Source organism: Protopterus annectens, chromosome 1.part2 (genome assembly GCF_019279795.1).
Source record: "Protopterus annectens isolate FY-2018-M chromosome 1.part2, PAN1.0, whole genome shotgun sequence".
In the NCBI taxonomy this organism is placed as follows: Eukaryota; Metazoa; Chordata; order Ceratodontiformes; family Protopteridae; genus Protopterus; species Protopterus annectens.
The window spans coordinates 750977627-751049715 of record NC_056727.1 but is presented as its reverse complement, the minus strand read 5'-3'; positions in this window follow the sequence as shown (position 1 = coordinate 751049715).

The following is a 72089-nucleotide window of genomic DNA, read 5'->3' as shown; positions in this document are numbered from 1 at the left end:
TATCTGGTTAGATTTTTTTAGTTTAAGAAAGCATGTAATGGAACAACTTTCATTTGAACCAGGGTACATACAGGCATTGGTTCTTAGAATCCATAACAATTCTAGTTTTTCAAGCAAGATGTTAATAGGACCCCCTCTCCCTTCTGTGTTTACTTGGTCTGTTACCTTGAATTTGAAATTGTGTCTTGGGCATTCATTAATATGCCTTGCTAATGCATTTTCCAGTTTGTTTTTGTTTATACAATACAGGTGTTCATATATCCGTTCTTTTAGTTTCTGTTCGGTTTTTCGATGTAAAATGTTGGACAGGACTGGCACTGAGCTAGGTATACTACTAATTTAGAATTGCATAATTGATAAGTAAATAAGCAAGCAGAGGTAAGCTGCTTATTTGGTTGGAGGTGTAATTCAATAAATGGTAACAGAAGTGAGTGGTGGTACGCTGCTTCATAAGTAAGAAAGTGGAGGTATGGATGCTGCTTACTGATCAGGATGATCGAGATTATGCTGTCTTATGTTAATGCTACATGAATGTTATCTTCACATATATTACGTTTTGGCTGAAATTAATAAATATTGGTTAACAATCATGTTTATGGAAGTTAAATAAAGGTCATCAAATGTCATTCGGTGTGATGTGTTTATTGAAGTGGACCAGGACAATAATAACAATACTTCATATTACAACTAATTATACAAGAACGCTCTGTTAAAGCCGTGTGTTTTGAGATAGTAGGAGAAAGAAACCAGAGGAAGACCAACCCATGCAAATTGCGCAATAGCTAGAGATCATCCTTGAACCTCAGATTCTTCCTTAACTAATAAACCATCATATTCAGTTGACACTACAATGTTTTAACATTGCAAAGGATTTTAAGTACAACAACAGCACACACTGAACAAATTGCAAGCCACAAGTATGATAAAAAGTACAATAAAGATAGCACAAGGCTAAACTTAGCTACAGTTAGACAGAAACCTACAGAGTTATTTAAATGGTCAGTACTCTATAACAGAGAGAACTACTACTAATAAATTTACCTTCTGTTAACTAGAATTTGTTTGTAATCTACATTGAATTTTCACTATTTAATATTCCATATGTCTATGCCACCAGTATGCTTATCTTTCATTGTTTTGCTAATGTTTTGTATTTAAAAGTTATTGTAACTTGTATTTTCATTTATATACATATTTGTACTGTGGAGCTTTCCTCCCCGGGCCTCTGCTGAAAAAGAGTTCTATCCCAGTCGGGCTATCCCGGTCAACAAATGTCAACTAAATAAATAAATAATAAATACATATATGTAAGAATGTACTTTATGTAAACTGCATACATTGACACCCACCTTCAGGATTATGCTCACAAAGGCCACAATGGAAAGCAACCAGGGCAAAGTAGTTTGTCAGATCAGCTATACCATTTGTCAGCAACACCATAGACCCCTTCCTTTCCACACTGAACCCTTACCCTTCAAGAAAATGTGTACATCAAATATATCTCCTCCAAAATTTCCAAGCCTGTGCAAAAGACACATAAAAACAACATTACTTGCAACAATATCTATTCCATTTAAGACATATTAAACAGTAATGTTTCATAAAACTTTTTACATGTTTACAAACCTGGTTTAATTTTGCTTGATCTTGTTAACTTCAAATGATATTACCCTAATTAACTGAGATATCCCCACATGTCCAGCCAAACTAAAACTTTAGGGAGTAAATCTCACCCACATTCCACTGAACTGAGCCATTTACATATTTATTGTAGTTGCTGGGGTAATAGTTATTTCTCACAGGATGACCCTGAGTTAATATCATAGTTACCTGACCTGACACATTTCTACTGTGCATCCCCCAACACAGTGTGGAACTTCACTTTAGAATTTTGCTGTACTTCATGCCCCAGTGTACCAAACAGCCTGGCTGAAGGTATAACAGCAATAAATAATATTTTTTGTCTTAAATTCTATTAATATAATACACTTTTTCCAAACCAGTTCATATCACATCACAGATCATATTCACACACACGCATCATTCAGACGAAAGTAACGCTACCCTCTCGTGTTCCTCACCTGCCCCTCACTGCATGCACTGCACTCTCTGCCTATACTGTGAAAACTCTAGTTCTGTCCTCGATTTTCCAGATCACGTTCAATCACTTATAAACAAAGTGACCTAGACTCGGCATAAATGCACCTGCCAGAAGTAGCTCGCTTTCAGGGACTGTTTCTTATGTTGTCAAGGTTGGCAAAAGTGGTTTCTTCTTTTCTCCTTCCCCTATTGCAACATGTCCAGGAGAAAAAGGTCTGTTTCTGAGCCCAGAAAGTTCTGATGCTACTCTGATCCCACTCTTGGTAAAGCTCTCCCATTACAGTTCCCCTGCTGATTCTCCGCATTAGGTGAAGAACCAAATCCCATCGAGTTCTTCTTTTCCATAGCTTCTGGATCTCAGCGTTGTTTTTTTTTTAAAGCTGGGAAAAGTTGACTCATTAGACATGATGAGAATTAAGGACAGAATTAAACAGTAGCAGTAAAACAAAATAAACAAAGCATCAGCAGCACTCTGAAACAGACAGCAACCAAAAATTTCCTTCGGACTGTCTATCTCTTTAACATCCCACACATCAAAACGGTCTATACAGAAAGACAATCAAAGATTAGCTGATTCTCACCATTACAACATAAGTGGCAATGACAACAGCTGTAGGAAAGTGAAAATTGGCATATTCTGAGTTTTGTATGGTGATGAGGTCATTTTGTATAAGAACGGTTCGGGTGACTAAATGGTGCTCTGCTTTGATATCTTTATAACCGTAAACCATACATGCAAGTCTACCTGACCTGTATGTCATTACCAGGACAACTGGGTGTTGAAAACATAATAATTCTTGCAGTTCCTGTTCCACAATCCCCATCAAAAGACTATGTTACAGTCAAATGTTTATTGTTAGAAATTTTTAACTGACAACATGGTAAATATTGTATGGTGATAATGGAAAGTATTGGTCTGGACTGTCACTGTATTAAGTCATCAAAATACATTTTTAACTTAAATTTTAAGTATAAACTAAAGTAATGCATTTTAACCATTTGGTGATGCTGTGCATCTTAGCTGAAGTTTTTAGCAAACTGTTAATGGAGATGAAAGGTTGAGATCTATGCCCTCAGTCGCTTAATATTCATACCTCTACTCTGAAATGTACCTCACTGCTAACTATTTTTATAAATAAAAGAAGCAGACTCCAGGCTATAGCAGATTGCAGAATCATTTCTGATTCCTTTGCAGCAGTATCTTTTTGGAATCGGCTGCCATACATATGCATTTTTTTTATTCCCTTTTACTTCCTGGAGTTCGAGGTAAATTTTGTCATCCTGCAGACAAGGTGGGGGCAGGCAGAACTTAACTTGGATTCTGCACATTTCCACTTACTGCTGCAGCTGCTGGTTCACATCAGCCATGAATTTAAAGTTGCTAGAAAAAAAAAATAATTGAAATAATCGGGAATTGAAGGGGTTCACTAGTGAATTCATGGCACCCCATTATTTTGCCCTCAAAGCTGGTAATTACCAAGGAATTTGGAATGGTTGAGAGGTATGACGCTAACTAACCTCCTACTGCTATCACCAGACAGAAGAAAATCTCACATCTTCACCTTCCCATACACACACACACACATGCACACACATGCACACACGCACACACACACACACACACACACACACACACACACACACACACACACACACACACACACACACACACACAAACAAAACAACACTACCTATCCACTAAACTCTTCAAAATTTATGTCTATTGCAATCTCAAAGTAATGGTTGAATGTGACCTTTTGCTGATTTAATTATTGCTGGTAGTGGTAAGGATTTACACAACTATTGGTTCTGTGGATCACTTTGCATTGTAAAACATTTATTATAGGCATTTACAAGTAAAAGACACATAACTAATTTACCATATGCTGCTCTCCAGAATGCTCCATCAGCATTTGTGATGGACCAAAAAAGACAGTCCACTATGGGGCTGGTACTGTTTGAGGTAAACACTGTGGTTGAGCTATTCAAGAATCAGAAACAGTTCTTGCCAGTGGCAAAAAGTATTTACAACCAGTGGTAACCTTTCTGAATCCTGAATTCTGCACTTGAAATATAACTCACTCTACAATTAATCCATAGGTTTTGATAGAGTCTCCTTCTTGTCTAACAATTATTAACACTACAAAATTATTTTTAAGGACTCAAGCAACTCACCATATCCACAGTTTTCTGATTGATTCTTTAATTCAGTATATAAACATCTGTTGCCTTGGTAGAACATTGTGTCCTTGTAAACAAATATTGGCAAATAAATAACAAATAGTTCCTATGCTTGCAATAATTCCAGAATTTCTCTTTAATCATTGCAGTTTTACTTTTCTTCTCTTCAAGAATGGTAAAAGTAGTACATTAATTTCAAGCTTCTTCTACAGCAATACATATACATGTGGGTCTCTGTACCTTTTTAAGCTTCTTGACTATTCAACCTGTAGTTATGAATACAACAACTTACAGATTCACAATACCCTGTCTTCCCCTAAATTGCTTTGCAGTGAGAGAATGTCTTTCTGTTGCAGTTGGACTTGTTTTCTATTGGCAAAGCATAGCTCTGTATTTCCAATCCCACAAATCCTAGAAAAAAATTAATTTCTTGACTTTTGCAATTGCAAATATGTTACTGCTTGTCTGACACCATGATGTAAATTCTAGATATTTATCAAAATACTTCACAAATAACCTAGGCACTTAGCAAGGTTTACCATACTCCATGAGATATTCATTTAAACTGTTTATAGAAAGTGTGCCGCATATTACATGACTTCCTTTAGGTGATCATTAGCATATTTAAAAATGCAGTTCCAAAAACTGCAGCATATATGTAAATACATGTAGAGACCATTGATGGCATAATAATGGAAACTTATAGTACCTGTCACTTTAATCCACAGAGATATGATGAGTTAGCATCTGACACTAGCTCCTGAAACTATCACGACAGGTAGAAAATAAACCAGTTTAACAAAATGGCAGAAAAACTACAATATGATTGTTGTCGATCAAAAATAATTCTATGATTAACCATGTACATTTATGAATAATGGTTTGGGAGAACTGGTATTAAAACATAATAAACCCTTGATATCAGGACATCATTATCTACTCACTATGGTGAGTTAAACATCTCCATTGAAAATTGATTCAAGTAGGTCGTGTACTCTTAGAAATGAAATGAACTGTGGTAAATCACCTTTCTATAACTTGATCTATAAAGAGAAATTCACAGTTCTGCCAGTAGTTGCCTAGAAAGTCAAGTCTAAAAGATAATTTCTTCATAACTTGAATCACAAAAGCTTGCTTAAGCAACAACTGGAAAACAGTATTCAGAAATTACCCAGTAGTCTGATGGAACAACTGGAAAACAGTACTCAGAAAAGACCCAGTAGTTTGATGGAATAATGATTTGGGGCCTCTAGACAAGGCAAAATGAGTAAGGTTGAACATGGAGCTAATCCAACAAATGACAAATGCAAACCCAACACCAATAACACAGACTTTTCATAACCAAGAATTAGAAATGCATGCTAGTCCTAAAAATAGGTACCATAAAACCTTGCATCAATGGCTTGAAAACTGTTTTTATCCTAAATGAGGCAACTTTAGCTGCAAAAATCTGAGGAAGATGTTATCATAGCTGAGATATATAGGCTTGGTTACATACCTGCTCCCTAGAAAGAAGGGATGCTTTAATGACACAGAGGTATCTCCAGGAAGAAACACTGAGTTTTTGTGAAATATTTTAGACTAGCAATGAGCACAAAACTTATTTAGAAAAAAACAATATTCTCTGGGAGTCGTTATTTCTTTCCTGGCATTCACTCCTATACACATTTGTTAACAGGGTTGTTAGACTGAGGGTTTTCACTTTAAAATGGTTGTTAGGCATAAGGTAGAATAATAGGCTTCTTCTGTTTTCTTCTTCTACAGAAAAGATGCCAGTTAATGTTTGGTTTAAAGTTAAAAATTGGGTAAAGCAGTCCAAAAAATTAAATTGTGTTCAGAAATGCTCATTTACATTTAAAGGTTATTATTTCAGGAATGTTACATCTTTCCAGATGCAAAAGGGTTAAATCACAGAAATACACTGCAATAGACACACTATGTCATGCTTTACAGAATGAGTCAGCTTCTATCAGTGTGGTTACAGATTTAACACAAATCCTTGTTTACAGTCTTCAGAATCAGTATAAATGCTACAACCTATGTAATTCAAAACACAGAGTTAAATCACAGTACAATTTCAAATATATATGTTTAGAATGTAATAAATTCCAGTTTACAAGTATTTCAAGGTACAGAGTTAAGTCACATTATGGTAAATACAGACGTAAACACAGTCAGTGTATGTGATATGCAGATTTCCAGACCAAACAGAAAAATAAAAAAAATTTGATATGTGTCAAAGTTCATGATATTCCAAATAAGACATTCAGAATGTGATAAATTCTAGTTTACGTGCAATTCAAAGTACAGAGTTAAGTAGCAGTATTGTAAATACAGATGTAAACACAGTCAGTGTACGTAACATGCAAATTTCCAGACCAAATAGAAGGAAATAATTTTCTATGTCTCAAGTTTACATTATTTCAAATACAGATGTTCAAAATGTAATAAATTCTAGTTTCTTGCTTTCAGAAGCCAGTACAAATATTAAACTTACGGGGGATAAAAGGGCTCAGAGTGCAGATTTTGATTAGTCTGATAAAGTAAACACTAGCAGAAATACTATACAGATCTCATGGCAAAGTAAAGACGAAAATGCATACCTTACCTCAAGTCAATGTTAATGGTAGAATTTCAGAGCAAAGTAAAGAAGAAATGCATAACATAGCTCAAGTCAGTGTTGTTGCTAGTTCTATAAAAAGGACTTTCAGGTTATCTATACAGGGTATGGCAGTCCAGCACCAAACAGGATTATTTATCTGTCATTGTTTAAGGTTGAAAGAAATGACAATATTTCATTGTTTACAGAAAAGGAATTCTTGAATAATGTACTGATTAACACAGAAAAATCAATTTTAGTTACAAATTCACCTGTACTAGAGGACAAAAATGCAGTTTTGTCAGTATTTATTAGGTCAAATATTACAGTAGTTAACATTTCAAAGTGTAACAGCTTAGTATTAAGTATGGACAGGCCATCAGAATTATATGTTGTTTTAGACTTCAGTAACAAGATTTTATGTAAAAATAAAAATGCTACAGAATGTACAGTAGTGCACATAGATGACACTTGTAAAAAACTGCATGAAGTAGATTGTGCAAGTGTACAGAATTTGAAGAATTAGTTATGATAGAAGCATGCATATTTATGGGTTAAAGATAAAATAAATTCCAGTTCAGCTGACACAGCTGAAGTGATCAGAAAGATATTTTGGGAGTGGCCAGTTACTATGCATTTACCATTCTGCAAGAACATGTGTGGGGTATACAAGAAATGACAGTCAAGTTAATTCACAGAATAAAGGGTTTATAGTTACAGATTTGGCTAATGACTTTTTTGGGTTATTGGTTTGCTTAGCAGACATTAAGATCTGTGTATTATGGTAGTAGAGTGTAGCAATGCATAAATAATATTGATACAGACAGAGACAAAAAATAATTCACAGATATTGAATGATGTTTTGTTAGTTTACAGAATGTAAAATTTAAAGTCAATGCTACATTTTAAAATGACAGTGCAGTCAAATATTCAGATCCAGTGCAAGAAAGGAATACATCATAAATATGTGTCATTAATGCCACAACTCCTATGTCATACTTGTATAAAGGGCAGACAAGCAAAGTTCCAGAATTAGATTAGTTCAGCTCTAGTAATACATGTGCATACTATATACAGAGACGTAACATACTTATATAAAGGATAGACAAGTAGACTTCCAGAAACAGATCAGTTTAACTCTAGTAATAAATGTATATATGTAAATGGTTCAAGACTGTATATATTTCATGCAGAAATGGCCATTTACCGAGCACACCAGATCAGATTACAGGCCAGCTCAGCAAGCTGAATTAAAAGCAATACTGTATGCCATAAAACAGTATGGCAAATATCAATTTAATATTCCTAGTGACAGTTTATGCTGTTACAGTTCTTACTATTTATCAAGGAAAGAAAAGTGTAGACAGTAATGATAAATCCTTGCAGTATTCAGTAGTACTGAAAACAAAATTAATGACATCAACTAATGAAATGGCTATGCCAAGACAGTGGGTGAAGATTTACACACAGAAAGCTATGTTACGATCTGATGGTCACACATTAAATGCAGAAAGCTCAATAGTTAAGATTAGTGTTATAGAGGTGCAGAAATGTAAAAAAAGTTGAAATATTAATATAGTATTAGATTATTACTTTAGTTTCATTTGAGGTTATGACAGGAAAAAACAATGCTATTGAGGTTTCCATTTTATTTAATAATAAAATCACAGACTCTCCTTTTTACTGTAGTACATTATCAGTTTAGTTACATACTTATACGAATGTATTTATTAATAACATAGTTCTAGTTCATTGTAGTACATTATCAGTTTGCTTACAGTCTTACAAGAATTTATCAGCAGCATATGTATATTTCATGCAGAAAAATGTAAATAAAGTTGGGTTCCGATCGTGTAGTTGAACTTTCACAAGTTCAAACCATATATGGTCAAGACCATACCTTCAAATTTGTAAAAGTTCGAGCATTTGAATGGAAATCTCCGTAAGCACAGCCCCCCATGTAGGGGGTGAAGGGGGGCTTGCCCCCCTCCTTACAACAAGTTATTGTTTTCTCCGTTGTGTAGTTATTTTTTTACAAACTCGAAGTTCTGTAACTTCAAACATAATGGTTCGACCATTAGGTCTTTGGAGTTACGGAACTTCGACTATGTAATATAGACCCAATAAAGTTAGGGTAAAAAGCAATGCTATCAGTTTATAATTGATAAAGCTGCTAATGTTATTTTTAAGGACCTGATAATGTTTTTTTGTGTGCTTTGTAGAAATAATTTCCAGGTTGATTTTTCAGTTTGATTTTAAATACAGTCAAGAACATCAGTCACCCAGCATTGCAAAAGAGATGGAAAAGGGGAGGTTTGGAAGGCCTAAGCAAGACAAAGACACAGAAAAAGATACTTGAAAACAGCCTTCTATACCTTGGCAGTTACTAGGACAATGCAGAGCAAGGCCTAAACTTGGCAAGAGCTGTGGTGTGCAGGTCAACTGTCTACAGAAATATGCTCTCAGTTATGTTCAGTTTAAATGTGTAAATGTGTTTTCAGTTATTTCACCAATGTTTGTTTAAATGTTCTCATGTTGTCAGAGAGTTGTATAACAGTGCTAGTTTTAAGTTAATGTTTTTATCTATGTTCAGACAATACTGACCGAAAAAGGTACTAATAGTTTAGTTTCCAGAATATAACATTTACCAGATTTCAATTATGCGTTTATTTGTGTTCGGGTAACACTGACAAAAGATATTCATTTAGTATTAGTTTAGTTACTTTCCAGATTTTGCACAGCTATTTTAAATGTTCAGCATAAATATGTATCACTCTAATGTAAATGTCAGAAAAAGATTCGGAATATGACATTCATATTAAGTTGTAGGTTGTACAGTAGAGTACATTTCAGTCAAATTTCAGACTATAACGTTAATACTCAGTTACACATTTCTAACAGCATTATGTAAATTTCATATGACATTCATACTCAGTTATGAGCTCAGTATAGTACATTTTAGTCAGATTTCAGAATATAACATTCATACTCAGTTACAACATGCAATTATATTACACATCACATTATTCAGTTATTAATTTTAAGGGTAAAGTGACAGAATTGTTTGTAATGGGCTTATTAAAATAAGTTATCTAAAGAATAATTAGTAATAATTATTCAATATACTCAAGGCATAACAAGGCAGGCTTAATTTATTAATTAATTTACAGATTACAGAGCACTTATTGTACATTAGATAGAAAGTTAAAAGGACACTGACAGAGTATGCAAAAGTATAGATCTGAAATACAGAAAGCATAGGTTTTAGTACACTATTACAGTGCATAAATATTTACATGCTATTTATGACACAAATTTAGAAGGCAGACATCTATTACAGTACATAGACATTAAAAAGGTAAATAGAATTATTAACAAATCTAGTTGAAAATTTATGGACACAAGTTAATACAGTATATGGTAATTATGCTTCAAGACCAGTTATAAAGGCATCGCTTTAGTGCTAATTTCAGTTAAGTCTTCAGAAAGTAGCCATCTACGCAGAACAGTGAAAGGTTTCATTTGCTATAAGAGAGAGACATCATGGTACAATAAGGCACCAGTTCATAAGGTAGAGAAAACATAGATAATAGTCAGGGTAATTTTACCATTACAGAATACAGCAATAGGAAAGAAAAATAGGCAGTTCATACTCTGTCTAACTTCACTGGAGACTCACAGAGACAAGTTCAGGATGTGAATAGCATTTTCCTCATGCTGTTGCTGTGACAGCAGGGTTAAAAGAATTACCTGGCCTAATCAGTTAAAAAAGACAGAGAATTAAAAGGCACTGATTTTCAGAATAATGTGCAGATTTTAGATAGCACACATGCATCACAACTTAGAATTAAAGACTCTAAAGATTATGGATCTAAGTAATGGGGTAATTGCTGGAGCAGGTATAGTTCCTGCATATGGAGCTGTTAAAGGTATTTGGAAGTTGCATAAATTAGCCAAGTTGCTGGAGGTATTAGCTAATAGTAACTTTAAGACATCACTATCTAACAGGACACATATGCAGATTATGAGTGAGGTGGCATAAAGCCCGTATATTCAAACCAGATTACTGCAGTTAGTAATACAGATATGAGGTAACTACAAAAGAAGGCCCCTATCAAACTTTCATCAGGGACTTCATGGGGAGATGTTAGACTGAGGATTTTCACTTTAATGTAGTTGTTAGGCAAAAGTAGAACAATAGGCTTGAAAATATAGTCAGACTTTTATTTTCATGTATGCATTCAGTTTCAAGGAAAGACAGTTCAGTAGAAAGGAAAAGATAATCTTGCAGGCTAAGCATGAGATTTGCAGAAAAAAACAGTTCTCAAGGGAAAGCTATAGAATGTTCCTTTCTCAAGGCAAAGATATGTGCACTTGAAATGGAATACTAGATAAAGAATAGACGGTTAGGCACTGTGAGGCACATGCAAGACAAGGCTTGAAAACCAAGGCTAAAGAGGCATGTAAAACCTTGCAGGGTTTTGGTATTATTAGAAAAAACACACATTCAGTTGAGTCAGTTAAGTTAGTTTCTGGACTGATATGCAAAAGGTCTTGCAGTACACACATTTGAGCCTGAGTACTAAAGTCAGGACAAATATCTAGCATTAATCAAAATATTTTCTTTTGTATTTCTTAAAATATTACCAGTATTTTTCTTTCATCCATTGATAGTCTGCATCCTCATACCAGATCTAAAGGGATATACTTGTTGTAAAAAAGAAGAAATTCTGGATAGTAACCTGTAATTCATAAATGCTAACAAATATCAGAGACTGCATCTTTAAAAATCCTCATTTTTTAAACGTATCCAATGAGTTCTTAAAAATTCTCCACAGAAGAGCGACTTTAGCTCTGGATAATGTACACTGGTGGTCAAAATGAAGGAGTTTCCTGCAGCTGACTTTCTAACCATGTTAGAAAATATTTTAACATGTTTTACATCAATTACTTTATCAAATATTCAACAGAACTCTATTGACAAATGCACATCTAATTAGAAATATGTTGAAACATAGAGCCAGATTCATTAATACTTACAGAAAGTGCTTCTATAATGTACATGGTGCACTGCACCATGCACACAATAGCGCTCCATTTAGTATTCATTAAATGGCTCTACACTTATTCAAAATAAAGAAAAATGGCAGAATATGCTAATGCATGCATAAACAGCTAATTACATGCTAATTAATCAATCCAACATGGCTGAGCTGTTCATGAAGCTATAAAGCAATCATGCACACTCAGTGCTGACTTTTGCCCTGAACTTTGAAACCCTCTGGAATACAGGCATGATTACACTTAGAAAATAAAAAAATTCTAGGGATTGCTGCTGCTGTCCTTACCCTGTATGTGCAACATGCTTTAATTCACAGTGCTGCTGCTAGACCTCAGGAAGATGAGGAGTGTTTAGACCCCATTTGATATATCATGGAATGCATGTCAGAAAAATTGCAGAGCAATACAGGGTGAACAGGGAAGCACTAGGGGAAATAGGTAACCTCTGCCCCCACCTCAGGTCCCAGAGAAATTGTGGAAAATCCATCCCAGTGGAAAAAATATATGAGTTGCATTATGGGTATTGCCTGGTGGTACTTTCCAGAGATTCACAAGGAACATATTATGATTATCACAGGCATCAGCCTCTAGAATATTATGTCAGTTTTTAAATGCAGTACTACAACATGCAAGGGAGTACATGTTTTTAACACACCCCAGTGCAGAGAGCAAGAACTATGAAGGAGGTTTAGGCAATAGCATACTTCCTAGACGTTTTGGGGGCCATAGACTGCTTGTGCACTTACACACACATAAAAACACCACCCAGTGAGCAGGGAGATACTTAACAGGAACGTATACCACTCTACAAACTGTCAGGTTGTCTATAATTCCCAAAGAATCATCTACAATGTGTGAGCAAATAACTCGAGCAGTTTTTATGACTCACACACACATGGCATACCTGTGAGCTGTACACAAGGTTTGCTAGGGGTCACTATCCACAAGGGCATCTATTGGGTGATGCAGGTTATGCACTGGAGCACTGGATCATGATTTCCATGAGAAAACCACACAACCCCACTGAGCAAGGATACAATTGAGGTCCACTCTCAAACTAGGAATATCACAGAACATTGTTTGGATTGCTCAGTTCAAGGTTCTGGTGTCTAGGCAGATCCAGAGGTGCTCTACAGTACAGTTCAAGCACCTCTGTCAAAAAAAACATACCTTGTTCCATGTTGTACTATATAATTCCTAGGAAACAAGTTCAAGAAAGACAGCAAGGGGCAGCATACTTCTCAACCTCTTGCATTAAGAAATCTGGACAAAGTCATAAATAAAAGTGGTACAAAGGATCAAAAACAGGGACAATTTTTAAATCTTGCTCTTACAAACGTAGAAAGTTGATAGAATAACAGGTTTGCATTAACATGCATTTTCTAAAGGATATGAGGTCTGGAACTCAAATGTCTGTAATTATTTTCTGATTTCAATCTTTAATGGTTTGGCATTAATTTGTCAGAAAACCACAATTTTATGAAAAATGGACCAAAAATATAAGGCCAAAATCTGGACATTCTGCAAAAATCTGTACAATTGAGAGGTATGAGGGGCAGTACTACAGTTTTAATGATCACAGGCAGAGCCAGCAGCAGCAGCAGCAGATACAGATTAGGAATCTGTGGGAGAACCATCAGCTGCAGATGGTTGTGGCTGACTGAGGCATGCAAGATATGCACTGGCTTTGGCTAAGAGCCAAAGGACAGCACACACACCCAGTACCTAGTTCAAAGCCTAAGATCCTCCCACATACAAATATGAAAACTGATACCTGTCAAACTCCACAACCTTTACTTAACCATGTAAAGGTTATTTCTGATAGCATCAGACAGAGACAACTCTCAATGACACAACTTTTACCTGCAGTGGTGACAAAGCACGTGTGGAACCTGTACGGAAAACAAATATATATAACTGAGTACTCTCACATAACAATATGTATATGACCCTAAGGAGATCATTTGTCTGAGATGTACACTTATGTCAGTAATAGCTTATATGACTAATGGTTGCAATACACAGCTACATATTCTGCCCAATATTGTGCATCAAGCATTTCAGTTGACCACTGTATATAAAGCATGAAACTGGTCAATTATACCAACATTTGTAAAACTATTGCAATAAGCAAGACTGAAATACCTACGACTTTGACTGCATTACTTACAATAGTAAATGAAATACAATGAGGTTTGACCATTATATAATGAAGCATTCACAAATGAGTAGGAATAAGAAAGCAAAACCTTTCTTCTGCAATATATATCCATAAAACAAGCTTGTGAGTAAGCAAGAATTAGCTATCTGCTCTTTGCATCAGACATATATGCAACCCTAAGTCACAAAGAAATGTGCAAAGGGCAGGGCACAGTCATTTTCATTTGCTCAGTGTGGTTGGGAGGGGCTGGCAGGAGCCAGGAGAAGTGAGTGCACATGAATACGAAACACATGCATTTATTAAAGTATGCAGTTGTTAGGACTGGTAACGAGAGATGTATAGCAGCACTCAATAGTACTTTTCAGACAGCTTACATGTTTGTGAGGTGGTATGGGCTAGTAGTTTTTTCAGTGTGAGTATGTGTGTGCGTGAGTGTGTGTGTGTGTGTGTGTGTGTGTGTGTGTGTGTGTGTGTGTGTGTGTGTGTGTGTGTGTGTGTGCGTGTGTGCGCGCACGCACGCGTGTGTATGTGTCTCTGCATGAAGATGATAAAGGACTGTGCTAGCACTACATCTTGGTATCTCAAACAGGTGTTAGTCATGCATGGTAGAGGAGTCAGTTCAACATCATCACCCCTGACCATGAGAACTACCACTGCCATGAGTGACACTGCTACTTCCATGGCCCTGACTAGAAGATGGTGTGCTACCTGAACTTGAGTAATGTCTGCTGGGCAAGTTCTCATCACAACTGTTTCTAAGACCATGATCATGTGATGTACCACATCTGGGTGTGGACCCCCAAATCACTGATGGAGCAGTGGAAATATTGCCACTACAGGAGTGAGATTCGACACTGCCATGTTGGCTACCACCAGATGAAGTAATGGCTCTCCAGCCACATGGATATCTTCCACAACCCCACCAGACATTCCTTCATAGACACTGCCCAATCCAGTGTGTCATTAGTCCTGTCCAAGGAGTCAACCACACTGCTCAGGGACTCACTCAGATCAGAATGCATGACATTCGGTACTCTCACTATCTCTTTCAAGGCTCTGGTAAAATGCACCTGTGCCCCCATTACAGCCCTAGACATGCATCTGATGGCACCTAATAGCACACAGACATCAGGAGAAGGGAGGAGAGTAGGCATTGTCTGAGCACTTATACCAACACTACTGTGTAGCACCTCACCCTAAGATGACATTGGGAGAATTAACCAGCTCTGCAACTGGAGTAACCACATTGTCTCTCTCATCCTGTCTTGTATCAGAGGGATCCATGGCATGGGTATGCATAGATATACTGACTGTGTCTGAAATATGGGCAGGTGATGTGGAGCCCCAATCTCAGAGTCAGACTGACCCTCTGTACCACCAGAATGTGCTTCTTCATTCCCACCATCATCATCAAAGGCTACCAATACTCTGACATCAGGTGGTAGGAGTTCCACAGTGCAACTGGTGGGATCACATATGATAACATGAAATAAAGATAACAAGCAATACGCACAACAAAGTGAGAAATATGGGAATGAAACTGATTAAACATTTGTTTTACAAAAGATTTGTTAAACTATTATAGATGTTAAAACAATACAAACATTAGTCTCACTTAAACCTAAATCTTCCTTATGTACATAGTAACAGTAAAAAAGGTGTGCTTACTAAATGTAAATAGTCTTGCAGACTATGATCCAGAAATACCACTATGTAAGGAAGGGAGAGGAAACAAGGCTGATAAGTATCAGATTGCAAATTACACAAGAAACAGAGAACAATTCCCTTTACATCTGCTGATTAAGAATAATCTCATACAAATATCTACTGACTAGTTGAATCACCCCCAAACAATCTTATCTATTTTTCTTGCACTGTGACATCTAATCCACACTTATAGCTGGCTCTAGATATATCAGACATATAAGATATATGCATATAAAATATCTAGCATTACAGTTAAATTATTTTTATTTTGCATACCTGGAAGTTGTGGTTGAATCACTCTGGGTCTGTCATCTACATCAGCACCAACATCATCAAGTTTGTGTGAACTCACTCCTAAGCTGTCTGGAACTCTGACAGTAGACATGAACTCCTCTGTTTCAGTCAGTCATGATATGGTTACAGGACTACCCCAATAGGCTTCTGTTCCCAGGCAACTGCAGCCACCCTACAGCTGGAACAGGTGATCATATCACTTGTCCTGTGTTGTATCTGTGAATAAGTTATCCATGCCCTGAGACAGCATTGATGACATAGAACACCTCCAATCATATCCTTTCTCAGGAAGATTTGCTAACTCTACCTTTCTCTAAGACAAAAACTCCATAGCAATGGATGACCTGGATAATGACATCATTTTCTACATCACTGAATCGCAGCTTGCAGGGTACAGATGTCTTGAGCACCATAGCCCTGTATGAGATTCACCAGAAAACAGATGCAAAAAGAAATTTATAATACATGGAGAGAATGGCTGTGATCTGTGTATATACCCATCATGCAAACAACAGTTATAAAGGTAATGCTCCCTATGGCTACACGTAAGTTAAGACAGCCACTCCCTACAAAATTAATAAAATTAACAATTATAACATTTTTTAATGCAGACAACAATTGTGCAACTGTGTAATACATTGCAGCATTACCAATTCATATTTACAATGTACAAGAAAAAAATGGTAGAAAACTTTTATAGTGGGATCCATTGGTGTGGAGGGCAGGCAGGTAGATACCACAACCTTAACACATTTTTGAGCAACACATGTAAAACCACCTTACCTTGCTAAGAAATTGTACTACACTCTTCTGTAATAATTGTTGAAATTACAAGAAAATAAAATGTACACCATTATGGCAGGAAGCATTATTTACAATCCTTTATAATGCAGACAAATAACTGGTATACATGGGTTATGCCAAATGAAATGATAAAGAAAATGAAGACAGATAAAAAAGTGGCTGTATTGGGCACTGTAATCCATCAATAATGTTAAATTAAAAAGGATTGTGTAAAACATAGCAACATATTTTTCCAAAAAAGCAGTTTTGAGAGTAAACAAATCTCCTCAAAGTGTATATGGCAGTATCAAGCTCTCTGGATCTGAACAGTTTCCCCACTATGATACAAATTGCTTAGCTACACAATTACCTTTATATAGTGCAGATTCAGGTCTCTGAGTGCTGTGCATATGCAAATGTGGCATTAAATCATTAACATTCATGAATACCACAATCTTCAGGGAAGGTAAACATGGTCTAAGGACCTACACAATTAAATGAACACATCCCTGCACTATCACTGCAAGCACAAGCACTGAGGAATGTTACCTGCTAATGACTTGTAGGTATCAATAATTAGTATGACTGAAGTAACAATCAGTATGTCACAGTCTTACTTCTTTGATGTACACTTACTGAGAGTGTGTCAGGGAGAAGATGCTTGCCAAAAAGTCACTGACTGAGTTAGGAGAGTAACATTCCTAAAATTGAAATGCTGTTTTATAACCACAGTTCCTGCCTCTAACTAAGAAATGTTGTACATATTCAGTGGAGTACTTCACTCATTGATGCATATATATGAATATATAATTTCTCTTAAAAAAGCATAGATAAGGAATGAGGCACCCTAAATAAAGGGATGAATAAAGCTGCAGTGTTGCAGTTTTTATTTATTACATTATCTTAACTGTTGCCAATATCTCACTCATCCTGATGTGCCGGCAAATGAGAAAGGACTATTTTCAAACTTGTTTCTGTTGCACTTCCAATTTGACTTGATACAGTGTCAGATTTTGAGTACATCTAATCTACTTTTTCTTCTTGCTAATATATGCCTGTGTTTGTGGCAAATATGAGAAATAATTGCAAATGAGTGTTGTTAATAACTTGGTTTGATGGTCCAAATCTATATAAGTTACTGTTGCAAAATAATAAATTTGAGGAAACATCAGAAATACTCATTTATAACACTTGTTAAAAATGTGTCCATTTGCCCTTTATCCTTTGGACATTGTTTGGCATTGCACTATATTGACTGGCAAGTATTCAGCAGTAGTGAACAATTTAACTTAAAGTGCCATCAGTAACACAATTAATACTGGTATTGGAATGCTTTCCTCAGTATTCTGGACAGTACTAAGTGAAGAAATTCAAGTTGTCAGTTACCTATCTCTGTGGCATAAGTGTAAATGAAGTGAGCTTAGAGAATCATTATAGGTCATAATAAATATTGACACTCATTTTGGTGTATGAATATGTTGTGGCAGGAAACCCAAGCCATTTCAATATTGTTAAGGATGTAAAATATGGAGGAGTGAAATATGAAACTTTGTAAGGTGTGATGACCCAAAAAAGGTTACAAGACATTTGAAGGACTGTCTTACATATGATGGATTAGATCAATGTCTCTGCCAGGTTGTAACCCTAGCAGACAAGTATGTCATTTGAAATTATGTCACTATTAATTGTGTATGCTGTTCCTTCTCTCCTTTGCCATTACCATAACTTTACCTCAAGTCTTGATATTGCGAGACAGATAGGATAAGTGTGATGTGACAAGGAGGTATGAAAAAGATGTATGTTTCAGTGTAATGTACTACTTGCTTTGCACAGTGCTAGATATGCACTTTAATTAATTTCATGTTCTTTTCTTTTTTTATCCAAACAGTTTTTGACATTTTTTTTATTATTGCATTCTACATTTGCACTCCACATGGCAGCATATGATCAATTTTCAGGGTTTAAGGAAAAAAATTTAAATTTTGATTTGGCTTGCCTTTAGTAGTGCAGATCAGCCTGGCATTATGGCATGGCCATTAACACCCTGCATAGTAATGACTGCAGAGAATGCATCTGGCAGGTGTCCAACTTCATTCCACAAGGTGTAAATTAAGTCAGCTTAGAGGAAGAAGACAGGTGATACAGGGTTATATTCCTGTATATACATCATTTTACAGAGGAAGATCATAATAAATATTGACATTCATTTTAGTCTACGAATGTGTTGCTACTGGAAAATCAGAGATTCCTGGTTATAAAAACAGCATGTTATATGCATATGTTTAAAAATGAAGTTAAAGTCCTAATAATCTGTCACAGAAATGAATTTAATGGTAAGGCAACATCATCTGAAGGAGATGAATGTGCCATTGTAAGGCACTTTCTGCATATACCCTTTCATTGTTTAAACTTTTCTTTCAATTATTCTCAAAATGTGTTTCTTTTTAATTGTTTTAAATTTGCCACCTGCATTTTTCACTGCTTGGCAGATTGCAATCAGGGTTTGCTACCAAAGGAAAAAAATGAAAATTTTAATTTAGTTTGTTGGCAGTATTGCAAATGAACCTAGCATAGGTGCACAGTTGTCAGCACTCCGAATAGTTATAACTACATAAAATGCACCTGCTATTTACCTATCTCTGTGGCAAAAGCTGTAAGTAAAATGAGCTTGGAGAAAACACAGAACTGCTAGGGGGTTCAAATTGGTAGTAAGATAGTTTAGATAATGGCAAAATGTGTGCCTATCCTCGGAACTTATGAGCTATGTATTGACTTCTAAATCTCAAGGAGTGGCTAGAAAGAGGTAACCGTAATAGTGGGATAGTGGTAACCCACAGAAATAACAAAGGTATTTTTAAATGTGGTTCGTGTAGTCAATGCAAATATATTTTTGAGGGAGAGTGCCTAAAAATTGAGACAATACCCACAGAACTTAAGCTGAAAAATCATGTGACTGCAATATGACTGGTGTAATCTACCTAGCTTTTTGTGACCCTTATCACATATTTTAAGTAAGTAAAAAAGAAATGGCATTAAAAAGCACATTTATGAACCTTATTATGAAATTAAATGCTGCTAGAAGAATAAAACAAAATAGGCAAGTCTAGAAGAATAATGCTCTATATAAACATAAATAACAATGCACCCACAATAAAAGGTTTATCTGACCCTAGAGGGGGAGCATGGGGAGATACACTTGAGTGTCACAAGTTATTATGGCTGCTAAGGTTAGATGCTAACATTCTACCAGGTTTAAGTGATATGCAGTCAATATATATAGTGTGCTTACATTAAGAGTGGCTAAGCTATAAAATTACAAAATTACACAATTATTAAGTTTTGTATTTATGTATGTGTGCTTTTATGTTTCTGAACATGCTTCTATTTTATAAAATATTCAGAATTTTCAAATGAATTAACTGTGTAAACTATATTTTTTAACTTGTCATTTTCTTTAATCAATTCATGGAGGTCATATGATTTTAAATTGCTTAATCAACTACTTGCTTGTAAGGTATATAAGGAGTACCTTACTGATAATTGCTAGTTTTGAAGAAGTCCACTTATTAAAATAGATGAATGTGCTCAACTCAAACCTTTGTGGAATAAATACATCTAAAATATCAGTTGGTGGCTTTATTTTACTTCTTCAGTATCCTGGTATGCCTTGTGTTTTTCTCCTACTGTACAGTTGAGATAATTCCCCTGTTTGTAGACTGTTTTTGGATAATGTCCACTCAAAGGTAAGTCAGAGAAATGGAAGATCTGAAGGAGTTCATGTTACCAACTGGATGAAAAGCGCTTAATAAAACTTTAATAATACTTTTGTTGGACTGTTTTTCCAGCCTGCCATTTATTCGATTTATCTTTGAGTGGGTTTCATCGTTAGGATTTCATTTTTTGCAGTTTTTGCATAATGTCATGGGTTCAATTAAAGCTGTTTGTCAAACTATTATTTCATGACATTTAATCTTCCTGTCACATAGTTAACTGAAAACATCTGCATTTCTTTCTATTTGCAACATTTCATTAACATACTATTTGAATAATGAAGCAGGGCATCCTTTGCATAAAATACTGTGAGACTTAGCAAACCACCCTTACCCTGCTTAAATCTTAATATGGTTGCACTCTCCTACCGTGTCTGGCTCCCAGTAGCAAACACTTTATTGTAAAGAGGATGGCTTCTTAATAATGTGGTGATAAATAAGAGTAATACACCAGACAGATGGTCTTACATGTCCCACAGGTCCCACAAAAATATTGCTGCTATTCCTCTCTCTGTTTGTATCTCTCTCTCTCTCTCTATAGTTACCTGTTCTGCTTCAGTAAGTTGTCACTATCCTTCAGTTGTGTTATTTAATGTGTGTGATATATGAATTGTTTTTATGGCATGATGAAATAATGGTTAAATGTATAGACAGATTTTTTCATACTTTCAAGGGTTCTAATCTAGATATTAGCTAAGTGTGACCGACTGTTGCAGGACACTATTTTATGTGCAGCTGTTGTCTACATATTGTACGAGCCAATGTTATCCTGCTTCTGTCATAAGCTACTTGGTCCCTGCCTTCCTCTCCCCTTGTCTATCTTATCTCTTCTGAGGCATTCTTCTTTTTCTTCTGCTTTGTGCAATGTCAGGTACTGAGCACCAGCTGCAACAGAGGCCAAATGAAAGTACATAGCTTATGGTAACATCTGAGTTTTTGCTTTCAGATGCATTACTCTATTGTCCTTCATGCTGTGCTTAGGTATGTATAGTCAGGTTAAGCTTCTTGTCAACAGGCTGAGGAGTTGAATGTTGATCATTTACAGTTGTCAAGAGGGTAATGAATAGCAATGCATATATGCTCATTTTCTCCAATCTGCTGTCACATAGGAACGTTATAAAAGTATGACTTCTTACATGGTGTCTTTTAATAATACTCAGATTGGTAGTTTATTTCCTGGAATTCTCTCAAGGTTTGAATCCAGATGTATACAAAACTATTTTTAAATATTTTGTATGACTCCTGTTGATATAAATGTTGGCTACACATTTTCTTAACACACTATTATCCTGCTGCTATATTAATGTACTTGCTCCCTTTTGTGAAGCATGAGTTGTACAGATCTTGTTTGAATAATTATGCTGATAAAGCAAACAGTAAGACAACACAAATATGTGCAGAAATAAACATGAAGTAATGTTTATTAGTCTGTATTGTGTATTACTGTCACCAACTGACCACCTCTTTCCATTACTTCTTTGTCATCCAATAAATCTCTTTTGATTCTGAACTGTTTCCATAAACCATGTTTCCACCAGCATTACCATTTTTGGTCCTTCATGTGTTTTATAACATACCTGTAGCATTCATATAAGGATTGGGTCACTGCAACTGTCATGGCGAATGTGCAAAGCATAGAACATGAAACATAACCATAGCATACATCTCTCCTGTATTCCAACAGATTCAAATATGGCTCTATGAGTATAATGCTTCTTTGCATGAGCAAAAAATACCATAGAGTGCTGATAATTCCCATTGTAAGTTCAATACTTCAAGATATGATTACACATGCACTAATATTTTGACATCAGCAACATAAATGTGCTTGACGGCGCTGTGCTTTAGGCAGACAGTAAAAAAGAACCATTACAACAAATAATTCTTTGTTTAAGTTACACAGTGTTTGTTCACCAGTTCATAGGTTTGTATGTCTGTATTGAATTTTGACAAGATATCTTGATTTCAAAGTGATGTTTACTCAATTAATTCAGTCTGTTAATGTAGCTCTGCAAATATTGGTTGCACTTGTAATTGTGTTACAGTGCTGGTTAACTTTTCACACATAATCCATAACTATTATTCTGCAGTGCCCTTTTCTATTCAGGAAGATTCTCCCCGGGATTCATGAATCTTGCGCCAGGCGCACGCATAGCGTAGGTGTTATAACGCCAAATATGGCTGCCAAGCGATTCAGGTACGATCCAATTCCACATGCAATACCGGCGTACACCAGATCTGCACAGCCTGCGGCGTAGGTATGCTAATCACCCTATGTGCAGTGTGTCACCATGCAAATGAAGACAAATAGTGATTCACGAAGTGGTGCATGTGTAGCATAAGTCCACAGCAATGTAAACCAAAAAAAACAGTTTACATTTTCCCAAACATAACATCGGAGTAATGGAAGAGTGTCAGACCCAGGTATCACACTGTTAACATATGCCAATGGCAAAATGCACAGACAATGGCATAAGAAAAGATGCACAACACATAAATAACAACTTAAATGTCATGTCCACAGTAACTCACATCAGAACCGCAGGACATGTGTGCGGAAGGTGCAACATAATGAAATAATATAACAATGTTATAAAATAGCATCATAATAGAAATCAGGTTTACAGCATAATACACCATGGTATGCATGGAACACCACAACCACGGTGCAAGGATTGCCAAGGACTCGCGGCAGTTTTCGGCGTGGTAACTATGAATTAGTAGACAATGCCATGCAAATGAGGCAGATAATACTGAATCGCAAATGTCCCGCCGGAGTAAGGTTGTACCATACGGCGCAGCGGTAAAACACAGAGGGGTGGCTCAGAGGAAATACATGACATCTGCAGAGGGGTGTGCCACCGTAGCAGTAAGCACAATGGAGCATAGCAAACCTGGGCTGTACATCGCTAATCAAAGCTGCAGGACCGGGGTATGGGGTAATAGTTTAGCTGAGAGCACACATTGCGCGCAAAAGTGCATGTGTACGAGGATGACAACGTTCCCGAAACCTAGTAATCTGATGCACTCCCCGCAAACAATATTGGAAACAGGAAGGTGATGTGAAGAATATAAGGAAATGCGGAAGAAGTGTAATTGGAGTACTAATGAGCAATCAACACTAATCAACCCACGAAGGCCCATCAACGGCAGCTGACAACTCTGCATGCAGAAACCTGCAAAATGGGATAGGGGAGGCATATGAATGCAAAGAAAGTAGGGGAGGTAGCAGATTGCAAAGATAGAAGACCTGACACAGCAGAGCAAAGCAGACTGACAGCACAATGGCAGTAACACACAAAACGCATGATATGCCATGTCCATGAAAGTACAAATGACAGTGCTCTGCAGGATGCATGCCAGAAAATGGTAGGTGCAACGTGCAGAAATAGTAAGGGAAGGTCGAAAGGTAATCCATGGCAGGCAAAAGTAATTCAACACCAAAGGCAACACCATTGTAGTTCCATCGGTAAAACACAGAACATAACCCTTAGATACAGCCATACAAACACACCCTATGACATCATCAGTGTGCACAGCACAATAGTATAAAGTGTGAATGCACACAACACACAGCCGTGTATTCCCAAACACCGCACCATAGGTGTAAACACACGGGGAACTTTTAAAATGTACATGTTGGGTGCTGCCATAGCTGTGATCCATCAGCATGTGTTAGAGACAGACGGTGTTGTGGAGGAGGATGCCGACAACCACCGCAGGCCTCGGAGGAGAAGGAGAGTGTTCAGACCAAGGGTAACCTATCAGGGGCTACATGACCTGGAGATAGTAGAGCATTACAGGGTGGACAGGGACATGTTACAGCAAATAGTGGAGCTGTGCTGGCCACGCCTGAGAACAAGAAATAACAGAGGGGAACCCATCCCAGTGGACACAAAGGTATGTGTAAGCTTGCGAATACTGGCCATAGGTACCTTTCAAAGGCCAACTGGAGATATAATGGGCATCTCACAGGCATCAGCATCCAGGGTACTACACCAGTTCCTGGATGCCATGTTACCACATGCCAATGAGCATATATACTTCCCCAGATCTCAGGAGGATTTGGCTAGCAATATGCACCGCTTCCACCGTGTGGCACAATACCCAGAGGTACTGGGTGCGATAGACTGTACGCACATACAAATCAAGTCACCACCTGGTGAGCAGGGTAGACGCTACATAAACCGCAAGGGATTCCACTCCATCAATTGCCAGGTCATGTGCAATGCCCAGGGCATTATCATGGATGTGTGTGCTGGCAGCCCTGGAAGCTACCACGACTCCCATATTTGGCATGCCTCACAGCTGTATCAGGTATTTGTCAGGGGGGACATCCCACATGGCCCTCTCGTGGGGGATGCTGGCAATGCACTGGAGCCGTGGATGATGACTCCCATCAGAAATGCACACACACACATGCAAGAACGCCATAATGAGGCACACGCACAAACCAGAATAATCATAGAGCGTGTGTTCGGGATGCTGAAATCACGGTTCTGGTGCTTGGATACATCTGGTGGAGCCTTGCAGTACTCTCCAGGCACATGTGCCCACATATTCATAGTATGTGCCATGCTACATAATATGATCCTGCGGAAGCAGCTGCTGCAGGGACATAATGGTGAAGGGCCACAAAGCCCACCACAATTGCCAAGGCCAGTCCAGGCACAGAGGGTTCCAGACCATGAACACACTGTGCCAACCCCAGTAGGCAGACGGAGGTGTACCCAATATGCCTATGCCTTGGCAAAGAGGGAATGTATAGCACATACTCTGACAGCGTAGGCCCCATGGACTGACACCTCCACACCTGCACACACAGTGAAATGGACGGCACACAAACATGACCACCTGTAAATTGTAATGTATGGGTGGCCTTATGTGTGACTCCTACATAGGCAGCCCCCAAACACTGTAAACCCAACAGCCAGTGGAACATGTAACGCCAACACCTGAACAGTACGTGAGTCCTACAGCATATGGCGTTGCTGTGTGCCTGCCACGTTCGCCGTAAGATGTATATATATAAATATATATGACTTAAAACTTCTATAAACTACACAGGCTACTAGATGGAAAAAACTGCACTCGGAGACAAAACTGTTCCTTAGCGCTTTCGTTCGTTTTATTTGTTAACACGAACTTCATCAGAGGAATGTCTGTTTTTTACAACAAGATTCTTAATAAATAGTGTTTCTACGAGCCTTTTAATACAATCAGAAGAGGTATCAATGTAGACGAGCCAATGGAGAGCTGGTGGGTTGGCCAAAGAGCCAATGGTGCACTTCTTATTATTCTGCCCACCAATCAAAAACTTTTATTCTGTGCACCAATCTAAAACTTTTATCATAACAACTGCTTACACTACCAGGTTTGTATTACACCTCTAGGGTGTTGAGTGCGAGGATACCAAGTCTAAAAAGTTAGTAAGCCAAGTCTAAAAAGTTAACAAGCCAAGATTTAAGCTTCTGGAATAAAGTTAATCAAAATAATTAACAAACTGTCTATGATCTGTTACTCAGTCTCTTAGTTACACTAAAAATACAGGATTTTTTTTTTTACTGCTATCACTTTTAAGTTTTCAGTTTTCTATTCTACCTGTGCCAGTTTGAGTTCATCCTATGACAGTTTATGATATGACAGTTTTATGATTTGTTACTTTAGCTTCTGAACTATACAATTTCATGTTATTGAGGGTAATCACTTTCTCGGTTAATCTTATGACTGTTTACTGGTACCATAACCACCTGCCGTGGAACCCAATCCGGGGAGTTTTGATTCTTTTAGTACAAATTGCAGGAGGATTATTTAGTCTTATTTCACTAATGCTTGTTATTTTTCAATCTTTTGGCCGATTAAACCCAGGAAACTGAATCTATGCGGTGCCCTGTGGCGTGCTAACGACAGAAAATGGTTTAACCTAACTAGCAAAGAAAAACAAGCACTGAGATCACTCAGTGATTACCCCAACCTCAGGGTCATGAAAGCTGACAAGGGCACTGGGCTGGTGCTGATGTCCCAGGAAGCCTACGATGATAAAATACGCCAAATCCTGGAAGATAAAGAATTTTACGAAGCGGTCACCATCGATCAAGTTAATAAGAGCCTGAGCAACATAGATAAACTGTTAAATACTCTGGAAAACAAAGAGCTCATCTCCATTGAGGAGCTCACCTTCCTTCAGGTGAACCATCCCAGCCTGGGCAAAGCATTTGGGATACCCAAGGTTCACAAAGACCCCACTGATCCGCCGTTCAGGCTGATCATTTCAGGCAAGAAAACAAAAACTGAATATATAGCTGAGTATTTAGATGGTGTCTTTAACCCGCTAGTGCAAAACTCCCAGTTTTACACAAAAGATTCCTGGGACTTTCTAAATGAGCTGCACCGAGTGAGCGACAGCTATGCTGGCTGTGTGCTAGTGACCCTGGACATAGAGTCGCTATACTCCAACATTCCACACCTGGAAGGAATGCAGGCAGTGAAGCTCTTTTTACAGAAATATTGCAAATTTAGTGCAACCAGGAGCGAAATGCTAATGAGCCTCACCACAGCCGTTCTCAAAAACAACTTTTTTAGCTTTGGGAACAGCACCTATAAACAGATTAAAGGGGTAGCCATGGGTTCCAAGATGGCCCCCGCGTTTGCGAACCTGGTTCTCTGCACGTGGGAACTAGAGACTTTCACGAAACTAAGAGGATACAAGCAAGTACTGCTGTACCGGCGGTTTATCGATGACATAGTCCTTGTCTGGAAAGGCACCGATGCAGAGGTGAAAGCTTTTATCTCTGAGATCAATGGTAGTATCCCGTACCTAAAATTCGTGGTGTCAGGATATGGGAACAGAGTCAATTTCTTGGACACTAGTATAATGATAGAAACTAGCACGGGGAAACTCACATCAACGATCCACAGGAAGGATACCTATCGAAACAACTTTCTTGAATATAGCAGCCAGCACCCGTTTTTCATGAAGAAAAACGTGGTGAAAGGGCAGTTTATTCGTCTGTCCCGACTAGTGTCTGACGAAACCACCTTCCGCTCTGAGTGCGAGTTTCTTACGGAGCTCTTTACCCACAGAAACTACCCCACGGAACTGGCTGTGGCCATTAGAAAGGAGGTTTCTAAGCTCAGGGAGAGCAGGTTTGGGCCCATACTCCGGAAAGGGTTCACTCCCAAGCGACTGGCCATAACCGCTAGCGACAAAGTAGACAAGTTGACCAGCTATCCCGTCCCCATCTGCAGAGACATGGACACCATCAAAAACGTCAAACGTCCTACTGAACAACTGGAACATCATCACTGCTGGTGGTGATCTCAGTGTAGTGCTTGGAGACGGCCCTTCCTTTTGCTACAAAAGGACTAAAACACTGAGAAATTCCTTTGAGAAAAAAGCATCGAACACCAACGACTCGCTTGTTGGTATGTTTAATTGTGGGAAATGCGTGGTTTGCCCCCACATACGTACCGGGACCCACTACCGCTTTCCACACAATAATTGGGCAGTCACACACCTGAAGTGCTACAACTGCCATGCGGAGTTCGTAGTGTATGCTGCCATTTGCAGCTCTTGCAGCAGTTATTACATTGGCAAGACCATTAGGAAGCTGTCCGACAGGGCCAAAGAACACCTGGCCACAGTCAGAAACAAGGACGACAGTAATGCTTTAGGGCGACACTGTCAGATCTGCCCCAACTTTGTTGATATCAAATTCCTAGTGCTGGAGCAAGTGGATCAATTTTCTGGCGACAAGGAAACCCTACTTGAGCTGAAGGAGCTCCGTTGGCAAATTCTTATGAACGCGGAAGCTAAGCCAGGGCACAATGAGAGCATCAACCTAAAATGTGCACTGAAATGGCTTAGGTAAAGAAAACACACCACTCGAAAGGAATCACTATTTTTCACCAAATGCATGGATTGGTTGATCAGCAATAACCACTGAACTAGATTAGTTTCTGGTTCTGTGACCAACGGCACTGATTGGCCAGACATTTACAACAGCCTAGCATTATTGGTGCTTGATTTCCTAACATCATTTGTTGGTCGGAGTCAACCAAGGTCCTTTATTGGACCGCCTTGTTTCTTCCCCATTGGTGTGTAAATGAAATGTTACCCTCCAAGTCACCTATCACAAGGCAGTCATGATTGTTCCAATTGGGGGAGCATTAAAGTTTACATCCAAAAAAGACTTGACCACCTTCCAGACTGCTCCGTTTATCCATCGAACGATAATACAGGAACCCAGCGAACTCGCTGCACAGGACAAAGTCTCCAGCATGCGATCATTGAATACAGACCCCTTGGTCGAATTGTGTGGACTGAATAAAGACACTACTTGTTTATTAAAAATAATTCCTTGTGTGCAATAAATGTTTTTTTTATAACTGAAGTGAACAGCTCATTCATGCAAGTGTTTTCGTGACAGTTTGGAATTACTACAGTTTACGCATCTGGCGTTTAGCAGCAGTTACCAACGCCTAGTGGTTCAGTTGTTGCATTTGTAGTGTTTGGCTGCAATTGTTGTCATTGTTTATTAAAGAAAAGTATTTTTTAACCAACATCTAAAGAAATGTTTTGTTAACAAAGTGTTCCGTTCACGGAAATAGGGTTCTGGAAACAAAGAGTAAAAAAAGTTTTTGACAAACATTATCTTTTCCACCCTAGCTAAATAAATAAATAACCATTGGTACCAAGTGGCCTAGGTCGCCAGACCGCCAGAGTACCCGCAGTAGTTACAAGATAAATTTGATCTAGTAGTACAACAAACACCGAAAAACACGTGTGCTGATCAGCGAGTGAGTGGTACGCCAACAGAGCATCATAGAGATTCAGTACCCGCAGTAGTTACAAGATATACAGGACATATTTGGTTGAGTAGTGCAACACATGCTGAGAAACACGTGTGCTGATTAACGAGTGTATAGCACGCCACAGGGTGTCGTATAGATTCAGTTTCCTGGGTTTAATCGGCCAAAAGATTGAAAAATAACAAGCATTAGTGAAATAAGACTAAATAATCCTCCTGCAATTTGTACTAAAAGAATCAAAACTCCCCGGATTGGGTTTCACGGCAGGTGGTTATGGTACCAGTAAACAGTCATAAGATTAACCGAGAAAGTGATTACCCTCAATAACATGAAATTGTATAGTTCAGAAGCTAAAGTAACAAATCATAAAACTGTCATATCATAAACTGTCATAGGATGAACTCAAACTGGCACAGGTAGAATAGAAAACTGAAAACTTAAAAGTGATAGCAGTAAAAAATAAAATCCTGTATTTTTAGTGTAACTAAGAGACTGAGTAACAGATCATAGACAGTCTGTTAATTATTTTGATTAACTTTATTCCAGAAGCTTAAATCTTGGCTTGTTAACTTTTTAGACTTGGCTTACTAACTTTTTAGACTTGGTATCCTCGCACTCAACACCCTAGAGGTGTAATACAAACCTGGTAGTGTAAGCAGTTGTTATGATAAAAGTTTTAGATTGATGCGCAGAATAAAAGTTTTTGATTGGTGGGCAGAATAATAGTAAGTACACCATTGGCCCTTTGGCCAACCCACCAGCTCTCCATTGGCTCTACTACATTTATACCTTTTCTGATTGTATTGAATGGCTCGTAGAAACACTATTTATTATGAATCTTGTTTAAAAACAGACATTCCTCTGAAGAAGTTCGAGTTAACAAATAAAACGAACGAAAGCGCTAAGGAACAGTTTGGTCTCCGAGTGCAGTTTTTTCCATCTAGTAGCCTGTGTAGTTTATAGAAGTTTTAAGTCTTATAATTGCCAAGTAATCTTCTGTCCAGTTATACGGTAATAGTTACATATATATATATATATATATATATATATATATATATATATATATATATATATATATATATATATATAGATATATATGTACACATATACATATATATAATACAGATAAGAAAGGGAATTAGAGGGATATAAGGTGACTGAGATGTACCCAGCGTTATCTGTAAATATTATAGATAGTGCAACGACAATCTGAACATCCGGGTGGTTCAAAATAATAGGATACTGCCAACCATGGAACATGTAACATACCGATATGCATAACCGCGAGGCTGAAAGACCGACAGAACACAGTACTGTAACAGTACATGCGCGTGTAATAGTATGATGATATGAAGGGAGAGTTAGTCACTGCTGCCGGTGTTGCGGTCCACGTAGGTACTGTGTGCAATCGTCCCCATGAGTGCCCTAGTATGTGTACGTGTGCGTTGAGGGTGCTGTGTGTGTCGCTGTGTGAGTGTAATGTGTGTGTGTCTGCAACATGTGTATGTTGGTGCCAAGTTAGAGGCAGATCAGAATATTAGGTGTAGGCATATGGTAAACTAGCCTCAGGCATATGTTCACTACTAGTCCCAGAGTAGTAGTGACAGCCTCACCCTGGCAAGATGTGTCCTGACATAGAACGATACAAAGTGAAAATGTTCCAGATGGTAGCACAGGAATATCCCCCATAAGAAATGTAAAAGACGTATGTAATAGTCATGCCTGTATGTACGACACTGATATGTTACATGCAATATGATACGTTGGCAAAGTCACACAGCAATAGGTATGTATCGTGGAAAAAAGTATGTGCTACCTCAGTACTGACCATGGCTACGTGTTGGCCCGTAAACACCGCTGTGTGTTCCACAAGTTTCAAACAATTCCCATATGAATATGTGGCAACCACTGGCAAACAGGCTATTTTAACAACATGACCACAATGACTGCAAATATCTGGGACAGAAAGACAAGGGATAGTTGTCACGTACACATAGCCGCTGATATACCACATAAGTTACTGAGGTATACATGCATCAAGCTCACCTGCAGACGATATTGAAACCAATTAACAACAGCCCAACCTACAATCCCATAACAAAAGACTATTAACTGTTAACTCTCCAAGTAGGGATGGAGCACACAGACAACTATACTGTTTATGTAAAGATGCAAGGCCCACAAACCGTATCCGTTACATACAACCACCGATATCCCCCACTGTAGATAATAAAGGAATACAAACCGTAATAGCAGCACAGACATACAGTCAGTCAATGACATCTGCACAACCACAACATATCGCGTGGGAGACACAATTAAAGGCGGATGCATAATTGCATGCGTTGTATAAAGGAAAAAAAACAGCCATGTTACAGTTTTTGAATGCAATACTCCGTTATCATTCGTCGGCAGGACAGGTACACCCACATGTTGAACCAAATACTACACCTGTCACACACAATCCATGGGTGACATGAATTCAAAATATACTTGTCCCTATGCATAGCAGTTGCAGTTACACATAACATAACACAATACAGACCATCTCCACGAAGGTAGGGCAAATAGCCAATGCCCAGGTGGAGAATCCAATTATACCCCAGTGTCGACGCGTAATTTCCGAATGGAGTAGATGCACAGGTGATATGCACGTAATTACTCACTGAGGAACAGCAATTGGTGGGATGAATTCACATGTTGCAGGTATCGACGTATATAAGGATGACTCTCAAGATATTCAAACTGTATGCTCATATTGAAAAAGCGTCGTACTATCAAAAGTACTGAAAACAAAAGGAAACAACAAAACAATAAACTAAATGAAATGAAACACCAACAAGGTATGTAGAACACATGATATGTAAGGTTGTGTAACACATGATCTGTATTAATAAGTTGTACTGTATGTGAATGGTGGTTGTAATTAATTACACTTGTCCGTAATGCATAAAGTGGTGAAAGGTAGTTATGTAGTGATGTCTTGCTGAGCATACCAACGCTTGTAGAAACCATGTGTACAGCAGTGGGACATTATGTACACAGCAGAGACACCACAAGGGATGCTACAGGAGGGCATTAAAGAGAACAATGCTGGTAGTGGATGTCCAACAAGGAAGTGCCATAGCAGGGGATAGTACATGTATGTATACTGGCATGTGTATGGGCATATACCGTTGATGACATATGTAAGGTGTGGCCGACGTGCAAGTATGCTCTGCATTAGGGGATACTATGTGAAATATGTGTAATGTATAGTTGTCTAGGTAGATATGACAGATATCCTACACAGTATCACAGGCATATCATGCATAACACAGGTATCGCCTATTGGTATGTACAATAACAGGATACATATTGACTGTAGGTATGGGACATAGTAGTAGCATGATAGCTACTCTAAATGGAAGGGACACCAAGTAACCATGCACAAAGGACTTGTAGTAGCTGCACAGGTGCATAGTGGGCTACAATGCAGTCTGGCAAGTCCATGTGTAAGCACATGTACAGTGTACACAGTAGTGTCACCTCTCCATAGTAGTGTCCTGTGAACAGCAGAGGCAGGTGTCAACTGCACCTCTACACAGTACAGCTGCTGTGGTGATACCAGGACTACATGTGTCACCCAAACAGCAAGGGAGGTATCACATGAACAGTGCTACTGTGTGTCCCTGCAGGATGTACACAGGACCTATGTTCCACAGCATGGTGTGTGTTAGGTTTATGGATGTAACACAGAAGCACAGCCCATGCAGTGTGGTGTGTGTGCACATATCCAGGAGCATTTCGTTCACAGTGCCCACCGCAGATGTCATGTATGAGGAGTATATGCATCAATAATGTGGTGGACCTGGGCCATGTCAGAGCAGAAGAAGACACCCCTGAGTATGTGGTATGCAGATGTGTACAGATGTGTCGTCCGTAGTTCAGCCGCATATGTAAACTGTCTGAGCTCAGTAAACATCATGGCATGTCAATGTTGTGCCATGTAAAGCTGTAGCTGTTGTTGAAGGTACACCATAAATGTGGTATTGTACCCTTGACTGTGTGTAGATGTGTGTAGTTCACAGGTACAATGGCAACCTATGTACCAGCATCACACACAGTACAGATAGGTGTGGCCTTGAAGAAGGATATCCATGCCACAGTGGAATACGGTAACCACAGGACTGTGTGTGACATATGTGTGTACTGCAACCATGTACAATGTGATATGTATGTAGGGGACCACTATCCATGTGACAGTCAGTGGGTGAATGTTGTTATGCAAAGGTGATGTGCATGCACCTTGTGTCATGCATCTTGATGCCATGATACTCATATGAAGTATCTGTCACACTGACACCCATATGGTTGGTATCAGTATGAGCTAGTGGAGCAATAATGGTGCTTGGTATGTAGGTGTTTGAAATCTAGGCATGGACAGTACTCTGTGACAGCGTGTTCTGTATGTAAGCATATAGTGAACATGAGTGGCCCTATGACTGAGGACTGTGTAATGCAATATGTACCTGACATGTAGTAGGTACTATGGTATGCTTGCACCACTGTGTTTACTGCCCATGAGCCACATAGCATAACATCCTGAGACACAGGGTATGATGTGCAGGTGGATGTGTATGTTGTCAATACCAGAATGTGGAATGGTGCTGAAAGGCAATGTGAGGACAATGTATGATGTGTTGACCTCTGTACCATCATCAACTGCCCTAGCAACTGTATGACAGGTGCCCAGCATGTGTATGTGCCTTGCTGTGGCATTCACAAGCCCAACCTGGGTGCTAGGAAAGGACTGGAGGCCATCAATGTCTGTGGGAATCACGTTCCTGATGATGTGCCCCATCGCCATGCAGAATGGTCCAGTCAGGAGTGTATGACTATAGTCCCACTCGTGCAATGCAGTGCCACCTGTGTGTAATGCGATAAATGCTGCTGTGCGGCATTAAGGGTCTACAATGTCTGACAAAAGGCTAGCAGTGAATATAGTGGCCTGGTGTGGTGACATATACTGAACAGGTTGGTGGGACATTACAGCCAGGGACATCGGAAGGTGACATTGGGCCAGTGTCCCAGGACATATTGTGTGTATGTCAGTACTGTGTATGTGACCACAGGGACACTACGATGTTCATATACGTATTGCGACCCTGTAGTGAGTGAGAGGGTGTATTGTCGGTATGTACACCATCGCCTGGCACGTTGCCAACATTACCTCGGTCTGCAATGTTTGGTTGACTGTTGTATGTGACATCAGATGTGGATGTTGCCAAAGAATACTGACATACCACCACAATGCCTGAGGCCCCACACCGCAATGTGTGGCAGTCATGTTTAGGTAGCTAGCCTTGGAGTATGTGATGATGGACCTTGTGGACCCACCATGGCTGACAAGTGATGCACCCCACACATGTGAATGTACACCACTGTGCAACAGCCTGTACCTGTGGTTGTACATCATATGTTCATGGAACATGACCACCACAGTGGCATCTGTTATCTGGTCAGTGCCACCATGTCTCTGTGTGGAATAGCATGATTCCTGCAATTGTGTACATGCTACTGAAGTGCACTGTGGTATGTGTCAGCATATGTATGTGTAGTGTCCATCTGCTCAGGTGTCATGATGTTAACAACTGCTGTCAGCAGACATCTGTAGTAGTTGTAGAACACATGTTCTGTGTATGCTGTGATGGGTGTGTTTCCATGATGTGGCTAGCAAGGCCGTGTAGCATATGTTTTGAATCCACCAATGAGGGGATAACCCCAGGTGTGTCACACCAGTCACATGGAGGTAGTGTTCATGCTAAGGGTAGTGTAGGTATTGTATGTGTTGTGTATTGTTTTATCCAGCTGAGCGGAGTGCATGACTCAAGCATGTGTAGGTACATGGGTGTCTATCCAAGGGAAGTGTGGGTTACTGTCAGCATACATCAGTAGTAGCTGTCTGAGGCCCAATGTCCACTATAACAACACAGAAGGCATGTAACCTGTGGTGTAAAATGTCGACTCTGTCGCTTGCTACAATGTGTATAGCGATCACAAACACAGTTATCTGCACATTGAGCACCTATGATGCATTGTGCTAAGCAACTATCCAGGATGTGTGCAAAACACTGTGTGATGTGTGAACCCCTCATCTGTGGGTGTTCTGGTCCAGGTATGTGCCTGAAAGGTACGGTCCGTGTATAATCCGTCATCGCAGGTGTTCTGTGCAGAGCATAGAGGCAGGTCCCAGTCACTGCAGAGATCTGTGAGTGGTGCAATAGTATGTGTGCCTCGCTTGTGTGCATCACAGTGGAAGATGCAAGCATTGTTCCACATGACCCCATGTCGTGCTTGCCAGTTACTGCCCTGCCAGTGACAGTTATGTGAAACTGCTAGAGAGGCAGTATAGCATGTGAAGATGTGCATGTGTGCTCTACTCCCCAGGCTGATGGCTGCAGGTCATGCATGCCACAGCATTGTGTTTGACCTGGACTGTCATAGCAGTCAGATACCACATGCCTGTACAATAACAATAGGAGCATAGGCAACTGTTGCAGTGACACAGTAGGTCAATGTACAGTGTTCCTGTGTCCAGACCAATGTCGAATGTCCACCATGGCTAGACACACACCCAGAGGGCTATAACACCGGTGAGCCATTGCATGTCCCAGCACACGTAGTCTGTGTATTGCCATCACAGGGCAGTCACAATAACATGATGTATGAGAGATATATTGTACCAGGTGATGTGTCATGTGTGCGTAGGTTGAGTTGCAGAGGTGTTCACCCATCCACAACATCTAAGTGCATAATGCCTTGTGTAACATTATGTGTGGAACTGCATTGTGATTCACAACAGAGTCATCCGTGACTGGTGTGTTGTGAATGTTGTAACCTATGAGTCTGCGGGATATACACTGGTGATGTTGGCTGCCATGATGGGGGCCACCAGTGGTGCCTACAGTGGTTATACAGACATATTGCATACGTTGTTCTTGCAGGAATGTCCATTGTTGTAGATGATGTGGGACTACATGATGGTAGGTGTGTGATGTGAATGTTACACATCCAGAAGTGACCATCAGGTGCAGTCATGGTTGTCGACAGCATCACCCCCATCCACAGCTGTCAGCACCCTGTCCCCAAAATGAGTAACAGTAGCCCTCGTACTGTGTGACTAATGTGCAGATCATAGAACACCTACTACTGGCTGACTAACAGTGTCAACTAGGAAGGGTATATGATGGCTGAAATATGCTGCTCTATTGTATAAATATGATATCCCAATGAATTACTATGATTCCCATCTATTAAGCCATGGCTGGCATGTAAACCATGTACAACAATGAATGTGTGACAGACCCTTCCAATGTGGAACCTTGATGAACATGCACCTGTTAGAACACCAAATGAGGTACATTGCACGTAATGATGTACAACTGACAGCTATGGGCACAGCATGGATGCAGAAGCACATCACCCACAGGCTGTATTGCTGTATGTTGGTAGGTGAGCATTGAACGAGTACATGTAACAGTTGCTGTATTGCCACATGTACGACATATCCGTCAAATAGGGGTAGCACTGGTACATGACAGTTGGACATGCCTGTACATATGACCATGTCCCACAGGATATGTGTGTTAAGTGTGTACAACACCTGTCGTACCTTCAGCAAGCTGTGAAGTGTATGACTGCCAGTGTACCTGTGTGACATGTTGTGCAATGGGTGCTCACATGTCCTGCTCAGGTGCATAGCTTGACCATACAATACATATAGGGTGTTGGATAATAGCAACCCACAAGAGGTGATGAGTAAGGGTGGCAATGCAGTATCACCTTTCTGGGTAAGGTGTGCATGTCCATGACACATTAGCACTTGAGATGGTAGCATTACAGCTGTACAGGGAGGCATGTATATTTGATTACAAATACCTTTTCGTGTTCCACCAGTGGCCTGTTGACAGACAGACATCAACACAATGTGCAAGAGTGACATGTGCACAGCACATCACCACTGGCTACAGTAGAACAGGGTTACTGTGTTGACATGTGCACAGAACATCAGCGCCAGCTACAGTCGAACACGGTATGTGTTGAACCCCACCGTCATTGTAGCCCATGCCACAGAGAGAAATGTTATGCATCTGTGTATGTACAGCTGGGAATGGACCTGACCTAGCAGTATAGCTGTGTCAGTGTTGCAAACAACATACTGAATGGGCTGTGTGTGTCAGGTGTGTGTCATAAGTGTACGGTCTGATGGATGATACCAGCATTGTCACCGCTATGTGAACATCCCCGTCCCCATAAATGAATACCTAGGCTGTGCTCAACAGCATGGTCACTGTGGAAGGGATGGTGCTGTGCAGTGCACCCACCGACATGTTGATGACAGCAGGCACCGGAGGTAGTCATATGAGGTACCCATGTCAGGTCAGGGTACCATCCATGTGCACGGGATATCACCGTGCGGGCATATACAGCACTGTGTTGAACAATATTACAGCACATAGCACCTGTAAGGGGTAATGTTTATGCATGGATGTGCGATACCAGCATGCACAATACACACCCCCACCATGCAGCATGCTGCCTACTTTGCAGAAGGACATTGTCTACAACATGATGATGGACATGCGACATGTCCATATACCTATATAAATGACATATGTAATGGACAGCCACCGTGCTAATACTGGTTTTCCACACACTGGACACATCCCTGTGCCATATATGTGATATACCCTGCCATACCATGCAACCCTGTCCATCAAGGCTGCACGTGTCATCACAGTCATACATGGTGTGATGATCACATGGTACATGCACTATCAACTGACTGGATCAGTAATGTGGCACTGATGCACCTTGTGTTGTCACAATTGCTGTGTGACAGCATGTAAAATGTGCGCACACATGCTATGTTTGACCATCCCTGCAAATGTCATGAGAATAAACATTGTCCCATGTGTATCACATGTGCAATACAGGCGAGCTCTGGCAGGATGTTCAACACCCGTACAGTGCTGAGTAAATGTATATGGCAAAACACATGCATGTACAGGTGTCCATGTGTATGTGTGCAGTGTCACTGCTGAAGTCCATAACGGCTGCGTCTGTGTTGCTATGTGACATATACACAGCATCCAGGTGAACAGTAGTACTGTGGACACATCGGGCCAAGTGCAGATTGGTAAGAACACAGGTGCAGGCAAGTACACATGGCCACAGCAAGTTACCATCTACATGGAGTATGTACACTGTAATGAGTTGACACAGAGATATGATATGATATCCACTGCATAACAGTGTGACAGGTGTGACAGAAACATGTCAGCTGTGTCAGTGTCATGATGCTTTTCAAAGATTACTGTGCAGATGTAGAACATGTCATAGCAATGTATGTTCAGTGGTATGCCAGTACATCAATGAGAATGTGACCTGTCACCATCATTATGTCTTACAGATAATGCCACGTTCACAACTCCCAGCCTTCAGCTGCCAGGAGGATGATGTCATAATTCCATTGCTCCATGACAACTATGATGTGCTGTTCAGCCATGTGCCACAGCATGCTCAGCAGCGGGATGACCTGTGGCAGGATATACGCAGGAGGGTGAATGATGTGGGTGGCAACAACCGCACCTACCAGCAGGTACGCAGACACTGCACGGACCTGATATGGCATGCGAAACAGCGTGCCACTGCAATCGCCATAGAACAAGGTGGAACAGGTGGTGGGCCAACCAACCCAGCCCCCACTCACACACACAGAGGAGCTACTGGCCAGTCTGGGGACACCCAGGGAACAGCATGCGGAAACACTAGCCGCCAACGTGGAGGTGGGTGTCTCCCAACCAATGAGCCTGGAGTTGCCTGGTAAGTTAGTCCTGCATATGAGTATGATATCCAATGTAGTTGCAGGTGTCACTTTACATCATGTAAAGTAACAACATATGCCAGGTATATGGGCACACAAGCTGCATACTACAGTATGCTACGTTGTGTATGCAGACATGTGCATACCATATGCTATCACACAGGTAAATGTGTTCACATGCACAGTGCAACCTGTGGCTGTCATACAGTCATGGATAATGTTTCTACTGTTGTGTCACCCCTATACAGGTACCTCTGGCGTGTTGCACAGACATGGGTCCGTCACAGGTGAGACTGTTGTCAGTATCAGGCATGTTACAGTGTAGAGTTATTTGCCATGTGGCCAGTTATAACATGCACACCTGATTTTTGTTCCAGTCACGTTATACAGGTTGCACCACCAGACATACACACATGCCAGCCATGTGCAATAGATACAACCGTTATTATACACCAGCATGAAACCACAGTACCTGTCAATGTGATATGTGTGGTCAGCTATGCATACAACGGTGGAGGTGTTCTACAATGGATGCATATGTAGTATGCACTGGATCAACATTTGTGGTACGCACACAGTTCCACACAGTGAGCTGTGATATGGGCAGCACACAGGTGTCACCATTGTGACATATGCCCCTGCATTGTGTGCACACATTGTGACACGCCACCCGACATGTCCCAAGCATGTGGTGTTCTGTCTGCAATATTGTCACACCATCACATGACCTACACCCGACATAACAAACATCCACACTGTTGTCTGCATAGCCCTGTGGATTGTGACAACTCTGACATGTATGGGTGTATGCCACATGGGACACCACAGACATGTGTATAAGATGCCCATCACACACAATTGTCCAAGACCTGTTCATACATGGCCATGGGTGATAGCCACAGGCATGTTGCCACACAGTACTTCTGATGTGGATAGACCCCGTTGCACATTGTCCACACATAGTGCAATCATAGCCGTAGTGGACCACTTGTACATTTGAGGTGTTACACCGGGCAACCAGAATGCCTGTCTGCAGCTACCGGAGGTGTCACCGATGTCTACCATATATGATCTGTGGAACAGCATGACTGTGTTGCAGTCATGGCAATGCAATGCGTCCATGTTATGCATTGCACAGCAACATACATGCGTCATGTTGCCATGCAATGGCACAGTGCCTGTACTCCACACTGTATAGCTATGTACATGGCTCAGACTAACCTCACCTGCACATGCACATTTGCTAAACATGCATTCTATCTGTAGGCTGTACACACAACACTGCACTGTGAAGCCCATTATGATGCTGTGCATGTGTCAGGACACCATTGTGTCAAACATGTATACATGTTACTGCGCATGTCAGTGGATTACATGTCAAGGTAACGTCAGCCATGTGTACTGTTAACCTGGTGTATCACGGTGATGCATGCAAGCTACCATGATTGTGTGTACTGCATGACTACTGATATGACACCTGCTTGATGTAGTGTGTACCCGAGGGTGGTATGCATACTAACACTATTAATGTCTGAGCTGCATTCCCTGTGCTGTAGTGCGGGAATGCTGCATGCCATCTGAAATATCACATGCATGGTGTGTCTGTGTGTGTCTGTGTGTGTCTGTGTGTAATGTACCTTACAGTATTTCTTTGCATTCACAGGTGGTGTAGGTGCGTTATCCTCCTGCGGTCCATCTGATGTTAGTGTCCCCACAGATACTAGCGGTGATGACCATATGCATGAGGTACAGGCAGGGTTATCAGGGGCTGAATCTGTGCCATTGGTTACCATCCCACCTATGTCCCCCTCTTCCCTGCACACAGTTCTGATGCCAACACATACCACATCACCGTTGCCCATAGAGGAAGGACAGTCAGCGTCTGTTGGCATTGAACAGGAATGTGTGGTGGCTAGAGAAGGTGTGACTACACACCATGTTGCCAGTGTAATGACTGGTGATGTGCCACACAGGCATGTGGCTGGTGCTGCTCGTAGGAGGACCTCTGGCAGATATGCACCTGCAGTACAGGGCGCAGCAGCTGGTATCACCAGACGCATGTTCCAGACTGTAATGGCGGCACAGGCACGTGCAGAACGGCAGAACCAAGAAGGGCAGAGGCTGCAGAGGGCTGCAATCTGTACCTTAAATGACAACACCAAGTCATTGGCAAATGCTCAACAGCAGATTGCTAATGTACTGGATAGGCGATTAGGTGAAATGGTTGGAATCCTCGACCGAGGCATGGCAATCCGCGAGCGTGAGCTGTCTGTACTGGAACACCTAGTAGGGGTGAGGCGTAGGACACGTGGGCATAGGCCAGCAACACCACCTAGTGTAGGTCGATGTGTGCGTGCCACCTCTCATGCCCACTCACATAGTGCTGGTAGCAGTAGCAGTGCAGCTGGTGCTGCACTGTCCACACCAGGACACAGCTGGCCACGTGGACATGGCCCTGGCCAGTCCCATCGTGGACACAGTTCCAGCGGACATGTGTCATCGGACAGTAGCCACTCTGTACCTCCACCTGGTAGTGCCCGTGCAACCCCAGGCAGGCACAGGTCACGTGGCCGTGGACAGACGCAGTGAGCTGTACAACCTGCACTGTACAGTCTGGGGCTGTCAGTTATACCCCGTGTAGGCATCACATATGGCTGAACTGTGTACACACATACCCACATGCAGCAGACACAACTGTAGGGCCCCACCACATCCACATGCATTCTGCACAGACATGTCCAGTAAACTCACCGGCCCTTACACACACACATGATGTTATCCATTGGTGCAGCCTATGCCCCTGGCAAACATATATCCCTGTGCATATGATGAAGCCTCTGCCGCATCCCTGTCATCCACACCATCGGTACAGGGTTTTGCAAATATATTCTGATGCACAGGGTGGACAGGATAGTGAAAGGTGTATGTGATACCTGTGTATGCATAGCGTGGGATGTGTATGTTGCAGTGGTTGTGTATGAATACTGACAGATGCGTATGTGACATGGGTTGTGTACTGTCAACATGCAGCAGTCATACCCTGTAGTGCAGGTGCAGCATGCATTGTGATGTGTTCATGGTATGTGTGATGGTTACATGTGTAGCACCATGTTGGTTCTGATACCCTGAATCCCTCCTATGGTGTACTCGCATGTGCCTACAGGGAGCACTGTTATCGGTCCCCCACGTGTAGCTGTGGATTACTCACAGGCACATCTGGCAATATCAGCATACTACATGTACCCTCAACCTGACTGGACACCTACATGACACACATGTCCGCACATATACTGCACCTAATGCATGTGGTCGGTGCCAAAGGCTACAGTGGACAGAGACGTCACATACATAGCAGGACACACTACAGGTAAGGTGACATGGCACAGGTGTTGTACACAGCTTGATGACCACTGACTTGAGGTGTCACCTGTCAGCTGTGGGGCACGCTGTGCAGCAGTAGGACCCTGTAACAGTACAGGAACATGGTCGCAATCATGGGGTATACATCACTATGATGCACACCCCATAGTGTGCAGATGGGGACACCTGCCTGTGTGGTCAGCACCCTCACAATACTATGCACCCACACACCATGTCACAGGGAGCGGACATGCACAGGTAGCCAGTATGGCTCACACCTATGGCATCAACAGGGTTGTGCAATGCAGCACCAGTACGGGATAGTCACCATGTGTGGTGAGTGTTCTTTCACAACAGTATATTAGCATACACCCTCACACCAAGCAGCAGACATACAAACATGTAGACACACACACATTGTGGTGACCACACATGTGTACACAGAGAGACAACGTGTTGCATGTACTGCACCATCCAAATTCATGCTCCCCACACTGAAGTATGTACAGATCTCTACTATGGTGTACAGGGATGTGTAGCAAGTGGGACATATTCCCCCGATATGTGGCATACATGGGCACACATTCATGCACACATGTCAGTGCTGGGAATACTACACCTGCCATATGATACGTGTGCAGGCATGCAGCGGTATGTAGTGCATTATGTGTACCAACACTGTATCCGGCAGATGTGCTGATATATGCACATGGGAGGTGGTAGGTGTTACAGTTGCCATGTGACATACAGTTGATAACACCTGACCACTGGGTATGCATTATGTCAGCACTGTCATGTAACAGCGACATAGCATACTATATGCACATGGCAGGGTAGGATGGTGTATGACACAACTGTGAGCCACAACCTGCACACATGCATGTAGACAGGTGTTTAAACACATTGTGTACACGCATACCTCCATATGTGCTGTTTGTATGCCACTGTATAATGGCCCCTATGATGGGTATGCATGTGGTAGGTTGTTGCAACTATGTTATGGACATCGGCCACCGCTCATGCCTGGCTGCTCCATGCACAGTACACATGTCACATGTGTCTCCTGTTGCCATGTTTGTATGCATTGCTACTTTTTGACATGTGTGTTGACATACATAAAACATGGACTGTGGTATGATATCACAGCTGTCACAGGCAAACAATACAAGGGTATGTGTCCCAGTCAACACTGCTACACCCTGTAGTGGGAGCATTCCACAGACATGGGTCCACCTTCCATTCATGTGTGTAGCACTGAGTACGCCAGTGTTATGCATGTCGTACATCAAAGGCTTTGTATGTGTCATGTGTGCAGTCCATGCACACATCCAGACAATCACATGTATGACATATCCATATGTTTGTTCATTGTGGTACGGCAGCAGTCATGTGTCACAGCTGTGTCAGGGCCGTGGTATGTGTGGAGCCGACCTGTCCATGTATACTGATATAAGTGGACTACATCACACATGCTGGATCATTGTTAGTACATGTGTACTCTGCACAACTGGTGTACACTGCTATACAGACCTGTGGACATATATCACATGCTGTTGTTGGACCATGAGGCTTACTGCTGCACTGATGACATGGTGCTGGCATGACAGCTACAGTGTTCACTGCTGTGTGTACATGTGTGACCTGCACCAGTGACACCTGTGATGTCATCTGTGTGTGTACAAGTAACTGCATGTGTGACCACCCTGTGCGTGTGGACAGTTTTACCTTACTGTGACCTTCCATGTGTACATTCCATCTGCATGCTGGACAGCACTTAGCAAATGCTAAGTGTGTGAGCATGCCCAGTAAGCAGTAGTGTAGATGGACACACAGTACATTGCACACTGCGCCCTTCTGTGATTATACCCCGTGTGCATGCATGTTTCCCCTTTGCAACTGCTAAGTGTGTGCGCATGCCCAGTTTGCTGTTGTGTAAGTGGACACACAGTACATTCCACACTCTGCCCTTTCATGATTACACTCCATGTGTATGCCTTCTGTGTGTACACTCTATCTGCATGCTGGATGGCACTTAGCAAATGCTAAGTGTGTGAGCATGCCCAGTAAGCAGTTGTGCAGATGGACACACAGTACATTGCACACTGCGCCCTTCTGTGATTATACCCTGTGTGCATGCATGTTTCCCCTTTGCAACTGCTAAGTGTGTGAGCATGCCCAGTTTGCTGTTGTGTAAGTGGACACACAGTACATTCCACACTCTGCCCTTTCATGATTACACTCCGTGTGTATGCCTTCCGTGTGTACACTCCATCTGCATGCTGGACAGCACTTAGCAAATGCTAAGTGTGTGAGCATGCCCAGTAAGAAGTTGTGTAGATGGACACACAGTACATTGCACGCTGCGCCCTTCTATGATTATACCCCATGTGCATACATGTTTCCCCTTTGCAACTGCTAAGTGTGTGAGCATGCCCATTTTGCTGTTGTGTAAGTGGACACACAGTACATTCCACACTCTGCCCTTTCATGATTACACTCCATGTCTATGCATGTTTGCACTTTGCAAATGCTAAGTGTGTGAGCATGTCCAGTACGCCATTCATGGACACACTGTACATTCAACAACGACGTCTGATACTAGGCGTGTAGCCATGGCCATTGACATCCTGTATAGCCATGGTGGCCATCCAGGCGAATTATATAAAGTTGCTATGCCACAATGGATGCCTACATCAAACACACTGGTTGCTCTCTCAAAGGGTGTACTGTCTGTGGTGCATCCTGTATCTATTTTGTGATGTAGTGCTCCGTAGATAGTTAGTATTCCTGAGTGCAGCACTGCCGTTTTACTGTACGTCCACCTTGGGATAGTAATATGCTGTGTGACTGCTCACTCTGTAATCATTCCCTATTGGCATCATTGCCTTTGCGGATGATATCACCCACCTAGAAGTATGCCTCTGACAGTGCTTCTCTGTAATCTCGGTAGCGCGTTCTGTAAATGCATCATGCTGTAGTGTGTTTATGTAGGTAGGTGTAGGTTCAACTCCCGGCCCTTCGAAGTGTGTGTGTGTGTTTCCAGCTGCCTTGGGTGACAGTAATGTTTTTAGATGCCTCGCAACACATACATTTGCTATCAGTGTCTTTTCCTTTGCAGATGATGCACCCACCTAGAAGTATGCCTCTGACAGTGCTGTGCTCAATAATCTCGGTAGCGCGTTCTGTAAATGCATCATGCTGTAGTGTGTTCATGTAGGAAGGTGTAGGTTCAACTCCTGGCCCTTCCAAGTGTGTGTGTGTTTTCAGCTGCCTTGGGTGACAGTAATGCTTTTAGATGCCTCACAACACATACATTTGCTATCAGCATCTATTCCTTTGTGGATGATGTCATCCACCTAGAAGTATGCCTCTGACAGTGCTGTATTCAGTAATCTCAGTAGCGCGTTCTGTAAATGCATCATGTTGTAGTGTGTTCATGTAGGTAGGTGTAGGTTCAACTCCAGGCCTTTCCAAGTGTGTGTGTTTCCAGCTGCCTTGGGTGACAATAATGCTTTAGATGCCTCACAACACATACATTTGCTATCAGCATCTATCCCTTTGCAGATGATGTCACCCACCTAGAAGTATGCCTCTGACAGTGCTGTGCTCAATAATCTCGGTAGCATGTTCTACAAATGCATCATGCTGTAGTGTGTTCATGTAGGTAGGTGTAGGTTCAACTCCCGGCCCTTCCAGGTGTGTGTGTGTGTTTCCAGCTGCCTCTGGAGACAGTAATGCTTTTAGACGCCTCACAACACATACATTTGCTATCAGCATTTATTCCTTTGCGGATGATGTCACCCACCTAGAAGTATGCCTCTGACAGCCCTGTGCTCAGTAATCTCGGTAGCGCGTTCTGTAAATGCATCATGCTGTAGTGTGTTCATGTAGGTTCAACTCCCAGCCCTTCCAAGTGTGTGTGTGTTTCCAGCTGCCTCTGGAGACAGTAATGTTTTTAGATGCCTCACAACACATACATTTGCTATCAGCGTCTATTCCTTTGCGGATGATGTCACCCACCTAGAAGTATGCCTCTGACAGCGCTGCGCTCAGTAATCTCGGTAACGCGTTCTGTAAATGCATCATGCTGTAGTGTGTTCATGTAGGTAGGTGTAAGTTCAACTCCCGGCCCTTCCAAGTGTGTGTGTGTGTTTCCAGCTGCCTCTGGAGACAGTCATGCTTTTAGACGCCTCACAACACATACATTTGCTATCAACGTCTATTCCTTTGCGGATGATGTCACCCACCTAGAAGTATGCCTCTGACAACACTGTGCTCACTAATCTTGGTAGCGCATTCTGTAAATGCATCATGCTGTAGTGTGTGCATGTAGGTAGGTGTAGGTTCAACTCCCGGCCCTTCCAAGTGTGTGTGTGTGTTTCCAGCTGCCTCTGGAGACAGTAATGCTTTTAGATGCCTCACAACACATACATTTGCTATCAGCATCTATTCCTTTGTGGATGATGTCACCCACCTAGAAGTATGCCTCTGACAGTGCTGTGTTCAGTAATCTGAGTAGCGCATTCTGTAATTGTGTCATACTGTAGTGCGATAGGGTAAGTAGGTGTAAGGTCAATTCCCATGCCTGCCAGATGTGTGTATGTGTGTCTATGCTCCCGGCCACATGGGTTCATAGGTTATGGTTTTAGACGCTTCGCAACACACATATATCCTGCTGACATCTCTGTGTTTGCAGATGTTGAGACGCACCTAGTGGAATGCCTGTGTGTCTGCTGTGTTTAGCGACCTCCGTAGTGTGTTCTCTACGTGCGTCATGCTGTGGTGTGATAGAGTAGTGATGTGTAGGTTCCACTACCGGCCTTGCCACATGTGTCTGTCTGTATCTCTCTCGATGTATTTATATATACATATTTTATGCCCATAGCGCTGCTCTTGCATGGACAGCTGTCTGTTCCATGTATCGCATATTTGCACAGCTTGCACATAGCAATGGGGTACGATGCAAATCCAAACATTGTCCATGCAACGTCTGTGTTCCGGGAGGTGTTACACACCCTTACAGACATCTGCTGTATATCTTGGCAGACAGCTATCCTTGCTGTACTGTCACTGTACTCGTACACGCCATAAACTTTGTGTATCATTGCCTGTTTATGATGTGTGTATGTCTATCTGAGCTGTGTGCATGGTCGTGTGTATGTCCCACTATAATCATCTGTACAGGTGTCGCCAATATAGGTAATTCATGTAGACTGCTGTTTAATTTGACATATCAGCACATACCTGTGGACAGTACTGCACTTCCTACTGCAGCACATTTCATCATCTTGCAGTGGATAATAATGTTTCCACACACATGTATCTGTTTCTGTTCATAACACTCCACCTCACGGAGCATATATCTGGACAAGGCCTTATGTGATAGTGGGACACTCAGGGCCAGTATTGACATGTTGCTCTTACAAACATTGATAGTGAGCACAATGATATGTTATGCATGAGTATGGCATTTCTGTCTGATTTGGTGTCTTCATCACATGTTTGTCATTGTTTCCTGTCGTCAGTTATCATGAGAGTGCCAGACTGTTACTGTTACGTGGAACACAGCAAACATATGAGGCATAACTCTACACAGTCTGTGTACATTTGTACAGTTGCAGAGTATGTGTCTGATACAACATACCAACTTTCTGACTACAATACACACAGTGTGTGGCGGCATGACAGCCCACATGCCATTACTTTGTGTTTGCAGGACACACCCACACAGACAGTTGTATTCCTCACACAGGTCTACATCCGCTTATCCACACTAATTGTTCTTTCATGTACCATATGTGTGCGTCGTATTTGCGCTTTCCGTCAGTGGTGGGGCTCACGTACGACTATGGGGGTCTGGAAATTGTTATGTTGACACTTCATGACACCCTGGGGGACACTTTACCTTTGTGTCTAATTACCTTCCACATTGACCTTCGCAGGGCATACGTTGTCATTCACATTTTCCGGGGTATGACTTATACATGTTTGCCCATTTGTCCTGCTGTCTTTCTTCTCACCTGTCCGCCTAGTATCACTAGTTCAGTACATGTATTTTGGACAGGTTAGCTCCTTCATACCCTTGACCTGTTGTCATTATGTGTACACACCCTGATGTTTAACCTTTGCCCTTGTTACATTTCACATAGTGATGTGCCTTTCTAGCTGATTGCTGTCTAGGCATTATGGACTGTGCGGTAGGTGATAGTGACTGATATTTCCATTGCATGATTAGTAACACTCATAACATCCATATTCATGGCTACGCCAGTATTCGCACAACGGTCTGACTTTGTATGGGGTATTTATAATATAGTCCCTATCTGTATTTCCTGTACTATGCCTTACTGCAGCTGTGTTATTCTGACAGCTTTCCAGTTATGGGTACCATCTTGATCGTACGCATGTCCATCCATGGGAATCGCCTACAGGACACCGATATAGGGCTGTACATATTTCCAAATTGCTTTCCGCATTATCCAGTGGATACTTTGCACCATTATTGAGAATAAAGGCATGTGCTATACCCACATCCCTCCCACGGGGCGGGCCTGAGAATTCTCTGCCAAGCAACACCTAGGCCCATTTCTGCATACCCAGGTTCCCATGCCTGACAACCCTCTATGGTACACATTACACACGGTTAATGTGTGCGGTACTGAGATGTGGACGCACTTATATGCACTCCCCACTCTAGGGATATCAGTTCATACGTCATGCATTTCATGGACACATGTGTCATCACCCTTGCACCTGATTCTAGTGCATATACAGCTGATTCGTATTTGTGGCTGTCACGTATTTTGTGTCAATCACAGCAGGTACTGCGAATGTATAAATTTTTGGAGTCCTACAATGGACACCAATATGCATGTTTAAAGTGTAGAACTTTCTGGACTGTCACTTTCTGGCCAATGATTTTGACTGCTGCTGTATATTCCCCATTCGTGGATGTCTGTTTGTCTACCCATATTAGCTATTACTTGACATATTTATATCCATGTGTCATATATACGGGACATAAGTCTGTTGTGTGTGTACATGTATACATGTAAACTCCTCGTTTCATACCTTGCTTTGTTAATGTCTGTGGATTACCTGTTTTCACACATCTATAACCATACCATACCTTTCCACTGTACAGACACTGGCAGAGTGTACAGATGGTTGGCCCTTTATCTTAGGTGTGTTTTACATTAACCTGTGTCTATCTGGCAATTTGCTGGCATTTCATTTGAGACTTACGGTGGCACCTTCTGACAAGTAGTTCAGGTTATGAATGCATACCCTTCGCCAATCCCTGCTACTAACACACCCGTTATTCTATCCACTTTCTATGTTTGTTTTAGCACATATCTTGTGTTTGTCACTATTTGTACCAGTAGTTTGCATGGTATTGTCCGGTTCCATACTTTCAGAGGCTGACAGTTTTGAGACATGTATAACTAACGTGGGGGAAACAGCATTAATTTACTCTGCTGTGAGCGGATCACACACGCACAGGCGCACTTGCATTTCCTTATTGTGGGTTACGCGCAGGTGCACATGCATATCCGTATTCTGGGTTACATATGTTTACTGAGTCTTTGTGCTTACGTGGCCTGTAATAGCTGTGACAGTACTAGTAACATATCTCTGATCCAGTTAACGGACGTATGCGAAACACACTTTCACCTTTACATATCTAACTGTCTTTACGGCACAGACGCATTAATTACACATTCACATTTATATGTTCTATACTCGTAATTCAAACGGGACTGCATTCACGTTGGCCGGTTGCTGTGACCACTACACGTTTGGTGTTCTGTCTCATTTATATGCATACCCATGGTACATAGCTACATTAACATATTCCACCCCCCTCCGCACTCACTTACGTCACAGGCATCCATTCTCCTGCTGGGAAAAGTGTGGTACTACATGTTACACATTCCCTTTTCCCTAATGCTATTGACCCAGGCTGCATATGGCGTAACCGCAGGGATATTCAGAACACAAAGGCTTATAGTCCCGACACATACAGGTCTTTAATTGTCAGGGTGTTCCTGTGGTGCCCTGGGTTTGGTCTTGTCCGCCTAGTGTACAGAACTGCCCTGACCATGTACGAATGTCAGACGAGGCACATGGGCACGGTTTGTCCATGTTTATTATACCATGACCCCCCCCCCATTATTATTCCAAACCGTGCACGCTGATTGGCCAGCATGCCCGGTGTACATCGAGTTATACTAATGGAAAAAGGTCAGGTCGCCCGGACTTTTTTTCATTAGTATAACTTGGTTTTTAAAACCTGTCTCGCTATGTTAGATGGGTTTAACATAGCGAGACAGCTTTAAAATAAGCAACGGAGATCTCCGTTGCTTATTTTAAAGCTTTCTCGCTATGCTAAACACATTTAACATAGCGAGACAGGTTTTAAAAGAAAGCAACGGAGAAAGCAAGACATCTCCGTTGCTTATTGTAAAGCTGTCTCGCTATGTTAAATCCATTTAACATAGAGAAACACTAAAAAAAAGCAACGGAGATCTTGCTTTCTCCGTTGCTTTTGCCCACAGCTCTGATGTACTGCGCAGGCGCGCAGTACATCAGAACTGCCGCAGATGCCAGACATCTGCGGAAAGGCAGCAAACAGGCATTATACTATGCCATTATTTCAGAAAATTAATAGTTTCTTTTCTTAAATAATGTCATGGTATAATAGCAATAACCCACTTCTGGGTGTGGGTAATGCTGTATTTACCCATGGTTGGCTTTGTTTACGCCAACCGTGGGTAAATCCAGCATTACCCACACCCAGGCGTGGGTTATTGCTATAATATTCAATCTGTGTTTACAGACACGGGTGTTTGGACAACTGACAATAGCTTATGCTGTTGGCATACAATGATGTGGGTGGTGCTGGTTATCATACATATTCCATAGGTTCATAGGTTCATAGGTTAGTACTAGGCTAACTGCCCTTGCGAGCCATTTTAAGCCTAGACAATTATCCCCTGTGAGATTCAAACCCTGTACCTTATGTTTGTAAGGCAAACACCTTAACCATTAGGCCACCCTCCCAACCCTTGTTGTGCGTTGTTCCCATTCACATTTGACTATTCCCTGTAGTCATTCATACGTGGATATTTATGTAGCACATGACTGAACTATGTATTACCTGCAGGTATGCTGTGTTACAGTGAACATATGTGACAGTTGGTTACAGTATATATGTGTACGTACCTCTGTAATACTGGGGACTACCACACATCCTTCACAGCATTTCATGCATATGTACATACTATTATTCAGTGACCTGTAGAAGGTTGTGAGAGCACTGATTACATGTGTCCCTATTTGTGCACGCATCGTGTTAGTCTTTGTCCAGCTTTTGTTGCTGTCATAGGTTGGACGGTGGTGTTGGTGTGTGATTGGGTTGTATTTATACTGACGATACTTCAGTGGGGGGTAGGGTTAGCACTTGTTCCTCTTTGTGGGGGAGGCCCCATTTTGGACATTTGTGTCCTGCATCAACACTTGACACGTGCCATATGTCCTGTGATATTAACACAGTAGTATAGTTCTTACCTTCATTACTACTTGCATGTTACAGGCATTTTGTATCTGGTACACATGACTATTATATTGGATAGCTTAAGCTATTCACATGCTATGCAATAACCTTTCATTCTGGCATATACGTGTTATTCTATCCTTTGCATTGGCCGTGGGTGTTTTACCATGCAAATCCACACATATCTACAAGTGATGTCCCACCTTGACAATCTGTATATGTGGCAACCCTGCTGGGGTGACCTGCATGGTGGACAGCTGTTCCACCCTGTGTATTATCTTTTTCATGTCTGCATAGCTACTCATCAGTACCATGGCTACACATAATGCTTTGTCCAGATGTGTACAGTTATGGACACCGTGGCGTGTGAACACCTATGGGGTTTCGAAAGGTCAGTAACCACACGCGGGATGTACACATTCTGCCGACACATTCACATGCAGCCATTTGGATTTCAGTACCTGGGATGGGATGTTGACATATGTGGGGTACATATTTGCAAGCCTGTCACTGCCTAGGACAATACTTCCTACTATATATGGGGTATACCCGCTCTGTGTAGGTGTACAGCTGCGCAAGGCTGCTAGCTGGATTAGGTGGACATTCGGACATGGGTGCGGGTTACATGCTATAAAGGGGTTGTTGTGTATTACATTTGCATGCATGGGTTCTGCTTCTGGATATTCCGATTTGGCATATGCCATCCTATGTGTATGTGACGGTTACGTTGCTGTGTATAGCATATTTTACTATACATATGTTTGTGTGTGTTTGGGATGCAATTTGGGATGTCTAGTTTCTTTATGGTTGTTATATGGCCACGACTGCCCAGCTGTGTACTATCACTACCACTGTGGGACTGCTGGTGACCATGCCCATGGGGCTAGTCGTGTGTATTTGCGGCGCGCTGACATGATGTAGTACACCTCCACTGGGTATGACTGCTGACAGTGCACTACGTAATGGACACAGTATTCTGAGTATCATTTGTTCCATGAACGGGAACATTTTGTATTTCGTGCATTTATGTTTGGTTCTCCATTTTGTGTGGACGGGTAATGTGTAGCATACTTTGCATACATTTCATTATCCACGGACACTGATAGGTGCGGTTACTATTGCAGGTGGGCTGTAAGATTCAGCACTTTAGGTTGCTCATCGACAGCCGACTTGGCCACGCCTCCGAGCACAACCTAGTTAGGCTCCCTGGACTCGCGCACATGCCCTATGCACGTGGTTGTGGTTGCAGCGCACACTCATTACTATGCATGTGGCGCTGCTACGCCATTTCTACACTGCACGGCCAGCGCAAGCCTTACACCGGCCTTGCGCTGAGCTTCATGAATCCGGGGGTCTGTCTTGTCAGTGCACATTGTGCAAGCATGAGGCAAGACAAGTGTGCAGTCATCCCAGAATGAAGTGGCAGGAATGCTTGACTGATAATCCATTGGTTTAAAACTGTGATTGCCATCTGTGCCTCATCCTGTGAAACAGGTATATGTCCCTCACAGTAATGCAATGTACATGAAGAACAATATATAGATATTAGCAGAGATGTATGTCATTACATGGACAATCACAGTGCCGTTATGCTGTCCTGTGCACACATATGCATTTGTCCCAAAACCTGTAATACACAGTACCATCTGTTTCAAACAGTGCATTTTTACTAAATACCAATATGTGCTTTTTCACATCATTAAATTCACATAATTAAATTCAGACTTCTGCTCTGTGTGTGTGTGTGGGGGGGGGCAGAGGTATAATTGCAGGCAAGTAATGCTTAAATGTCCACTTCCACTGCAGAGAATACATTTAACTTTGCATATCACTCCCTCTGCACATTGTCCCACTTTTAACAGAAACATCCTTTCTGGAACACAATGATGAGGTCATCCTGTGAAAAGACCACTATATTCCCTTGCGACTAATACTCTGCTCTGTAGATTATGTAAATAGATAGGTATGAGTTTTGATTTTCTCCCTGGAAAACATGTGTGTGTGATGAGGGGCATTAAGAGTTAGGTGAGCATGCCCACAACTGCATCTGTACTTAATCAGCTTCCACTCTGAAGAAATCTTTTAAACTGTTAGATGACACCCTTGTCTCCTTATCCCATCTTTCAGAACAACAGCTTCTCTGCAAACACTCTGATGAGATAATTCTTTCCAAAAAGCACTCTCACACTACAAAATTCAGGCTTCTCCTGTGAAACAAGTGGCTCATACAGTGATTTCTAGAATGGGTAAGTAGATAGGCAGGTGTTTTAAATGAAGTAGTGACAACCATGTCTGTGTAGAGCTCATAATACATTGTGATGCTTTTGTTCGCACTTGCAATGTGCAACATTCCACTCAAATAAAATGTTTTGCCTAGAACTGTCATCCAAAATCAGTGTATTGAGTTTTAACTTTAGCAGTGTTTCTACAATGAAGTGGTGATGTCTTCCCCTCCAAAATGATGCATGTTTCACTTGTAGTGAGACTTCTAGTGTGGCCCATGTGTTTAATGCAATGATAATGAATTATGTATCTAGATAGGTTGGATGTTCAGATCTCATAGTGGTTAACTTGTATGTAGAGATGGGTAGGTGTAACTTTCACAACAGCTGAAATCAATCCACTTCCACATGGGGAACATTTAAACAGGTAGATGATTTCCCCATCCCCTTATCCCACTTTTTATAACAACATCTTCTGTGCAATATACTGATGAGGTCATTCTTTTTAAAGTGAACTCACACTTTAAAAGTTAGACGTCTCCTGTGATGCTTGGGGCTTTCTTCACTGTTCTCAAGATTGTATAACTAAATAGCTAGGATGTTCAAATACAGCAGGGATTAACTTCTAAGAGTGTATGTGTCACTCTAAATGGATTCAGGATTGGTTTACACACATTTGTAGTGGTAAGATTTACTACCCCAGATGGATGCAAAAGTCATTTTAACACATCTCCTTGACAATACACTGCTGCTTCATAGATGCTGCATGCTTCACATTTACTCAAAAATCTCCTGTTGTGCTGGCTGCTAATATTGTGCTCTATAGATTGTGAATCTAAATAGGTAGGTGGTTTGAGTCCATCATTGCCTAAGTAATGTCACTGTGATTTCTGTCATTTACAGATGGCTACTTCATAATCACTGTTATATACACTTTTGCTTAGGAGATGCAATTTTAGTGGCACATTGTTAAACTAGCAAATTCTAGCATTCCCAGGAAAAGATATTTTTTGAAACAAAATGATAACATAATGCTTACTTAAATGCAGTATCTCACAGCTTCTCCTGTGATGCATGACTTTGATATTATGCTTTGTAGATTATGTACTTACACAGGTAGAAGGTTTGAGTCCAGCTGTGTATGTCTTTCACTCTTGTTCTGTGTAGACTACTCTTCAGATACAAATATGATGTGTAGCTGTTTAGTGTTATTGTGTCCTTCAACCAGTGTTTTGCATAAACATCCAGATAATAAATGATGATGATGTCTTCTATTTGACTGTGCACTGTCACAGTTGTGCAACAACATCTTGTGTGGTGCTTGCAATTCAGGTAGTAATCTGTGGCTTGTGATTTTAGGTAGTTAGTTAACATCCAGCCATTATTGCTCAGACTAAGTTGTGCCATTCTTATTGTGACTGTGCATGTCACTCACACTGTTGTCAATCTCATCTGCTTTGTTCTTCTGACAAAAAGCTATGACTATTTCTCACATAGCAATGCTTTTATTCAGAGTAATGATGACATGATTACATTTTCCTTGCATAATGATTGCAGTAAGTGCTCTCCTGTGGATCGAGAAAATAAGACAATATTGTGTATGTTCTTGGCTTACTACAGCAAATGCACACACACATATCTCTTGCAGCAATAATATGATGTTGTTGTGTCTTTTGGCTTTTCCTGGTTAGGGGTCGCCACAGTCAAACTCTGGTCTGCTAATGATTGGCAGTTGATTTTTATGTGACAAGTTGCCAGCCGTGATGCATAACCTTCAATGAAGATACGCCCATTCATGCATGTCTCCATGCAGAAAACACTCTAACTGAGAATCGAACCGGACAGCTTCTTACTGAGAGGCGACAACGCTACCGCAGCACCACCACCACAGATAGCAATAATATGATGTAATGCCTTGAAATGCCAACATATCTCATAATTGTAGTGACACTTCTACTGTGGTGCATTCATTCTCTACAATATCACGCATTTTCTGTAGTCAAATGGTCAGGTGTTCAAAACCCACATTCAGTGACTGCTAGCATTTTGTGGCCTTCTACAATAATGCATGAATGTCATATATCACAGTTTTAATGTGTACATTTACAGTGGGAGAGGCCTCCTCTTTCCCTTTTATCACAAAGACATTGCTTGAGACACAGTCATATGATGTAATGACTTATCACAGGTGGAGTGTCACACTTGTGTTATGACTTCCACTGTGGCACTTGCAGTTTGTCCACATGTCATGATTCAGTAGCCTTACATAGCTTGCTGTTCAATTCCAGGAAAGTAAATATATGAATGTATTGATGTTACAAAAACTTATTGTATCTAGTAATTTGTATCCATTTTTTACACTGGACATTGCTTGGCAGTGAAACTATTATACTGAGCATGTCATGCTGTGAGTACTTCTGTGGCATATATGTTGAGTACTGGCTTATATAGCATACCTACACAGATAGAATTCCTTGGCAAAGAAGTAATGATATTATACTGCTCATTGCTTTGTGGACAGTAACGTGTAGCTGATTTTCAGAATTCTGACTATTTCAAATTGTCTTGTAACTCCTTTCTTACATCACTGATTGATTACTGTTATTTGTGACAGCTGACATTGCTATCTATTGTGGCACATGAACTTAATACAGAGGTCTGTAGACAGCCTAGTATCATAGGCAGGGGTCTGAATCTGGTAACATCTATCTATCAAACAGCAGTGGCTTACAGACAGAAAATAATTATGGCCCAGTCAGAGTACCAACTTATTCAGGCCTTGTGCTTAGAAGATAGGGCATCCATACCCCTTCTGATAGGAAGTGCTGTAAATCCTTCAAGAGTGTTCTTTATGACACTTATGTTATTTGTGTACATTTCCCCCATTTTACATCCCCTTATTCAAAATTCTTTCACTGTACTTGACCTTGGTATTTCTGGAATACAGTGTGTTTGTATATTAGGTTTGTCTATAGGCAAGCCGTTTTGTTTACATTCTGTGTTCATGCTTACAAAAACCTTTCCATAGTCACAAACACTATTGCTGGCCATGAAAAGGTGCTTGCAAATGTATAGGTTTGATGAGCAGCATGCATATTCAATTAGAGCTGCTGCTTGTCGTGTTAACATGCTTAAGTTGTGTAGGCTTACCTCAAAGCCTACATAATTGCTAATGAATCCGAAGGTTAGTCTATTTAACAAAAAATCTTCAAAATCACTCTTGGTTCCTTTAAAAGTAAAAACTAACTCAGTGAATAAATAATCTATATAATGGGCATTAAAAAAAGTGGATTCCTATACTATGAATCTGAGTAAGTGTATTGCTCCTCTAAAGTCCTAAACAATTTGTCATAGCTGGGAGAAAAAACATGCCCGCCTAGCTGTTCCACTGACCTCATAAAATTAAAGGTTATGAATAAAATAAACTTTTATTGAAGAAGAAACAAATTCCTTATCTAGAAAATCAATAATAAAAGCAATAACGTCCCAAACCTACTTATGTGTAATAGAGATATAGAGGCCACTGTTGCAAAAAATAAAATGATCTCATCATTTCCGATATTGCTGTTTGTGCATTAAATGTTGGCTGTCCCACAAATAAGAATGAAGAGCAATGACATAAAGGTATACACAAAGATCTGCAAAAACAGGTATTTTTTTCCTTAATGGACATCAGACTTATGAAACTACAGCTCATTCTAGGGGGAATGAGAATGTTTGTGTGCTTTAGGTGGGCAATAAAATAAAGGCATTATTTCTTGTCAGAATGGTTATTAGCAGCTTGAAATAAATGTGCATTGTTATTATGGGCATTATTATATGCAGTGATACAGTGTGAATCATGCACTGTTATTACTAAATTCAGTTCAATGGTACCCACAAGCATGACAGCTTTACACCACTCGTTTGCTTCTAAAACATCAGTATATTGCTATAATACTTGATTTCATTTCTTACATACATATTGCAAACATGCTCTGGCAAAATTAGTTCTGCTCCTTCACAGCTTACAGACTTGACTGAAAGTTTTGTAAAGTACCTTCTCATCCAGGTATGCATACCCTTACACTGGTTGTAACTTCTGCCTAATTGATTCCTCCTACCTGATGCCACATTAAATGTTCTGAAGGACCACATGGCATCCACTTCAAAGACTTGTTATTATTGTTAATAGATCTTAAGATTTTCTTCACCCCTTTTAACATTACAACTCTTATTTCCATTATTTTCATTATTTTCAAATCGGTTTCCTCTACAAATAATATTTATCCTAGTAGGATTAACACAGTGAACAAACAGACAATCAAAAATACAGTAAACACATGTATGCATGCATACATACATACATACATAGATAAATCAATAATTATTACAATTCCAACTCTTCCATCATGCCTCTAAGCTTGACATTAGAAAGTTCAGTCCCTGTATATGATTCCTGCCATAGTTAGCTGTAGGCAGTCATGTTCTATAGGTTCATAGTCCCTGTATATGATTCCTGCCATAGTTAGCTGCAGTCAGTCATGTTCTATAGGCTCATAGGTGTTTAGTAGGCTAACGACCATGAAGGCCTTTTTAAGCCTAGCCATGCATCCCAAATCTCTGACAAGTTCTGATACCCTTGATAAGTGTAAGCAGGGGCCTGGGAGATGAAATATTTACAAGCAGGGGCCTGAGAGATGAGCCATTTACTGGTTGTTTGTGTCCATTACAGACATAAGTGCCAAGCCAGGGATGAATTTCCTGTTCCATATCCAACTGTCCAAGTTACACTTTAATTGTGTTAGGGAGGAACACTGCTTCACATGGATGGAGAGCCTGTTCCAGACATGTGGTAGTCTCTGGGATACATACCTCTCTCTCCAGCAGGTACTATTTATATCACACACAAGAATGGGTAGTTCTGGTACTGTTTGTTTTGTTGATATGCAGTAGGTCCATCAGAGTGGGGTTTGACAATGCCCTGTAGGCTCAACAGCCTGTAGGAGACAGAATACAGGGATAGGGCCTTGAGGAGGTCTGCAGAGGATATTTTACTTATGCCCTGTATTATTTTAATAAGGAACCTCTACAGATGTTCCATTTGTTAGATATGCCTGGTTAGGTACATACCAAAGGGTCTGATGAATGCCAAATACAATGGAACAATGACTTCCTTGGACCTAGATGCCATACCTATGTTTATAAATTGCCCAACATAGAATGATTTCCTCACTAATATAGACACATGATGGTCAAAGGCTAGATTAATGCCTGTGTGTGCCCCCAAATCCCTGACTACTGGGTCAACCCTAAGGGGTGTGTTACCAATATCATAGTTACCGGGGATGGGTGACTTCCCAAAGCTTGCTATTATGCATTTCTTGGCATTTAGTTTTAATCCATGGCTCTGACACCATTTGTCTGTGCCAGCCCTTCCTAGAGAACATTTGTATCGGTGTGGGATTCAATGACAGCTCTTAATTTGCAATCATCTGCAAATTTAGATAGCCAGAGACCATTGACATTGGCCTTGACTTCAGACAAGTAAATGCCAACAAGGAGTGGTCCAAGGACTGATCCCTGAGGGTCTCCACTTGTGACTGGCTTCTTTGTAGAGGTGACCTCTCCAGGTTTAACTTCAGGGTTTTGTCTGCGAGCCAGTTAGCTATCCACTGGGTTTGTACCTAACTACTTGAGTTTGCCAACAATGCCTAAGTGGTGTATTGTGTCAAATGCCTTGGCCACATCAAGGCAGGCAATGTGAACCAGTTTGGCCTCATCCATTGCTTTGGTGACCTTCCACCAGGTTGAGTAGGCATGACCTGCCCTTTGTGAAACCAAATTGGGTTGGGTCCAGTGTCTGTAGGTTTACTATATCATTTTTGATTATTTATCCATGGCTTTGCATATACAACTAGTGAGACTTATGGGTCTGCAGTTTCCAGTGTCTGTAGAGGGCCCACCTTTGTGCACAGGGATGGCTGTTGCTGTTTTCCATTCATGAAGTACAAAGTCTGTTTGGAGGCTACAGTAAAATAGCAAAACGAGATCGCCTGATAGGTCATGTTTCATGCTATTTAGAAGGCATCCTGGGATATTGCCTGGGCCGATTGATGGAGTGTTCTGGGCATTAGAGATAGATCATTAAGGATTGCAGGGGTGTTATTTTTGATGGTATTTCCTGAGGGAAGGTTGAAGGGGAGAGAGTTGTAAAGTTGGACCAGACTTTGTCAGCCAGCAGGTTTGTCATATCTTCTGGCTCAGTATAGGTGGTTCCATTTACAATGAGCTCTGTGCACAATTGTGTTTTGTCTTTGAGGTTTCAGACATAGCTAAAGAATGCCTTGTGGTTGTTCTTGGCCTGGGAGGCCAACTTTACCTCAGATTTGACTTTTGTAGACTTTGTCCTCTGATTTGTTTGTTTAGTTGGATGAGAGTACTTTTATCCTGCTGGGAGCTGCACCTCCAATTTTTTCCTTGATTTTCTTTCTTCTGTTATACAGCCTATTGATTTTGTAATTCCACCAGGGTGACTTGTTTTTTGAGTTAGTTCTGTACTTCTTCCTGGTGGGTACAGCTGCCTCTCTGCAGTTATACACATGCTTTTATAGGGTTTCTGTGAACAGTTCTGCATAGGCAACAGTGTTCTGAGGGTTTACAGAGTCTTCAGATTTTGCCAGCTTATCACTTAGTAGCAGGAAGCTATCCCTAGAGTAGTTCCTGAGTATTCCAGGGTTAGCTGGGGGTCCAAATGTTGTTGTTACTTTAAAGGAAACCATTTTGTGGTCTGACCTTGCCAGAGAATGCATTACACTAGGGGGGATTGCAGCACTGTCCCATGTTAGTCTAGACCAGATCCAGTATGGCAGCACCCCTGGTTGGTGCATTGACCATCTGCTCCAGGGAGTTTGTGTTTACAAATTCCAGGAATCTCTATGCCTGTACATTTAGTGTCATATAGGACTCCCAGTTAAAATGGCACAGTGGTGCAGATGTTTGCATTATCACCTCACAGCAAGAGGTTCTCTGGTTTGATTCTCAGATGGGGGTGCCTTGTGTGCAGAGTCTGCATGTCCTCCATGTGTTTGTGTGGGTTTCTTCTGGGGTGCTCCTGTTTCCTCCCATGTAACAAAGACATGCATCTGGAGTGTTTCTCCCTGGGTCTCCACTGAAAACTGACTTGTTCCAAGTCGGACTTTCCACGATAAACAAATTTTCAATAAATAAATAAATAGTGAGGAAATTAAAGTCCCCCATGCATATAGTATTGACTTGGATGGTAAGTGTATCTTGTAAGTTTAAATATATGGTATGGATTTCCTGGGTCATAGAGGGGAACTATAGCTTGCAAGGAAGTGATATTGGATTTTGCCTATGGTAATTTGAACATGGAGTAGCTCAAGTGAATTGTCCTGTTTGACCACCCTTGAGGCATATTTATTTTTTATATAAATTAAGACACCTCCACCTTTATTCCCTGTCTGTGTAGTAGCTGGTCTAATGTATGAAAGGCATTATAACCTTGCACTGTCAGTAGGCAGTCTGTGGCTTTAAACCATGCCTCAGTGACTGCACAGATATCAGTATTCTCTAGTGTGAAGGGAGGCTCTTGGAAGTGGAGTTTTTGTTTAGACTCCTAGCATTGAGCAGTAATATCTTTAGATTTTCTTAGTTTTTATTTGCTATGTTGGAAATACTTTCAGTTTGTCATTGCCTAAAAAGGCACTATGGGGAAGACAATGTTTTAGCTAATATTCAAAAGTCTGGCAGGAAGAGGTGCAGATCATTCCTGGCAAAGGAGCGTGGTCTGTTATCCATCTCCTTCCATGCTGACAAACATTGCACCCACTTAGAATGACACCAGAAACTAAGCAAATTATTAAACTCGTTCATCTTTTGTTATGTATTGTGGCATCATTCTTGGAGAAGGTAAAATGCTGTCATTGCTATGCTCATACCAACCTGGGGCACATATTTCGTGAGCTCCCTGATGTCTCTCTTCATATAGACTAGGGAGGTATGTCTCAGGTCATTTACACCCACATACACTATGACTGAGTCATACTGATACTTGTGGCCCATTGACCTGAATGCATGGGTAATTTGGTGGATCCTAGCCCCTGATAAGCAAGTGACCGTGACTTTATCCTTACTCAGCCTGGTGAGATGGACATCAGAGTGCCTCATGATGGAGTCTCCAATGATCAGAATGTTGGATTGTGTGGTGGCTTACCTTATGGGCTTAGAAGTAGAGGCTCCATGAGATGTGACTGTATGTGTTGATGTGGGTGTTGTTTTAAAAAAGTGCATTTAGGGCTGCTGAGGGTATTTGTTATTTGTACTTCATCTAGGGGCTCTTTGGGGTTAAGGAAGGTTACATTTAAGTGCATCAGCATATGTGGATCTATATGTCTGCTTTGAATTGTGTGTGATGGGTGTAGCGTATGTACTACTGACAACCTTATTGACATTAGAGGTACTTTTATGTGACAGCTTTGCCCCCAGTGACATTGTATAAATACCTCTCTCACAAAATATATCAGTTTGTTTGAGAATTAACTGTTTGACAGTAAACATTGACTCATGATGCCCATATCCACCAAGCTGGTAACAGAGATAGTAGGAAAGTCCACATCCATGGCAACAGACCCATTTTTTGATTAGACAGTTGGAGTGATAATATAAAGCAATGTCAGTAGTATCCAGTTTGCAACTCTGGGGACAGTGCTTGTCACTGCAAATTATTTGTCCTGTGAACAACTAGGTATTGGTGAAATTTAGATTGTGCTTTTACAGGAAAAATGTCACCCAATGTGTCTGTGTCTATGCAGGGCACTGCCAAGCACATGGTGGGAAACTAGTAAGCAGACCCTGAAAATTTAAGGATGAAATATTTAGACTGGTGTTCTGAAGTTAGAAACAAATCAAGCAGTATTTACTGAAAGCAAATAATTCGCCTGTCAAGAATGTTGAAAATTGAAGAGTCATGCTACTAATAGTGCTGGTCTCACCACAGCTTAACTCTGCTAGGATACAATGATCCTTTTCTTCTTCTTGCACCAGAAGCAAAACATTAGCACCAATCAAAGATGAAAAGCAGGCTACAGCCTTTTTGGTTTTCCACAGTATTGTTTCTGATGATGCAAGGGTCTGTAAGATTGTTGTAGCCTTTACCTGGTAGATGCCTTGACTAGCAACCAGACCAATAAGCAACATCAAGCATAGACACTCGCTGTCCTATCCACTCTGCTCTTTCTGGCACCAGAAGCAGAATATCTGAAAAAAATCCAAGCTGTCACACATGAATCAGTTATTAGGCTTTCCGATGATCGGCAGCCTGCAGAAAATAATGTCCCTGTGCTCCTTCTCTCACCAGGAGAAAAGAGATGCACTAATCCCAAGACAACTACTGAGAGGCAGAATGTTGGATCTCCAAAAACTGGTGGACTTCCAATAGATGTTGCAGATTTTAAAGACAAAATGGAAAAATATGGTTAATATCCTAAGCACTGCAGTGTGCACTAAGCAGTTAGATATGAATAAGTGGGTACTTAAGTGTTAGCTGCCTAAGTGGAGATCCACTAATTTTAAAAGACAAAGATAGATTTAAAGGGGGTGGTCACTTTCTATTTTGGTTCTATGGAATACAGTGGGATGGCCAATAAATGTAAATAGTTGAAGGGGAGTGATTTCATGAAATGATAATTTTGTGCTTACAATGGCAAATGAAAGGGGGGAGGGAAGGGGATATGTGGTCAAATTAACATAAGGGGCAGGCAAATAGAAAAACAGTTGAGTTTAAGAACATAATAGCACCACGGTGGGAGGGTGAGAAAATTTTCTGTGTGACTCACAAGAGACACAGCTGTGGTCTCTTTCCTAGTTTTAATATGCAGTTAAAAGAAGAATACAAGTAAAACACAGTGTAAAGAAACAAATCACAACATAGACAATAGATGAAGGCAATAAAGTAATACAAAATGCAAGAAATCAAAAGCAAACTAACCTTTCTCTCACAGCAAGTTCTAGAACCCCTTTTCTGTCTTCTGCTCTAACATTCTGGCCACTGTTCATTTTTCCATATTGACCAATGACCTGTAAGTGGGGAAATCTGAGTGTAAGCAACTGGGTAAATGCACAGCAGGCAGAGAGGAGATAGGGAGCTTCCATTCTGGTGTCATCCTGACAGCTATTGCTATGTTTTTGTAATACCTTGCCTTCTGCCCAGCTCAGTACTCAATGTACATTATATCATACACTTGCTGCTGGTCCCAACCAAAAATGACACTCATACATTATCCATCCAGTTGATTTCTTAAGGTTCAGGGTTATTATCTGAAACCAAGTCACCTGTGTAGATCATTGAGCATATTGAACCTAGTCAGCCACTGTAGCTAGATAGCACATGCATATAAGTTACTGAGCATATGCAAGATCAGTGCCATTTTGTACAGTCAGAATGAATGCAGGATGAATGGAAATGCACAAGCAAGTGTGTTTGAAGTAATACGTTTGTCAGTTAGCTTAAGTACATGTTCTAGTTACAGTTCCTGATGTGTTTGTGTACAATAAATATCTTTAACTCATTACACTGCTTTAGCATCCTTTTGAATACAAGAGACAAGTGATATGGTGTCAAAATGGGATCCGAAGTTAATGCAGCTTAAAAATCATGAGGCATGAAGTTATAAATGGAGAAATAAACAGCAGTGAACTTGCATACAGGTCAGTGGTTATTCAAAGGTACTTAAACTCATTTAAATGATTTTTCAGTCACCGAATAATTGGCAAAACGTTCAAAATGTTCAAAATAATTATTGAGATAAATGAAATGTCCAAAATAGAGACATTATGAAAAAAAACATTCAAAATAATTAAAGAAGTGTTTGAAATAATTTCTGAAGTGTTTAAAATGTACAACAAAGCTAAAATGACTGAATGTTTTTGCAATATGCTACTTTTCGTATTAGCTAAAGCTATTTGCAGTATCCAAAATTTTTGGAATATTCGCAGTGTTTGCAGTGTTAAAACAAAGCCATTTCAGAGACATTGTTGTGTTTTTGGGCATAGTTACAAGGACCTGGTCTATGCTTATATTTAAATGAATTTTGTTGTTATGACAGAGGGATTTCGGAGACCTGGATTGCTTGTGTTTAATAAAAATATTGTTGAGAATTGGAGAGTGTTTGAGCAAGAATATGATATTTTTATACAGGCTGCATCTTCTGCTATAGTCATATGTACAAGAGCATTTATACTTCTTATTTTAGCTGGCTCAGTTGCCATTGAGAGGAAATGTTCATTTTTGTATTCACCTGTAGTGTATGCAGGGGAGGGGGAAACTGCCACATTGTGATACAGGCTTTAACACAGGAAGACCTTGAGTGCTTAAAATGGAAATCTAGAGAAATGTGTAACCCTCAAATGAATATTACAATGGAAAGGCACATATTTTACACAAGAAATTAAAAGCCTGGTGAAACTATATCAGCATATATTACTGGCTTGAGAAATAAAGCTAACACTTACAAATCTGGTGATTTACGAGATGAGTTGATAAAATACAGGCTTGTGTGTGGTGTCAATGATTATGCAACAGGAAATATTTTATTTCGAGATAGTGAATTGACATTGAGCAAAGCTATAGAGATGTGTCCAATCTATGAGCTTACAGAAAAGCACATTAATATACTTATGAATGAGAAAAGCATGTATGCAGTATCTACCAGTGTGAATGTTGATAATGTACAAGATAAAGCTAAGATGAAAAAGAAATATCAACTGAATGTGGCTGCAACAGCCAACCTTATTGTTAATTGTTGTAATAGAGGAGGCAGTCATGAACCTAAATGAGAGAAGTGCTTAGCTTTTGGTGAGCAATGTCATAAATGTAAAAAGTGGAATTATTTCAAAAGGCTTTGCTAGACTATGGTACTGCATTCTTTAATTAAAATAGAGTATTTGAAGAAGCAAGTAGATCAGATAGAGAGCTATGAGCAAACTTTTTATATTTATGGTGTCTCTGTGATCAATGAAACACTTGCAATAGGCTATCAGTTGTCAGCAAAAAGTGAAATATTTTGTACTGTACGGATAAATGGGAAACCTTTATTGCTTACATTAGACACTGGATCTAAGTGGAATGTTTTATCAGCACAAGTGTTTGCCAGAGTATAAGCTGGTGAGAAACTTGAATCAGCAAAGTGTGCAAAAGTAGTTGCTTTTGGTGTTGAAGAGATCCAAACTGATAGTGCAGTAACTCTTTCTTGCCATTCTGCTGGAAACAGCTATGACTTGCAGTTTTACATAGTAAAAAGACATGTGCAGTCACTGTTAGGTGTCAAAGACAGTTTGAGAATGGGACTGATTTCATTCAATAAAGAGGTCCACCATCGAAGTATGAACAACAACTATAAGTCAACATTTTTTTTTTAACTGAAACAAAAGCAGTTCACAGACTCCACTGGCAGCAAAATTGGTTAAGGAACAAACTCAGAATGTTGAATTGTCACATAAAATCCTTTATTTGCTGAAAATAAAAAATCAGGTTAGCGCTTTCGTTTAAACCATATGTTAAACTTCATCATGGTTTAAGAAATTTGCTGATTCTTGGGACTTTGTCCATGTTACTTGTAGTCCTGAGTATCCACAGTCCAATGGATTAGCTGAGCATGCATTTTAAAGTGCAAAATGTCTGGTGGAGAAATCCAAGAGAGATGATACCAATGTTTTTCTTAACTTACTCAATCTCAGAAACATTCCTCAAGATAATTTGCTTGGTTTACCTGCTCTGAAATTAATGTCCAGACAGACTAAAACAACTTTACTGATCAATAAACAATTGTTAGTTTCAAATGCAAATAACAACAGAATGGTCAAGGCTCAACTTTTGAGAAAACATCAGTCACAAAAGTTGTACTATGATAAGTTCAGCAAACCTCTTAGACCATTAAGACAAGGAGAAGTTGTAAGAATGCAAACATCTAAAAGATATGACTGTGTATCATCAAAAACCTTTGTGGTGAACTGAGATCTTACATCATACAATCTGAAGGAATAGATTTCAGAAGGAATCGAAGACATGTATTGCCAGTCTCTGAACCACTGACTCAGCAGATTGCCTGCGCCCAAGACTCTACACTTGTTCAAATTCCAAAGGACAGTGTACTTTCTTCAAGTAATCCTGATGGATCCTTTTGAAGATCCAGTTGAGCAAGAATACCTAGAGACTGTCCCTGTTGCTAAGCCCAGTCAAAGTTTTTATATGACCAGAGCAGGTAGCATTTCCAGATCCAATCTGAAATACACTTTGGACTTGAACTTGAATTCATTTGTTGTTAAATGTTGATGTGATATCTGACATGTAAAATGTTTTGTTCTCCTCCTGCATGTCAAACACATTAAAGAGGTACAATGGAGATCACTGAGCATATTGAAACTAGTCAGCCATTGTGGCTAGATAAAACGTGCATATAAGTTACTGAGCATGTGCAAGATCAGTGCTATTTTGTATAGTCAGAGTGAATGCAGGCATGAATGGAGATGCACATGTGATTGTGTTTGAAATAATAAGTGACCCAGTAAGCTTATGTACATGTTTCAGTTCCAGTTATAATTCCTGATGTGTTTATGTACAATAAATATCCTGAACCCATTATAGCACTTTAGCATCTCTTTGAATACACGAGATAAGTGACCACCTGTATGGTAGGCAAGGATTCATCTCCCTGCACCACAAAGCCAGAAACTATCACTTCTTTTTTCAATATCAGATCTACTACAACTAAAGATCTTATTTTTAGCAGATTATTTCTAATTCCACAAGTATTTATATTTGTTAGCAACAAATCGGCCAGATCACCAATTTCATGCTTGCATTTTGTCTGTATGACAAGGCACATAAGCATTTGATCTCTCCTCTTCCTGTTAATTTCTTTAGAAAAATACATGCATTCCATGTGGAAAATTCTTATTTGGTTTGTAGTATTCATTATATTTCTTTTATTGCAGAAATTGTGGTCATTCTTGTCCTCTATAAAGGTGAAAGTGTTAACACATTGATAGCATTCTCATCTGTGATAGGAAGAAACATTGAAAACTGTATTTTGTTGTCATTTCTATAATTCCACTTGCAGGAAGATATAGTTCAAAGCACAGAATCCAGTTTTCAAAAAGGTTACCTTAAAGCTTCAGCCATATTGGTAGCTGTAGTCATATCAACCCAAAAGAAGACATGCAGCACAAAAGTATGTTGGGATTTAGTGGCGCACGAATGCATATAAAATGTGAAGAGAGCAAAATATAAGACTTTGAAATGTGAAAACAGAATCATTTTATTCTAGAAATATCAAAAAATACAAAATGAGACTAATCTCAGAGTAATTTGGTGAACAGTTTGTTCAGAGTTTTTATTGGCTATGTGTTCATAATGATTCTGACCAGTAGACTCAACAGAAAGGCTAGAGCAGCTTTAAAGGGCAGCAAACTAAAAAAAGTAAAGCAATTCCATAAATAAGATATATGTCATAGTAAAATTAAGGTTGGCATTGTTTATATATGTAAATCTGTTTGAAGAATCTAAACTGTCAAAATGGTGTAATAAAGAGGTGTTACACACACTGAGTTGCTTATTATTAGATAATTTACTAAAGGCTGGCTTTACTACTTTATCAAGTGATTCAATACTCCTTTTGGAATATGGAGTCCTTTCAATTGCACCTGCATGCATGAAGAGATCCTTTCAGAGTTCTAGACTGCATGGATAATGACAATGTGTGAGAATGGACGAAGGGAGATTGTAGAATGTAATGTAAAGTGACATAAAAATTAACTGGTCAAGCACAGACACAAATCTTGCCACTTTGCCTGATTGTATGACAGAGATCATGTTTGTGTGTATGTGGGTGTGTGTGCACGTGTGTTTGTGTGCATGTGTGTGTTTGTGTCTGTGTGTCTGTGAATGTGTGTATACTTGAACCTTCTAACAGTATATTTGAAAAGTTTGGAGGTCTGTACCTCTAGTTCATGAGTCAAGAACAACTAGTGTTACCCAGTGTTCCACTGCACATATTACAGCAATGTGGTCTAAGACAGACTGAGCTTTGATAGAGAAAGAGAGATATAGAAAACATCTGATGTTGTACCTCTTTGTACATGTAGTATACCTTACTGAAAAAATATGTAAGTCATTGATGAAGCCATATTCCAAGATATTTAAATCAGCATTATTTCAACACATGTACTTCTAGAGTTAAGTCATTGTCACTTATTGAAAAACGTTGCACAGCCTTAGACTAATTCCAGACAATGCTGGATAATAATAGGGAGGATTTAAATAGCTGTGGTGGGAGACAACCAACAAAATAAACATTGTATTTCCTGTTCTATGCTTGCGGTGCAATCTATTTGCACATGTACAGCATGAGCCAATACTTCTGCTGAATATATGTATTTTTATCTATAAGCAAAGAAATGTTTATTTGTTTAAAAATAAATAGATAAATACAAAAGTGACACCCGGTGATCCCCTGTACAGTGCAGCAACCTTCTGCCCACTGCCTTCCCATGATTCATTGGAAGGGCAGTGAGTAGAAAGCCACAAACAATAAATAGTAAAGCAGAGAGCTGCTGCTTGAAGATTGCTTTTGAGGCTCATGAAAATTAGAGGTAAGGATTTGTTTTTTAATCTTGGTAGACAATCAGATAAAAAATTGAAACTACTGTCCAGGTGTACCACAGGAATGAAAGCAGCTTGTTGTTTGTTCAATTTGAAGTCTCTCTTACTTTATGGCTACTGTTAGTGTAATAAACTAATTTGAAACTGTCCCTGATTTTGCATTCTCTACCTGCCTTGCCTCATGTTTTGGTCTTTGCTCAGAAAAAATGTGTTTTTTTGGCAAATCATTGAGGATCACAGCCACTGTAATAGGGGAGAGGGAGGTTGCTGTAGATGAAAGCATCTTACTCACTTGTTGCTTGATCATTTTAAAGTGTTGTTGACTGACATTTGTTCAGTTTAATTTTTGACTGTACTACATTCTTGCTGCTGTTTGTGTGAGTAATAATAGTTGAAACCATTTCTGATTTTGCAGACTGTCCCCACCTTTGCATTATGTTTTTGGCCTATGCCTCACAAAAGTTTTAGTTTTCTGGAAAATCATTGAGGATTATAACCTCTTAATTAAGGGATAGATGTCAATGAAAACAACTTATTATTTATTTTTTATTTTATTTTATTTTACATTTGTTGACCGGGCTAGTCTAGCTGGATATATGTCCATTTTCAGTAGAGGCCCGGGGAGAAAAGCTCCAAACATGAATATTGAGACAGTTAACAATACATAGAACTATTAAGAATAAATACAGAGGTAGCAATGGTCTAGTGAACAGTTATAATAATACATTTGTGTACTAAACAGTATTAGTGGAAATTAAATAAACAATTCTATAAAAAACTAAACTAAAAACAATTCTACAAATCACACTAAATGGTATGAGCAAGTCATAGTTATAGGAAAGAGAATCTATATGTCATTGTGTTATTCAAGAGGAAGATTAGTAGTATGATTTGGAAGTACAGGTTAAAGGAGAAGGGATAGGGTTAAGAATAGAAGGGGAAAAAGAAGTCAGTCTGGGTTAGTACATGGACAAAGCCAATGAGCTTTCAGATGTTCTTTAAGATGTTTTTAAAAAGAGAAGTAGAAGCAAGGGTAGATAATTCAGCAGGAAGCCGATTCCAGAATTTTCCTGCAGTGTTTGAGAAAAGTGAATCCCCGGCTTTGTTGTTGGCTTTATTTGAGGAAACTAGAAGCTTGTTAGCAGAGTGTAGTGTAGCTAGATTAGTGTAAGGTGTAATTAGATGAGTGAGGATAGGGGTGTTGTTAGGGTGGTACAGGGTCTTGTGTATAATAAGTAATTGTTGAAAGAGTATCTGTTTTTTCAGTTCTAGCCATCCAACTTGTTTGAGGTTAAGGCAGTGGTGAGTTTTAAAGGGGGAACATGTGATGAATCTAGCTATACTTTTATAACAGGTGGAAAGTTTGGAAAGGTTATTATTGGATAGGTTGGTATATATAACAGAGACATAGAAGAGGGTAGAAATAAGGTGGGTTTGGGCAATTGCTTTCCTTGCTGGAGGGGTAAGGAAGGGTTTTATTCTATAGAAGGTGCCAAGTTTTCTGTTAACAGACTTTATAGTAGAGTTTGTGTGTTCATCGTAGTTGAGATGATTATCAATAGTTACACCTAGTAGGCGGGTTGTAGTCTCTGGGTTGATGTTGGTACCATTGTTAGAGGTTATAGAGAAGAAAGGAGTGGGTGATTTATGAGTAGGAGTAAAAAGCAGTAGTTTTGTTTTTTTGGGATTAAGGAGGAGGCAGTGTTGCATAAACCAGTTTTCAACATTCTGAAAAACAGTTTGGGTAAGGGAGTGGAGAGAGGATATATTCTTGGCTGTGCAGATTAAAGTGGAGTCATCAGCATATTGAATGCAGGTGGCTTGAGGTAAGTTCATGTAAGTTATTAATAAATAAGGAGAAGAGTAGGGGACCTAGGATAGAGCCCTGGAGTACTCCAATATTTACTGGAAGTAGTGAAGACAGATTGTTATGCCAAAGTACTGCTTGCTGTCTATTT